This window comes from Dasypus novemcinctus, chromosome 3 (genome assembly GCF_030445035.2).
Source record: "Dasypus novemcinctus isolate mDasNov1 chromosome 3, mDasNov1.1.hap2, whole genome shotgun sequence".
NCBI classification, from domain to species: Eukaryota; Metazoa; Chordata; class Mammalia; order Cingulata; family Dasypodidae; genus Dasypus; species Dasypus novemcinctus.
In genome coordinates this window covers 150,584,634-150,655,623 of record NC_080675.1, presented here as the reverse complement: position 1 = coordinate 150,655,623, position 70,990 = coordinate 150,584,634, and the positions used below count along the sequence as shown (strand labels likewise).

Genomic DNA, 70,990 nt, shown 5'->3' with positions numbered 1-70,990 from the left:
TAACGCCCTAAGAAACCATAATGGGAAGATCATGGGGCTTATTATTTCCCCTACTTTACCAGACCCCAACCTATCACAATGTGAACTTGGTAATTATTATAAGGGACTAGTTACATATACCCAGTTCCACCATTCACACATCTAGGCTGCCTTTCCCAAGATTCCTCTACAGTGCATTCTTTATGGCCTTCAACCCTGAAACCTGATTTCCTGAAAAAGACATTTTAAAAAGACTGCTTTAGAACCTAGATGGAAAGGACCTTATTGAGTCTTATTGATCATCACTATGGCAATAAAACAATATAGAATTGACCCCTGGGAACATGTGTCAAAACTAAAATGTGCTCCAAGCCTTTGGAAGATTACTCCCATCTCAGATTGCAAGCTAAAATTGACACAAGGAGTTCAGATGCAGAAAGCATCTGATGTAGATAGCTTCTGCCCAAGACTTTGGAATAAGTAGATGATGCCGGGAAGCGGACTTGGCCCAGTGGTTAGGGCGCCCGCCTACCACATGGGAGGTCCGCAGTTCAAACCCCCCACCTCCATGACCCGTGTGGAGCTGGCCCACGTGCAGTGCTGATGCACGCAAGGAGTGCTGGGCCACGCAGGGATGTCCCCGCACAGGGGAGCCCCACGCGTAAGGAGTGCGTCCTGTAAGGAGAGCCGCCAAGCACAAAAGAAAGTGCAGCCTGCCCGGGAACGGCACCGCACACACGGAGAGCTGACACACAAGATGACGCAACAAAAAGAAACTCAGATTCCTGTGCCACTGACAACAACAGAAGCGGACAAAGAAGACGACGCAGCAAATAGACACAAAGAACAGACAACCGGGGTGGAGGGGAAGGGGAGAGAAATAAATAAATCTTAAAAAAAAAAAAAAAAAGGTAGATGATGCCCAAGAAATCAAGATACACCTGAATTTCCATATCTTATTCTGTCTCTTCTTTTTCACCATGTTTAAATATTCTCTTATTTATCCTATACCCCTTATAATACCCAATCTCCATCCCCAATAATACCCTAGCTTCACCATGATTTTATCTCTTTACCTTATTTCTGCTCTAGGTACTCCTACCTTGAGCACAATTCCTTCTCCTTTCAGCACACCATACAGCAAATGAAACCAGAATAACTGCTGGGTCTGTGTCCATCCCCCACTTGGTCCCAAAATAGATATTCAACATCAGATACCCAATAAGATAGCTCTTCTTTTTGGAATGCCTCTGGGCTGTGCCTTGAGATCCCAGGACTGGGATTATGATGTGGCCTTTCTAACCCAAGGAATGTGGTATTTTTTACCAGAAACCAGATATAAAAATGGTTACCCTCTAGAGATATTAAATATTGTTTCTATATGGCAAGACTCCTTTTACTTTCATGAGCCAGTAGCCCACTGTAATGGCCAAACCCCCTTTATTTTTTTTATAATATATTTTTTATTTATTTTTAAAAGATACATTACATAAAATGTTCCATTAAAAAAAATAAGAGATGGGAAACGGACTTTGGCCCAGTGGTTAGGGCGTCCGTCTACCATATGGGAGGTCCGTGGTTCAAACCCCGGGCCTCCTCGACTCGTGTGGAGCTGGCCATGCGCAGTGCTGATGCGCGCAAGGAGTGCCGTGCCACGCAAGGGTGTCCCCCGCGTGGGGGAGCCCCCACGCGCAAGGAGTGCGCCCGTGAGGAAAGCCGCCCAGCGTGAAAAGAAAGTGCAGCCTGCCCAGGAATGGCGCCGCCCACACTTCCCGTGCCGCTGACGACAACAGAAGCGGACAAAGAAACAAAAGCAGACAAAGAAACAAGACGCAACAAATAGACACCAAGAACAGACAACCAGGGGAGGGGGGGAAATTAAATAAATAAAAATAAATCTTTAAAAAAATAAATAAATAAATAAAATAAGAGATTCCCATATGTCCCACTCCCCACACCTCCCACTTTTCCCCTCATTAACAACTTCTTTCATTAGTGTGGTACATTCATTGCAATTGATGAACACATTTTGGAGCATTGCCACTAAGCATGGATTATAGTTTATATTGTAGTTTACACTCCCACTCAATTCTGTAGGTTATGGCAGGATATATAATGGCCTGTATGTGTCATTGCAACGTCATTCAAGTCAACTCCAAGTCCTTAAAATGCCCCCATATTATACCTCTTTTTCCCTCTCCCTGACTTCAGCACCTCCAGTGGCCACTGTCTCCACATCAATGACGTAATTTCTTCCATTGCTAGAATCACAATAAGTCTATAATAGAATACCAGTAAATCCACTCTAGTCCATATTTTATTCCCCAATCCCGAGGATTCTGGGATGGTGTATTAGTCAGGGTTCTCTAGGCTTTTCCTCTCTCCACAAGGTCAGCTGTAGACTATCAGGCAAATGACTCTGTCTCTTTCCCCGGGGCTCTGGTTTAAGACTTCAACATCAAACTCCAATATCAAAACTACAACATCAAAAACCCACAACTCTGTCATTTGCCGTGCCTTTTCTCTGTGAATCCCCACCCACCAAGGGATGGGGACTCAATGCCCTAATGACATGGCCCATTTAAAGCCCTAATCATAACTCAATCAGGCCCAGGTACAAATCAGATTACAAACATAATCCAATATCTATTTTGGAATTCATAACCATATCAAACTGCTACAGATGGTGAGGCCCACTCCACCTGAGAGGGGGTTCGATCTCATGTGGCTGATGGATGGGACTCTTTTGCTTGCAGTTGTAGACTCAGTTCCTTGGCGTGGTGGTTGTCCATCCTCACCTCCTTGTTAGTTGTCTTGGGTAAGTCCAATGAACTGGAGAGTAGGTGTTGTAACTCCACTGAGGCTCTGGGCCCAGCTGGCACAGGGACAGCCCAGAGATTCAAGTTTCTTGGATGTACACCTACCAGCTCCAGCACCAACTAAAGGTTCAGATAAAAGGGACAGAAGAGGCATATGTAGACAAGTCACATCTGAGTCCAACTCTGTCACATTCAGGAACACAAACTCCAAAGTAGGGCCTACTGACAAGGCACCAAACTCCAGAGCTGTCTACCATTGACCACAGGACCTGGGTGTCTCTGGAGCCCTTGGGAGCCCCACTATTTGGGGTAGTATCTACTTTGGCTGTCTATGAGATCCTGCTGAGATGTGTGAAGTGTTAACACTCTGATGACCTCCCAACTCACTTTGAAGTCTCTTACCCATATAAACTCATTTGTCTTTACCTTTTCCCCCTTTTATTCAAGGTCTTTTTCCAGTTACTTCACCAGCCAGTGCTTGGTAATGATCTCTCAGTGTCAGGGAGACTCATCCCTAGGAGTCATGTCCCAGGCTGGGGAGAAGGTAACGCATTTATATGCTGAGTTTGGCTTAGAGAGAGGCCACATTTGAGTAACATGGAAGCTCTCAGGAGGTAACTCTTAGGCACCCTACAACACTAGGCTAAGTTGCAAATTCAAGAGCAAAAGTCTTATAAGCATAGTCATCAATATCAAGGGCCCTTCAATGGACCATCCTTCTTCACTAGTCATTGCCCCTGTACTTCAGGGGTTGTTGCTATTCCATTAGAGAATGTCAAACCCCCTTTAGAGACACCATTTTTCCCCAAGCTAAACCCCAAGGTATTAGTAACATAAGTAATTATTCCACTCAAGGCACACATTTCTGGTGGGCTGAAAGGTCAGGTAAAGGAAATTGTTGGTTACATGGGACTAAGATATCAGATAACAATAAAGATGATGATGGTTACAATTCTCCTTTTGAAGTATACATCCAAAATGAGCTCTACACACAAATACCCTATTCCTTATTAAGCTCTTCAAGCACATTATTTTGTATGTGGATTCAAGACATACAAAGTACTACCCATAAATTGGGCTAGTTCCTGTGTGTTCCCCAATGGCTTTTGTGATAAGCTTCCAAAAGGGAAAATTAAAAACATGCAGACTCTTATGATTTCTTCCCATACTACAGAAACTTGTGAAGAGACTATTACCAGAATAGAGGCAGCTCTAAATGAATCATGGAAAATCCAGGCTAAACTAATGGGGTGTTCAGTTCTTGGTATTGTTCCCTTTGTCACTGGGGCAGCTAGCTCCTATATTGAAAGATACACTATATGATTACAGATGGTATTAGAAAAGGTAGCTGAAGAGGTAGAGAAATCTATCTCCCATCTAGGACAGGCCATCAGCTCACTAGCTGATGAAGTACTGGAATGTCACAAAATGTCTCTACAAAACTGATTAGCATTAGACTATATTCTGGCTTCCCAAGGAGGTATGTGTGGACTAGTAGATGCCTAGTACTGTGTATTTGTAAATGACAGTCAAGTTGAAGTTTACCAAGAGGTAGTGGCAGCAGAATCCCATGCTAGAGAAGCAGCCAAATCAGCTTACGCACCTTCGGAATCTGATTGGCCTAAGTTTCTTTTGGTTGGCTTTTAGGGTCATGGGGATCTTGGCTCAGAAATGTCCTAACAGAGGCACTTATTATCCTCTTACTCATATACATAATATCCCTCATTCTTAATGCTCTTAAGTGTTTCTGCATAGCCACTAACTCAACAAATGATTTAAAAAAATGATGATAGGGAAGTGGATGTGGCTCAATCTATTGGGTTTCCATCTACCATATGGAAGGCCCTGGGTTCACTTCCCAGGACCTCCTTGTGAAGGCAAGTGACCCACGCCCATGGAGAGCTGACAGCCCACACCTGCAGAGAGCTGGCGCAGCAAGATAACACAACAAAGGGAGACAAGCGGACACAGAAGAATACACAGCGAATGGACACAGAGAGCAGACAGCAAGCAAGCTGCAAGGGGGGGGATAAATAAGTAAAAATAAATCTTTAAAAACAACAAAAAACAAGGATATACAAAACCAGTGTGAATGGGAAAATGAAAATCTTGAACTTCAGCTAATGCATGAAATCTGTGATGAAACACAAGAGACTTTTAGTGGTGAATGAGATACTAACAATGTCTTTGGTCAAGCCCTTGTAATTGAGAGAATGACCAAAAGGGGAAAAATTGATAAAATTCTATAGAGAAAGCCCTAGAGACTCCACAGAGGCAAAACAAAACAAAACAAAACAAAAAAACCATGCCCTACTTCCTTTTCGAATTCCCTCGAGTTTACTCCATATCTTTTGAAATTTGAAATGCCCACCCAGCCAGCTGACCCAAATAGCCAATCAAGCTACTAGTTCATTACATTGACCAATATAACATAAAGCCCACCTCCCCTAACCACCCCCCCATTAAGACAAACACTTGTCCAATCAATAGGAGTCAAGCTAACTTCCTTTTTATGTCTATAAAAATCATTTGCCATCCCTAGAACCCCAAAACTATTTCCATTCCTGCAAGCAATCTGGCATCCTTTGCTGGAACAAAACTGGTATTCTGAATAAAATGCTGTAGCTTGTGAACTCAACTCCAATTTGTCCTTTGACAGGGATAACAGAACCCAATGGTACTGGTTTCAGGAAACTGCACTAACCATTGTGGTTTCCCTGCACTCTGCCCATTCCTTTGGAAAGAGTCCCTTTATGAAACTCTCCTCAAATTATTCTATGTCCTCTCTTCCCTGCTGGGACCCTGGCTATTTCAGATGCATACAGAAGACTAAGCATCCATCCTCCCATCCAGCTGTTAGTCTTTCATTCTGTAGAAAAGGCGAAATCAGAGAGGGAGAACTGTGGCCAGTGGTTTCCAGGCAGACCCCACTGGTGGCAGCATGTAAGACACACTGGCTACCGCTGTAATAACACAGGTGAGTGATGATGGGGGCCTCGGGTAGGGCAGGGGTAATGAGGCTGAGGAGAAGTAAATCTGGGTAAGTTTTTGGAGGTAGGATAGACTGGATTGGTGATCACATGAAGTGGGTTTTGAGGCAAGATTTAACGCACCTCTTTAAAAATTTATCTTTTCTTGACTCCACTTCCTTTGCCAGCCTCTGGCCCATTTCTCAGCTTCTCTTCACAGCAAAATTCCCTTGAGATAGCTAGCTGTACTTACTGTCTCCAATTCCTTTCCTCCCTTTCTCTTCTACACCCCTCTACGCAGGCTATCACCTCTATATTCCACTGACACTATTCTTGTCAAGGTCATCAAACCCTCCACTACTGGATCCCAGTAGTCACTTCTCAGTGACTCAGCCTCTCAGCAGCATATGACCTGGTTGATTACTCCTTCCTCCTGGATACACTTTCTTCCTTTGCACTGAGGACACCACACTCTCGTGGTTTTCCTTCTACCTCACCAGTTCCTCCTCTTCTCTGCAAAAATAATTCTGAACATTAGGGTGACCACAATAGAGTCCATATTCTAGAGTCCATCAAAGGAATATCCATATTCCTTTGATGGTCTCATCCAGGCTCATGGCTTCAAATACCATCTATATGCTGATAATGTCCAAATGTTTTTTTTATCTCCAGCCCAGACCTTTCTCTAAAACTCCAAACTCATAAATCTTTCTCCTTGATATCTCCCTTTGAATGGCTACTAGATATCTATAATCTAACATGTCCAAAATTAAATTTCTGATCCTGGCCCCAAATCTTTTCTGCTTGCAGCCTTCAAATACATTCTTCCAGTTGCTCAGGCCAAAAGCCTGAAACATGGAGTCTTTTCTCATCATCTCACTACTGCTCTCCCAGTTTGAAACACCATTTTACTTACCTGGATCACTGCAACAGCATTCTAACAGTCAGTATATGTCTACCCACCCCTGCACAGTCTATTCTCAATACAGCCTTTGGAGTGATCCTTTTAAAACATAAGTCACATTATATCAGTTCTCTGCTCAAAATCTTCCAGTATCCCCATCTCATTTAACATAATAGCCAAAGTATGTATAAGAGCCTATAAGCCTCTATGTTATCTGATTCCCCCTTACTTCTTCCCCTCTCCCTTCCCTTCCCACTCTGCTCCAGACAAAATGGCATTCCTGCTCTTCTGACATGTCAAGCACATTCCTGTCTTGAGGCATTCCTACTCGTTGTCTGTTCCTGGAATGTCTCTCCCTGGAATAGACATCTATATGGCTACTTATTGACAAAGTTACATCCATATGTTACATTTTCAATAAGATCTATATCCTGCTCAGTTGTGCTTTATATCAGATTATCACCTGCAAACATATATAATTTACCTATGTATTTTTTATTGTCTGTCTCCTTCCCCTCAATGGAATACAAGCTCCAAGAGGCAGGGCTTTTTTGTCTGTTTTGTTCCTGATGAATCCCAATCACATAGAACAAAACCTTTTCCATGACAGATGGCCAATAAATGTTTGTTGAGTGAAGGACTGAAAGAAGTGTCAAGGAAAAAAAAAAATCAGAATTTTTTTAAGGGAAAAAATATTTGTGGAAAAGACAATTTCACTTTTGTACATGTGTAGTTTAGATGCCTATGGGAAATTCAGGTATAGAAAACAGCTCTACCTGATTCATGGTATAGAATCAGGTACTCATCACACTTACCAGCTCTGTGACCCTAGGCAAATTATTAACTCCTCCAAGCCTCAGTTTCCTCACCTACAAAATGGAGACAGTATCTTATAGGGGTTTGTGAGTACTAAATGACATAATTCACTGAAGCTTGCCCCAAGTTTTGGTTACTAAGAGGTGGACAACATAGTTGGGAATACGGATCCAAAGCTCAGGAGACATCTTGCCTGGATTTACAAATTTGAAAGTTGTGAAATGCACATGGTTGAAGCCATAGACCTGAATCTAGTTTAAACTAAGCTGGAGAAGCTAGGGAAGAAGGAAGTTAATCAAGAGACCTGCTGCAGGCATGCTGAGCAGTGGAAGAACATGAGACTCACGGAATGTGACAGGTGGGGATAAAGTGCAAACTGAGAGAAGACATTCCCAACATATAAAAATGATTAAGGGGAAGCAGACTTGGCCCAGTGGATAGGGCATTCGTCTACCACATGCGAGGTCTGCGGTTCAAACCCCGGGCCTCCTTGACCCGTGTGCAGCTGGCCCATGCGCAGGGCTGATGAGTGCAAGGAGTGCCGTGGCATGCAGGGGTGTCCCTGCGTAGGGGGGCCCCATGCACAAGGAGTGCGCCCCGTAAGGAGAGTCACCCAGCACGAAAGAAAGTACAGCCTGCCCAGGAATGGCGCCGCATACACGGAGAGCTGAAACAGCAAGATGACGCAACAAAAAGAAACGGATTCCTGTGCTGCTAACAGCAACAGAAGCGGGCAAAGAAGAACACAAAGCAAACAGACACAGAGAACAGACAACTGGGGTGGGAGGGAGAAGGGGAGAGAAATAAATAAATAAATCTTTAAAAAATAAAAAGAATATACATTGGGAAGTGGATTTGGCTCAACGAATAAAGCATCCACACGCACAAGGAGTGCACTCCTCATAAGGAGAGCCACCCAGTGCAATGAAAGTCCAGCCTGCCCAGGATTGGCACCGCACACACGCACTGCAGCAGGATGACGCAACAGAAAGAGACACAGATTCCCGGCGCCACTGAAAAGAATGCAAGCAGACACAGAAAAACACACAGCAAATGGACACAGAGAGCAGACAAATGGGAGGGGGGAGGGAGGCAGGGAAGGGAAGAGAAATAAAAAATAAATCTTAAAAAAAAAAAAGGATTAATATACGTAATATATTTTTTTAAAACATATTCAAAGCAATATGAAAAAAGCAAACCTGTATTAGTGTTTTACTGCTGCTATAACAACTACCTAAAACTCAATGGCTTAAAACATAAATTTATTACCTTACAGTTCTAGAGATCAGAAGTCCAAAATGGGTCGCAATGCTAAAATGAAGTTGTCAGCAGGAATGTGTTCCTTGTAGAGGCTCTTGGTGAAAATTCCTTTCCTTGCCCTTTTCAACTTCTAGAGGCTGGCCACATTCATTTGCTCTTGAACCCCCTTCCTCTTCAAATCCAACAATCACATCACTCTGACCTCTGCATCCATCATCACATTTCCTGACTCCTCTGCCTCTCCCTCTTTCATTTATAAGGACCCTATAATTACACTGGACCCACTACCCAGATAATCCAAGATAATTTCCCCATCTCGAGAGCCTTAATTTAATCACACCTGCAAAGTCCCTTTGTCATGTAAAGTAAAATATTCAGTGGTTATGGGTATTAGGATGGGGCATTTGGGGGGGGGGCCGGATTATACACAATCCAGACAGAAGAAGAGGCATTTCACGGAGGAGGAAACACATGAAATCTTTAGTCAACAGAGAAATGCATCACATCCTCACCAAATTGGCAAAATTTTTTTAAACTGACAACCAGGCGTTGGCAAGAATGAGGAGCAAGGAGAACTCTCATGCACTACCAAAGGAGTATAAATTGGTATAACCCCTTTGGAAGACAATTTGGCAATATTTAGTGAGGTTGAGCATGCACATACTTTAAAGCTAACCAATTCTACTCTAAGACATATATCAGAAACTCCTGTGTATGTGCAATAGGAGACAAGTACAAGAATGTTATAATTGTAGCAATGCTAAAAATAGCCTTTCCAAAAAAACCCAACGGGGAAATAAATTAATAAACTAGATAGAGTCAAACAATGGACTATTATGGAGTAAAAAAAAGCAAAGCAACTACAGCTACACTTAACAAACTTCATAGAGAGTGATGTCTTCTATGCAGCACTTTTCCAACTGTAATGGGCATACCCAGGGATTTTTTAAAAATGCATTCTGATTCTGTAGATCAGGGATGAGACTGACATCCCGCATTTCGAAAAAGCTCTCCTCTGGCGCTCGTGTGCTACGGTTTGAGTAAGAAGGTTCTACGGTATATTTAGGACTTTGAGTAAGAAGGTTCTACAGTATATTTAGGGATGCATGCAGTGATAAAAAATTTTTTTTTTCCAAAGAAAAGGGGGGAAGAAATACAAAATTCAGGAGAGTAGATACCTTTATCTCTGGGGAGAAGCGGGGACTGGGAATACGCAAAAGAAACGTTTCGTCCTGGTTATTTTCCTTAAACTAGCTGTCGGGTTCATGAGTAGTCATTCATTATAGTTTATAACCTGCATATGTTCGATGTATATTAAATGCCACATATCAAATATTATGTATTTTTAAATATGAAAGGCATACAAAATAAAGAGAACAGCAGAGAAGCTAGGTGGCGTCAAAGGCCTAGGCAAATAAAGGGGCGAGTCCAGAAAGGCTACCCTGACTTGCAACATAGATTTAACTAGTCGAAAGAGCTTTAAACTTAAATCCAGTGTCGAGCTAATTAGTTTGAGCCGGGACGAAAAGTTTAGGACTTATACTCACAGTCCAAGTTTCTCAAACTTGCTAGATTTTAAGAACTCTTGCTGTTGTTGGAACTCTTGAACAATACTGATTCCCAGGGAGTTCGCCTGTAGATTGACTTTGTACTTGTAGAAAACTGTCCGGGAATAAGTACTTGATAGGTACGGTGCCGCCCAGGCCCACTTGGCAGGCAGAAACCATCCCACCGCTGGGTGAAGAAGGACCTGACTGGCACACGGCGGAGACTACGGGTCTGTCTGCGGGAAGCCCCCGCCCTCCCCCCACGTTGATAAGCTCAATCAAACAAGCCCGGGGGCCCCCCTCCTCCCCGGAACTGGGCCTCTTCAGCTCTGGCGGAGAAGATTTCTCCAGAGCGTTCCCGAAAGGCTGAAGTAAGAATGGGCGGAATCCACCACGATACTATAGGTTGCACCGTCGGCTCCTCAAAACCCACCCACTACTCCCGGGTTTCTTCCTCCTCTGTCCCAGAGAACGGGAAAAGCAGAACAAACGCGAGACACAGCCGGGAGGCGTGGTCGCACGCCAACCAATGGGGAACAAGGGCGTGGCCTCGGCTTCTTTGGGGGCGCGGCCGGGACTGCGCGCGCCGAGGCGGAAGTCGCTCGGGCGCCCAGGGCGGCTCTCAGGCGGTAGACCCGCTGCCCCTGTTGCTGCCATCATGGTGCGGAAGCTTAAGTTCCACGAGCAGAAGCTGCTCAAGCAGGTGGACTTCTTGAACTGGGAGGTCACCGACCACAACCTACACGAGCTGCGCGTGCTGCGGCGTTATCGGCTACAACGGCGCGAGGACTACACGCGCTACAACCAGCTGAGCCGGGCCGTGCGCGAGCTAGCGCGGCGCTTGCGCGACCTGCCCGAGCGCGACCCGTTCCGCGTGCGCGCTTCCGCCGCGCTCCTTGACAAGCTTTATGCGCTCGGCCTGATACCCACGCGCGGCTCCCTCGAGCTCTGCGATTTCGTCACGGCCTCGTCTTTCTGCCGCCGCCGCCTCCCCACCGTGCTTCTCAAGCTGCGCATGGCGCAGCACCTCCAGGCCGCCGTGGCTTTCGTGGAGCAGGGACACGTGCGCGTGGGCCCGGACGTGATCTCCGACCCCGCCTTCCTTGTCACACGTAGCATGGAGGACTTCGTCACCTGGGTCGACTCGTCCAAGATCAAGCGGCACGTACTGGAGTACAACGAGGAGCGCGATGACTTCGATCTGGAAGCCTAGCGGGACTCGCTCTCCTCGACTGCATTTTGTAGATGGGAAGGCAACTGCTGGTACAGTGAAATTCTATGCGAGCGTCCTTTCCTAGCGCGTGCCCTCGGTTGTTCGATTCCTTCCCGCTGTTAAACTTGGTTCCGCAATCAGGCCGCACACAGAGCCTTTGGGGGTGCGCCCTTGTTTACCAGGAAGTTTTCATAAGAACTTGAACTACAGCGAATTAAATGGCTGTGCCTCAGGACACGGTGGGAAACAGTTTTGTGCTGCACTGGGGTTATTGTTAGCTTCTCGTGTAACAAAAATTTATTAATTCTGTGGAAGCAAGAACTTTTCCCCTCCTCTCCCCAGCTTTCCCTTTATCATCTTGAAGCAGGACTGTTTGGTTCAGTTTTTTTTTTTTTATTAATTTTTTAATTATTAACTCAAATTCTTAACCTCTGTTCGTGATTAAGCTGTGTACAGACGATGAAGTTTGGTTCCAATTTTCCTTAAAAAGGGCGAAACTTTAATGTTCAGATTTTTCTTCCTCTTTTAAAGGAATGCTTTCCTACTGCCAATAAACGGTCTATTTTATAATGTAGGTTTTTTTGTCTGGTTTTCTTCCATAAGGTCATATCCATGGGTGTCTCCCAGGCTCAGGAACCCAGGGAAAACGGGATTAGTAACAACTTGGCCCTGGGTGAGGCCTGCAACAGCTGCAGCACGCAGAGTTTACAGGATGTTGCGCAGGGTTGGGCATATTTGTCAGTTTATCGCTCCCTTCCAAATCTGTATCTCAGAATGAGTGTTTTGGCAGCGCTCTTTTCCCACAGGATTTCCTGTTTATATTCCTGCCCCAGGAAATGCTGTATTGGAGGGCCAAAGTGTTTGCTTGCCTAAGGAAATAGTCACCCTGTGGCTTGGCCATCTAGTGGTTAGAAGAAACCCAGGAGATTCTTGGAAATTTACATGTTCTTAAGACTTGTAGAGCATTGGGAGAGAGAGTAGGGAGACTACCTCACTTTACCCAAAACTTCCAAAAGGAGAATAAATAGACTACTGAGACCAATGGGTTGACTTTAAAGTGTACCTTCTCCACTTGCCTGGTAGGAGGCAGCATTTAATGAAGAAATGATAAAGGGAGAGTTACACTGTGGATAATAATAGCAAATGCTTCTATATGTCAGGCATGGTTTTATGTGCATTTACATATATGAACTCATTTTATCCTCCCATCAATCCTATGAAATGGTAAATCCAGTTTTCCCCACTTTCCAGATGATAGACCTGCAACAGACATGTCAAATGGATTTCACCATGGTTGCATAGTCCATACCTCTTGGAGCTAGGGTTATATGCTTCCTTTAAAAGACTGTCACATGGAGGTGAAGGACAACCACCACACCATGGAGCCTAGAGTGATTACAACTGATAATGGGAGGATTGCATCCAGCATCCAGGTGGAATCTGAGCCTCCTCTTGACATAAAGGTGCAATGGACACAACCAATCCAGTGTCCACATAGAAGAGGTGGCATTGGATTGGGAAAAGTGGACATAATGGACAAAGGGTATGGGGAAAGGCAGGAAGAGATGAGAGGTGGAGGTGTCTTCGGGACATGGAGCTGCCCTGGATGGTGCTTCAGAGGTAATCACCGGACATTGTAAATCCTCACAGGGCCTACATGATGGAATAGAGGAGAGTATGGGCCATAATGTGAACCAATGTATATGAGGTGCAGAGGTGCCCAAAGATGTACTTACCAAATCCAATGGATGTGTCATGATGATGGGAACGAGTGTTGTTGGGGGGGGGGGGGAGAGGGGGGGTGGGGGGGTGGGGTTGAATGGGACCTCACATATATATTTTTAATGTAATATTATTACAAAGTCAATAAAAAATAAAAAAATTAAAAAAAAAAAAAAAAAACAAAAAACAAAAAAAAAGACTGTCACCGGCAGTACAGACAACCCTCCTCTGTCAAGGTTGAGAGTCACCAAACTTGAGTGTTCTGGTCAACAGAGAGGGGATATTTATTTTGAAAAGAAGCTGCCCTGGGCTGTGTGATTAGTCCCAACAGGATGCTGTAAGATTGGAGTTGAGGGATGCAGATGTGGCTCAACTGATAGAGCGTCCGCCTATTCATGTAAGAGGTCCAGAGTTCGAACCCAGGACCTCCTGGCCCATGTGATGAGCTGATCCACATGCAGTACTGCCACGCAGAAGGAGTGCCGTGCCATGCAGGGGTGTCCCCCGCATAGGAGAGCCCCATGAGCAAGGAGTATGCCCTGCAAGGAGAGCTGTCCCACACAAAAAAAGTGCAGCCTGCCCAGGAGTGGCACCACACACACAGCTGATGCAGCAAGATGACAACAAAAAGACACAGATTCCCAGGGCTGCTGACAAGAATGCGAGTGGACACAGAAGAACACACAGTGAATGGACACGAGAGCAGGCAATGGGGGACAGGGGCAGGGAGAAGGGGAGAGAAATAAATCTTTAAAAAATAAAAATAGAAAAAAAGATTGGAGTTGAGAGTAGGCTATACTCGAGTTAGGAGAGGGAGCCAGCATTCGCTGAGGCCCTGATTTACTCTTCCTAAAAATTTTGCAAGGTAGGTGGTGTTATCCACAGTTTTCAGATTGGGAAACTGAGAATTGGAACAAAAACTTGTCCAAAGCTGGACTTCAACTCCAGACTCATGTGACTACAAAGCCTGTATTCCTAGTGCCATCCTTTTAGGAGTAGAAGAGAAAATCCCACTCCCTAGCTCTGGTGAGTGAGCACAGACTCTGCCCATTTGGAGGAGCGTCCTCAGGACTCCCCGGATTGGAAAGCTCATGGGGAGGGGGCAGTAAGATAGCTCTAGAAGGTAAAACACCTGCTACCCTCCAGCTCCCATCGGAGCCCACAGGGCAGGTAGATCAGCTCCTTTGGAGTAGTAGGAGCCTGTACCTGTGGCCCAAGCAGGTAAACTTCAAAGTTCTCTTGAAGGAAACTGGGTTTAGGAGCTTAACAGTGAAATATAAGTTTGTTCAGAAAAGTTCTTTCTTCTCTTTTTTGGGGAAGGTGAGAAAGAAATGACTACCAGAACCTGTAACCAGAAACCTTTATCTTAAAAAAATCTTAAGCAAGGCAGGACAGTGATTTAGAAGGTAGGCTTTGGAGCCAGACTGCCTGCTCTAAATCCTATCTTAACCATCTGCTTAACTAGCTATATAACATTGATTATTACACTTAGCCTCTCTATACCTCTGTTTTTCTCGTTAGAAAAATGGGATAATAATAGTACTGACCTTAAAAATTGTAAGGAGGATCAAATAAGTTAATTCCTACAAAGGCTTAGAAGAGTTCTGCCATGTGGTCGCTCTCTCTGACCTTCCTACTCCACCTTCAGGCCACAGAAGAAATACACAGGGAGTTAGACAAATTATAACAACAAGAAAAGCCCAAAATCTAATATATATATACATACACACACACAATTAGAGTATAAATTGGTAAAACTCTTAGCAATTTTACAATATCAAGAACCCTAAAAATTTGTATTATATACTCTCTGACCTAGAAATTCCGTTTTCAAGAATTTAGCATGAATAAATTAAGGATATTTGCAACAATTAACTACAGGAATCTTTGCCATAGTGTTTATAATTGGGGAAAATTGTAAATGTGTCTCAAAAAGATATCCTTATAGTGAAACACTATACAACCATTAGAAATTATTGTGGCAAGACTCAAAAAAGTTAACACCTAGGTGAAAAAAATTATAAAATGGTACCAATAGTATCCAATTTTTCTGAAGACAAATATAATATAGATAGAAAAATAAGTGGATATAATAGTGTCTATCTCTGGGTTGGGATATTACTAGTGGTTTTAACCTTTTTTCTCTGTTCTTTTATTTTCCAACTTTTCTATAAAATCATGTATTAAAAAAAGAAAATAAGTATGATATGATCCTATAACTAGAAAGTCCCCAAAAATCTACAACAAACTACTAGGGCTAATAAATGAGTTCAGCAGAGTGGCAGGATACAAGATTAATATGCAAAAATCAGTAGTGTTTCTATACACTAGTAATAAGCAATCTGAGGAGGAAGTCGGGAAAAATTCCATTTATGATAGTGACTATAAGAATAAAATATTTAGGAATAGACATAACCAAGAATGTAGGGAAGCAGACTTGACCCAACGGATAGGGTATCCGCCTACCACATAGGAGGTCTGCAGTTCAAACCCAGGGTCTCCTGACCAGTGTGGAGCTGGCCCACGCGCAGTGCTGATGCTCACAAGGAGCACCATGCCATGCAGGGGTATCCCCCGCGTAGGGGAGCCCCACGCGCAAGGAGTGCGTCCCATTAAGGAGAGCTGCCCAGCGCAAAAGAAAGTGCAGCCTGCCCAAGAATGGTGCTGCACACACGGAGAGTTGACACAACAAGAAACACAGATTCCCAGTGCCACTGATAAGGATAGAAGCGGTCACAGCAAATGGAAACAGAGAGCAGACAACTGAGGGAAGGGGAGAGAAATAAATATTTTTTTAAAATCTTAAAAAAAAAAAAAAGAATGTAAAGCACTTATATTCAGAAAACCATACTTTGCTAAAAGAAATCCAAGAAGACCTAAATAAATGGAAGAACATGCCACATTCATTGATTAGAAGAGTAAATACTGTTAAGATGTCAGTTCTACCCAAATTAATACACAGATTCAACAAATCCCAATAAAAATCTCAACAACTTTTTTTTAAAGAAAAGGAAACAGATTTTTTGGAGGAGTAAGGGGCTCCAAATAACCAGAAACATCTTAAAAAGGAAGAACAAAGTTAAATCATATCACCTAAACTACAGTAGTAAAAACAACATGGTAAAAGCCTAAAGTTAGACATATACATCAGTGGAACTGAATTGATGGTTCAGAAACAGACCCTCACATTTATGGTTGAGTTTTTTTGTGTGTGTTTTTTTTAAAGATTTATTATTTATTTCTCTCCCCCACCCTCTTGTTTGCTCTCTGTGTCCATTCGCTGTGTGTTCTTCTGTGCTGCTTGGATTCTTGTCAGCAGCACCGGGAACCTATGTTTCTTTTTGTTGCGTCATCTTGCTGCATCAGCTCTCCTTATGTGTGGCATCACTCCTGGGTAGGCTGCACCTTCTTCATGCAGGGCGGCTCTCCTTACAGGGCACACTCCTTCTGTGTGGGACCCTCCTATGCAGGGGACACTCCTGCATGGCAGGGCACTCCTTGTGTGCATCAGCACTGTGCATGGGCCAGCTCATCACATGGATCAGGAGGCCCTGGGTTTGAACCCTGGACCTCCCATGTGGTCACCCTATCCATTGAGCCAAATCTGCTTCCTATGGTCGAATTTTGACAAGGCTGTCAAGCCTACCCAGCTGGGCAGAACAGTCTTCAACAAATGGCACTAGGAGAACTGGATATCCATGTCCAAAAGATAGAGTATCCCTATCTCACACCTTATACAAAAATAACTCAATGGACTCAAAATGGATCAAAGGCCTAATATAAAAGCTAGAACCATAAAATTCCTAGAAGAAAATGTAGGGAAACATCTTCAAGACCTGGTGGTGAAGCAGGCTAGTTTAGGGAATGACAAGACAAATCTGGAACCTAGCAGAAAACCACAGTGGTCATAAATTCCACCTGGAAATCTTCTGAGAGAAAGACTGCCACCAGAAACCAGCTGTAAGAACCTGTGAGAATTTTCCTTGAGGTCCGGTATCAAGAAAAAGCCCTAGATATTCTCAAGGAGCCTTATCATCCCCCTCCACCCCAGGGAATTGATGGGTGGAGTAATCAATCAAAACAGCCAACAACTGGGACCCCTCCCCTGAACATTAGCATGTGGGAGGAATAAAATTAATTAATGGTTTAAAAAGCAAGCGAGATAGGCAAAATCGCCCTTTTTCCTTCTCTGCCTGGACCAGTCTGCAAGTATACCTGGCAACATGTAATCTGTTATTTTCTCCCATTTCTAGTCTCTTCTCTCCTTTCCTTAATAAGCTATTGGCCTAACTAAACAGCATGTTCTTAAATTCTTTTATGTAACATAGTCCAGAACCTAAGAGGAATCCAACAACAGTGGTAGGTTCTTAAACCTTACACCAAAAGCATGAACAATGAAAGGAAAAAATGGATAAATGGGACCTACTTAAATTTAAACACTTTTGCAATTCGAGGACTTTGTCAAGAATGTGAAAAGGCAGCCCATTTAATGGGAGAAAATATTTGGAAACCACATATCCCAAAAGGGTTTGATTTACATACTATATAAAGTATAAGATCATAAAACTCAACAATACAAAAACAAGCAATCTAATTTAAAAATGGGCAAAAGACTTAAATAGACATTTCTACAAAGAGAAAAAGTACATGAAAAATGTTCATCACTAGCCAGCCATTAGGGAAATACACATCAAAACTACAATGAGATATCATCTCACACCTAATAGAATGGCCATTATTAAAACAACAGAAAACAGTAAGTGCTGGAGAAGATGTGGGGAAATAGGAACACTCCTTCACTCTTGGAGGGAGTGTAGAATGGTGCAGCCTCTGTGGAAGACAGTTAAGCAGTTACTCAGAAAGCTAACTATAGAACTGCCATATGATCCAGAAATCCCTCTATTAGGTAAATATCCAGAAGAACTGAAAACTGTGATGTGAACAGACATTTGCACACCAATGTTCATAGCAGCATTATTCACAATTGCCAAAAGATGGAGAGAGCCCAAGTACCCATCAACCAATGAATGGATAAACAAAACGTGGTATAGACATACAATGGAATACTATGCTGTTGTACGAAGAAATGAAATTGGGACACATACGATAACATGGACACACCCTGAGGACTTTATGCTGAGTGAAATAAGCTAGACACAAGAAGCCAAATATTGTATGATCTCACTAATATGAACTAAATATGAAGAATAAGCACATAGCATTAAAACCTAGAGTATAGGTTATTAGGAGATAGGATGAAGACTCAGAAGGGGTACTAATGCTTAATGTGTGTAGATTTTTAATTAGCTTGACTGCAAAAGTGTGGAAAAGGATAGAGTTGATGGTAACACATTACAATTAGATAACTAACACAGCTGGTTTATAAATGGGATTGTGCCTGAAAGGGGGTAGTCTAGGGATGTAAATGTCAATTAAAAGAAAGCTGGAGAATAATCTAGGGACTGAATAACATAGTGAATCGGAGATGAATTAGGATTGGGTTAATAGTACAAATACAAGAACGTTTTTCTATGAACTAGAACAAATGTATATCACTATTACACAGTGTTAAGAATATGGTGGCGGTGGACTTGGCCCACTGGTTAGGGCGTCCGTCTGCCACATGGGAGGTCCGCGGTTCAAACCCCGGGCCTCCTTGGCCTGTGTGGAGCTGGCCAATGCCCGCAAGGCGTGCCCTGCCACTCAGGGGGTCCCCGCGTAGGGGAGCCCCACGCGCAAGGAGTGCGCCCTGTAAGGAGAGCCGCCCAGCGCAAAAGTAAGTGCAGCCTGCCCAGGAATAGTGCTGCACACATGGAGAGCTGACACAACAAGATGACGCAACGAAAAAGAAACACAGATTCCCGTGCTGCTGACAACAGAAGCGGACAAAGAAGACGCAGCACATAGACACAGAGAACAGACTACTGGGGCAGGGGGAAGGGGAGAGAGAGAGAAAAAAAAAGATGGTGATGCATGGGGGAAATACAATTAATTTAACTTATGGACTATAGTTAACAGCAATATTGTAGTAATATTCTTGCATCGATGACAGAGAAGTTACTGTGTTAATAATGGGGGGGGGTATAAAAAAATATATACCAAATGTGTGCTATAGGCCATGGTTAGTGATAATAGTCTGATGATGTTCTTTCATAATCTGTAACAAATGTCCCATAACAATGTAAGGTGTTGGTGGAGGGGTGTTGTATGGGAATTCCGCCAATATGCACGATTGTTTTGTAAGTTCAAAACTTCTCTAATAAAAAATATGCATTAAAGAAAATTTAACCAAAACAAAACAAAACTGTCCTTAATCAAAGAGCAATTGAAATGGTCTCATTGAAAGAGAAAAGACTGGCACTAAACTGGCCACACTCAGAGAGAGGCTTGGTCAAAGGACTCAGTGAGCTGAGAATCATTTCTTCCCCAAATCCAGTAAGTCAAAGAAAGGTGGACTTTCCTCAGCTTCTGGAGGCCTGGTGTGCCATCCTAACTTGCACCAGCTTTCTAGAAAAGTTAGGTGTACATATAACTGAAAAAAAGATTTTATGAAACTGCTTACCTTTTCTTTCAGTGATGCTGTCTAGTGTTTTCTTTCCTTTTCTTCTTTTTTAATGCTAATCCTATCTTGTTAAATTCATTTCACAGTCTGTTAATGAGCCAAAACCTTTTGTTCAAGTTTTAAAAAGTGCCCTTGAAGACATTTCAGCCCTCTCCAGAGATAATTAGCATTTTAATTTGGAATATTTAAGGAATTGCTGTTTCCAGCTATTAAATCAGAACATTTTTTTTTCTTTTTTCAAAAATATGGAACGCTTCACGAATTTGCATGTCATCCTTGCGCAGGAGCCATGCTAATCTTCTCTGTATCGTTCCAATTTTAGTATATGTGCTGCCAAAGCGAGCACTAAATCAGAACATTGACTGCATCTTTTATTAACTATTTGACCTCAAACAAGTAACCACCCATCTCAGAGCCTGTTTGCTTATCTGTGAAATGGGGATAGTAATATGAAGATTAAATGAGATGACACACACAACACTTGGTAGTATGCTTTTTTGCCCCCAAAATGCACTACTTTATTTCCTCATAAGGCACCCATGCAATATAAACCTTAAAAACATTATTTCTTTAGTAAGCCAATGGAGTCCTGAGGTGTCTTTCAGCCACAGAGCTTTCTCCACAAGCCAAAAGTTCCTTTGATGTTTAGGAAATAGTGGTGAAAGTCACACAGAATTGTCAATATACTTAATGTCAAAGAATTATCCATTTAAAATAGTTAAAATGGATTTAATATTATGTTTATTTTAGCATAATTAAAAATAAATTCAAAATGGAAAACAAAACCTGAAAAACAACCTTGTGAGACCAGTGCTTCTTGAAAGCATGCCTTGGCACATGGTCAGGTGATAGAGCCCTGACCCCTCAGGGTAGCATTCCAGGGCCTCCGAGATCCTGCCTGCCCAACTCTTCATCTCTAGCTACCGTCGCTTCCCACCCTCACACCCCTCATCTCTCAGTCTGGAATGTCTGTGCTTTGCTGTTCTGGCAATCTTCTGCCCCATCATTGCCTCCCCTCTCTGTGAAGGCTTTCGTACTCTCTGCAATGCGACATCATACATGTGCCTCCTGTATAGAACCATCGCCTGGGTCTGTGATTGTTCACCTTGCTCCCAAGACTAAGTTCCTCCAAGACAGGGGACCCAGAGCGTACAGCTGACTCACCTTGGGACTTGCCGGGTGTCTGGCTCGTTTATTTGCTCGTTCTCCTCGTGATTATTGATCTATTATAAATTATTTATTCACCTATTATGTATTCACCTACTATGTTCCTGTGCTTGACACACTGCTGTAAACAAATCAGACCTGGTCCCTGACCTCTTGTAGCTTTCAGTCAAGAAAGCTGGAGTCTTGAAGAATCACAGGAATAGAAATCCAAATGGTGATCAATGCTATGAAGATAAAATGCATAGTGGTATGAGCACAGGGGAATCTTCTATAGCTGAGGAAGTAACATCTGAAATGATGTCTAACAGATTAGGCAAAGAGATTGCGGGGAGGGAGGACGTTTCCAAGAGAAAGTCAAATTTAAGACCTGAAGGATAAATATGAATCAGGCAGAAAGTAGGCAGAAGAGCACACCAGGCAGAGAAAATGGCATGTGTTAAAGCCCTGAGGGGTCCACAGAACGGAGGAATAAAATATAAACTAGAGTAGACCTACTGATACTCTACTTTAAAACTATTGTGACGAGTAATAGAAGAAATTTCAGCATCGAGGGGGAGAAAGTGGCCACAGTAGTTGCTGAGGGCAGGGAGAGGGTAGAAGAGATATGATGTGGGGGCATTTTTGGGATTTTGAGTTGTCCTTAATGATATTGCAGGGTCAGATGCTGGACCTTATATATCCTGCCATAACCCTGAATGTACTGGGCGAGAGTGCGAACTACAGGGTAAACTATTATCTGTGTAGAGCAGCAGTGGCCCAAAATGTGTTCACCGAGTGAGATGAGTATGCCTCAATGATGGGGGAGCTTGTTGGTGTGGGAGGAGTGGGGTGGGGGGGCCGGGGGTATACAGGAACCTCTTATATTTTTTAGTGTAACTTTTTTTGTGATGTATATATCTTCAAAAAAATACAATTTACAAAAATGATGTGGTGGGGAGTGGGATACATGGGAAACTCTTATGTTTATTGTTTTTTTAAATGTTTTTTAATGTAACATTCCTTGTAATCTATTAACTTAATTTTAAAATTAATTAATTAATTAATTAAAAATTTTTAAAAACAGCCCTGAGGTAGAAAAGTTTGGTGCATTCTAGAAACTGAGAGTCAGTGTGGCTTGGAGCACAGTAAGCAAGGGAACAAATGGCCAAGGTAAATTATAGCCAAATACTGCAGTACCTTGTAGGCTAAGCAAGGACTTTGGATTTTATTCTTAGCACTGAAGGGTGTGGGAGCAACTCAATAAGACTAATATATTTTGAGGGGCACTCTGGCTATTGTGTAAAGGCTGAACTAGACGTGGAACTGTATGGACATGTACAGAGCATTGAGAAGACTTTTGAGTCTTCCAGGCAAGAGACAATGGTGGCTTGGACCAGGGTAGTGGCAATGGGGCTGGAGATAAGTAACTAGACTTGCCATCTGTTTAGGGGACTATAGTGGATGTTGTTGGGACCCCAAATCCCCTTACCTGGCTGAGGCACCCCTCCCCCAGCTGCTGTGAGTGTTGGCTGCCTCCCTTCACTGGAGAATTGCCTCGGCTGATCTGAGCCACCTCATCCAGGAGGTTTCACCCTCACCTCTGCCACCACTCACCTGCAGCCATCAAAAGGCTGAGCCCTGGGCCTCAGGGGAAGGCAAGACCTGTGCCAGAGCCCCCTATGAGTCAGGAGGCAGAGCGTTAACTTTATCTGAGACCACATCCTTGCTTTGTTCTTTCTTCTTCCCTCTCCTGCTTCAGGTTTTTCCTGAAGAGCACTCCTTTGAAAAATCACGTGCACTGGAATCCTGACTCAGGCAGTATTTCTAGGGAACCCAATCTATTGCACAGGAGAGGTGACAGGACTAGGGGTGAATGGACATGAGGGCTAAGGCAGGTGGCAAGTGGGTCTCCCTCCCTACATCCAATTGTTCAAGGCTGAGAGCACAGGCCCAACGAAAGTCAAGGTGCCCATGATGACCATGGAGCCCTGTGATGAGGTTATGTGGCCAAGTGAACTCCTGGGCAGGGCCCATTGCCTCGTGAGGTCCAAGTGGGTCTGGAGAAACAAAATGATGGGGCAGACTGTCTTGCAATCAATCAGGCCTGGGAGCATTATGGATGGAAGCAGGTCCCAGGCTGCCATTGTGCCTGATGCCTGCTGCCTCCCTCACCAGCCTCAGGATTTTTTGCCTGTGAGCTAGGGCAAGGTAAAAATCTTTCTGACCACAGCAGGCACTGGCAACTAAGGGCTCAGAGCTGAAGAGGGCTGGAGCTGAGCAAGCCAGAGGAGGAGCCAGCAGGGGGGCTCGGGCCTCTGTCTATAGGAATTACATCCCAGCCTTTGGCAATGCTACCTCCTACCCACCCACTCATATACATCTCTGGTCTGGCCAATTTCTACCAATCTATTGCCTCAATGATGCAGTATAATAAACCACTCAGGGCAAAAAAAATAAGTACTTATTTAGCCCACAAGTCTGCAGGTCTCTGCTGTGCTTGTAGTTTTGTGGTCAAATGCATGTTGCCTAGATGGCTCTGCTAATTTTAACTGAGCTCTCTCCTAAGTCTGGAAGTAAGCTGGCTGTCAACTTGTCTAGGATGCCTTGACTGGGACAACTATAGCAACTTGGCTCTGATGGATACATTTGTCTCATCGTCTGGCAGCAATTAGTTAATATGCATGCCATATTATTACTCTCAAGATGCTTGGGATGAATATGTTCACCCAGGAGGGTGGCTCAGGGGAGACTGAAACCTAGCCGTGTTCCCACAGAGTCCCCCAGGACTTGCATATACTAGGTACTTAATAACTTCTAATTTGGTTCCCTTTGATGGTGCCAGGCAGGGCTGAGACTAGAGCAAGACACGCAAGGTGCCTAGGGCACTTGCATGATCCTGGGTGATGGCCCCTGCTTGCATCTTCCTCCTCCTGGCCCCGGTGGTGGGCCAGCGCTCAGTGCCAAAGAGGCAAGTGCAGAGAAGCACAGACCCTGCCTGAAAGGGCAGAGACCAGAGGGCCAGCGTCCTACAGGTGGATGGCCTCTGGGTCTCCCCTGGTTCTCACACCTAGGACTTCCAGAAGGTTCAGAACCAGCACAGCCAGGCCTCCGGCTGTGCTTCTCAAGGTCCAGTCGTTCTGAACCATCACCGTATTTGCTGTAGCCACTGTACTGCTATGTTCTTAGCAGCTTTCTATAAATCATCTCACTTTTCCTTGTACTTAGATTTATTTAAAAAGGAAACTTTCCAAGGGAAAGCTTGAAGGATATTAATCTTTCAGTCTCACGATTATAGTCAGGCCTGAGAGAGAAGTCAAGACAAATCACCTTGATGCTTTGGACTTAAAAGTGAATCAAATGTTCCACAACAACGCAAGGTATTGGGGGTGGGGTGATGTATGGAAGTCCCCTATGCCAAGCATGTTTTTTCGGTAAGTTCATAAGGTTTACTATACATTTATTGTTTATGTTCACATGTACACAATAACCTTCAATACAAAATTTTTTAAGAGGTCCTGGGGATGAAACCCCTGACCTCATACATGTGAAGCAGGTGCTCAACCACTGAGCTTCACCTGCTCCCCATTTTAAAATGAAAAAAAAAAAAAAAGTGACTCAAAGACATTGTATACCAGTGAAGTTACAGAGCAGTCACCGAAGTCATAGCAGATGGGTTAACATATTTCCTCATAGCAAACACCTAGTAATATCTTCTCAAGGTGAAGGACATATTCCACAAGAGATAACTATAAGCTTTTAAAGCTAAGATGTCTCCAAGGAACTTGAAGACAAATTAGCCAGGCCATTTTCATGAAAACAGGGAAAATGAATACGCACATGTGGAACAGGAAGGGGCCTTCAAGGTAATATTGATTACTTTTCATTGTAATTGAAGCAAAATGTTCTTGACATTTTCTAGATATTTTCTTCAAACTTTACTTCCAATTTAAAAAAATAAAGGAATAGACAAAAGGCAGCTCAACAAGTTATGGAAGCATTACTCAAAAAAGTTCTATCCAGGCACCTTTATCTCATTTAATCCTAAAAGCAAACTCAATTGTTCCTCCAGTATTCAGAAAGATACGCGGATGAGCACAGACTGGTTAATTGACGTGATCAAGGTCTCCTTGTGAATGAAGAAAATGATCCTGGAGCCAGCCACTACCCAAGAGTTTCATACACATTAACTCATCTAATCCGCACAGCAACCCTGTGTGGTAGGCCTGTGATTATCTCCATTGGGAGGTGAGGAAAGAGGCACTACAGCCTAAGTCCTTTGCCTGCGGCGCCCCAGCTTGGAGGGGGTGGAGCTGGGCCTGCACCTGCGCTGTCTGCCAGGTCTAGGCCCACTTTGGGCTTTGCCTGAGGACTTCCAACTCATCTGATAAACACCTACCTTGCCCCCATGCAGGACTAAGTTATTTTCTAGAATTTGCTTTGGGTTTTTAAAAATAATTGAAATAAAATCATATAGATAATGTTGAAGAACCCTTTGGTACCCCCTCCCGGGGGTGACCAATACCACAAATTTAGTGTGTATTTTTCTGATGTATTTTAATTCTTTGCAGACATGTGTATCTGTGGATAGTATATATTGTGCTTTGTTTCTTTTTAATTTTAGCATGAAAAAAAGAAAAAGAAAAAGAAAAAATACTTTATCATGTTCATATCTCATAAAACTAAACCTCATTCTTTTTTTATCTTTAGGATTGATTTAGTACCTTCTTTGCTTATGCTACAAAAATATTACAATATTATTGTTAACTATAGTCTATAAGTTACATCAGTTATATTTTCCCATGTATCACCATATTCTTAACACCCTGTAATAGAACATTCTTATATTTACATTATTAACCACAATCCTCAAACTGCTGCCAAAGTCACTATTATACATCCCTGTTATCCTCCAACTGTTCTCCCTACTAACATTAACCTCCATTGCAGCCATATCACATCCATAAATCAACTGTTTGATACATTCATAATAATGTGCTACCATCACCTCCATCCATTACCACACATTTATAATACATCCAGCATCAGCTCCCCCTTTTCAGCCCACATTCCCTCTCCCACCAACCTATACTCCACAGTCTACCCATTGTATTCAGTTCATATCAGTGAGACCCTACAATAGTCATCTTTTTGTGTCTGGCTTATTTCTCACAAGATGATATCCTCAAGTATCCTCATGTTGTCATGGGCTTCCCCAGTTCATTTCTTCTCACAGCTGAATAGTATTCCACCGTACAGTAATGCTGCTTGTTTCCATCTTTTGGCAATTGTGAATCATGCTGCCATGAACATTAGTGTGCAAATATCTGTTCTCATCCTTACTTTCAGTTCTTCTGAATATATTCCTAACAGTGGGTTTACTGGATCATATGGCAGTTCTATATTTAGCTTCCTGAGGGAAGGCCAAATCCTCTTCCACAGAGGCTGCACCATTCTGCATTCTCACCAACAGTGAAGAAGTATTCCTATTTCTAGACATACTCTCCAGCACTTGTAGTTTTCTGTTTTTGTTTTGTTTTGTTTTTAATAATGGCTATGCTATATGATGTGAAATGATATCTCATTGTAATTTTGATCTGCATTTCTCTAATAGCTAGCGATGTCAGATATCTTTTCATGTGCCTTTTGGCCATTTGTATTTCCTTTTTGGAAAAATGTCTACTCAAGTCTTTTGCTCATTTTTAAAAATTGTGTTGCTTGTCATTTTGTTGTTGTTTTATTTTTTTTTCAAAGTCCTGATTATTTAACCACTCAAATTTAAAAGTGTTTAGATTTTTCCAAATTGACCAAATAGGTGTAGGTCTATTTCTGGATTCTCTGATCTCTTCCACTAACCTGTTGATCTACCTTTACACCAATACCATACTGTTTTGATTACTATAGCTTCAAAAATTTTTGAAATAATTTAGGGTAAATTATCCAACTCTCCATTTTGAAATTTGTATTGGCTACTCTAAATCCATTGCTTTTCCATTGTTATTTTTTAAATAACCTTTTCTTTTAGGATGGTTTAGTTTTAGATTTACAGAAAAATTACAAAGATGTATTATTGTGTTCCCATATGCACCACATCCAGTTTTCCCTATTATTAACATCTCACATAAGTATGGTCCATTTGTCACAACTAACAATGGCACATTGTTATTAACTAAAGGCCATATTTAATTCAGCTTTTCTTAATTTTTACCTAATGTCCTTTCTCTAGTCCAAGATCTCATCCAAGTTACCACATGTAGCAGTTTGATATAGCTATGAATTCCAAAAATAAATATTGGATTATGTTTGTAAACTGGTCTGTACCTGGACATGATTAAATAATGATTAGGGCTTTGATTGGGCCATGTCATTAGGGCATTGAGTCCCCACCCCTTGGTGGGTGGGGACTCACAGATAAAAGGCATGGCAAAGGACAAAGTTGGAGGCTTTTTGATGCTGGAGTTTTGATGTTGGAGTTTGATGCTGAGTTCTTAAGTGGAGCCCCAGGAAGTAAGCATACAGAGCAAAGAGAAGCAAGCCCTGGGAAGAGAGGAACCCAGGAAGCCTGAACCCTCACAGACATTGCCGCCATCTTGCTCTAACATGTGAAAATAGACTTGGTGAGGGAAGTCACTTATGCTTTATGGCCTGGTATCTGTAAGCTCCTACCCCAATAAATACCCTTTATAAAAGCCAACAGATTTCTGATATTTTGCATCAGCACCCCTTTGACTGACGAATATACCATATTATTATTTAGTTGTCGTGTCTCTTTAGGGTCCTCCTGACTGTGTGCCAATTCTCAGGCTGTTTTGAGGAATACTGGCCAGGCATTTTGTAGAATGTCCCTCAACTGGGAGTTGGCATTTTCTGGCTTTTATCCTTATCTTGGTGGATGTGGCTGACTCTCTCAGAGCCTCTGTGTCAACACTGTCGTGCTCAAGGTTCTTCACTGGAGTTGTTCTCTACAGCACACAGCCTCCCGCTCCACTTTGATCTTTAGGCAGGGCTGAATTGAGAAAAAATCATTTTCTCTTTCTGCAAAGATTTCTATCACGATTGTAATGGAAAAGCACTTACACTGGCATAAATAGGTAAAAAATGAACACAATGAAGGCAGGACAACATGTTTCAGCTAGTGGGTATTAACTGGCTACAACTGCCTGCTGAAGAGGTCTGCTGTCTTTGTTGACAAGGAGGATTTGCAAGTTTTTGAGGGGCCTGAGAACTCAGCACCAACTGAAACTCCTTCATGTGCAGTCAAACTGGGAGAAAAGAAAACTTTCTCACTCTGCCCTTCAATATTCTTCACCTTCCCTCTCCTGCTCCAGTTACAATCATGCTTGTCCTGGCCTATTGGGTAACACTAGCCTATGGCAACCAGCCTGGAATTAGGTCCTGGTCTATGGGAGGACAATTGCCAAGGAACTGGAGCAGAGACTCAGGAGCAAAACTGAGCAGAGGAAAAAAGTAACTGCAGAGAGCCATCAGGTGGGCCTGTTGGCCCCTGGGGCTCTTCCCTGGCCCGGCTGCAGCAGCTCAGGTTTATGAGCGCCCTTGGCCAGGAAGTCAAGCAGACCTGTTGCTTTTACTGAGAACGCTGAGGCCTGTGGGGCACATGACCCCCCTGTCTGCCTCTGGTTAGGGCAAAAGTCTTGGGTCTGGCCTTCCCTACCCAAACCCAGCCCTTCCCAGGCTTCTTCCCACAATCCACTGGTCCACCTCTTTGGTGCTCCGTCCTGGGTCCTTCAGGCCTAGCCATGGTCCTCCTCTTCCAGGAGGCCTGCCTTGACTCTTAGGGGCTTTATCTTGGTGGCTTTCTTACATTCAGTTACTAATCACTGCCCCAGTTCTAAACCCTGGTGGCTTAGTCTCATTAGTGGGGCTTTTTAAAAGTAGGGAGCCCAGGCCCTCCCCAGACCTCTCAAATCAGAGAAGGATATGGGTACATGAATTCTAAAAGAGCCCCACAGACAACTGTGATGAGCAGCCAGGAACAGAACCACTGACTGAGCTGTTTGTGGGTGCTTGTTGGGTCACCCTATACAAGTGTTTTAGGCTCCTACAGAGCAGGGACCATGTCTGACTCCCTTTGCCCCCTCATTAGTAGTACAAGATTTACTTAAAATGCCAAAGATGGGAAAGGGAGAAGGGAACTGACATTTAACGTGCCAGGCTCTGGACTAAGGATTTATTACATTTATTACACATCTAATCCTTAGAACAAGGCAAGGACTATCTTCCCCGTTTTATGGACGTAGAGACTGTGGCTTTGAGAGGTGGAGTTCTCTATCCTATGCTTGGTTCGTTTTGTTTATCTGACTCTGTCCTCTTGCCTTCCCTTGAAGACAGGGGCCAAACCCCTTCTTTATAGTCAGGTGTTGAGCAAATATGGATGGATTGAGGTTTGAACCTATATCTCACTGACTTCGGAGCCCACACTTTTAACTGCTCTGTTATACCTGTGACTTAGAGCCCAGTGGTTCTTCGACCTGAGGTTTGGCCCCTCCTGAGCTCCAGAAGTCCACATGGCTGCAGTTCTGGTGTCCCAGCAAATGTGACCCCTACTGATACTTGACTGCCACCCTTACAAGTATGCCTCTCCCTCTTGCCTCAAGTTGGAGACTTTGATCTACGGGTGTCTCCAAGAAGGCAGTGAGAGGTGTGAATCTTCAACTGGACTTAGATGGTTCAGAGTCTCAGCCTTAAATACCATTGAATTACACAGGGAGAAAGCTGTTCCCTTTCCAATTTTCATTCATCTCCAACAACCTCAAGGGGAAAATCTTGCTGGAACCTTGACTTAAACACATGTATAATTCTTGCTAATTTCCCCCTTAAGAGCAACAAGCCACCCCAGGTTTCATTTCCAGACTACACTTCAAATCCAGCTACTTCTTAACACATCCAATGCTACAACCTTAGTGCCAGCCCTTTCATTTTGGCCTGGATCCTTACAGTATCCTGCTCACTGGCCTCCTGACTGCTCAACTAGTCAGTTCTCCACCAAGCAGCCAGTGTGAGCTCTGAAACACTCAAGTTGAGCTTTCTGGTTCCACTGCTTAAAATCCTCATCTGCAATGGAAGTAAATCAAAACTCCCCACCATGGCCCAAAGTGCCTTCCTTACGTGTTCGAAGTCCTGCCTGCCTCTGTGACCTCATCTCCCTCTGCCTCCCCCCTCCTGCCCCCAGCTTTGCTCCTGGTCTTCTGTCTACCTCTCACATAGTGCAAATATGCTCCTGACTCATGCCTCTCTTTGTACCTTCTATGACTTCTGCTACAAATACTTGGTCCCTGGTCCTTGTGATTGACTCTTTCTAATCATTCAAGTCTTGACTCAAATGTCAACAGTTTAGAGAGGAATTCTCTGAAGCCCCTCATCCCAGAAGTCCTACCAAGCCACCTGATCTCCTTGTACTCGTCTGTGGTCAGCTGTGGCATTTACTGTTTCTCTTTCCCCACCACGACTAGGCTGTAAACACTGGGAGGGGGGCAACCGCCTCAATCTTGGTTATTTCTGTATCTTGTGGGCATGGCACAGTGTCTGACAAACAGTAGGCATTAAATACAAACTTGTCAATTGACAAGAGTGACAGTTGAGGCCTCTGTTGGAAGGTCTAGATACCTTCCTACTCTTGATCTCTGCTTTTCTATGTCAGGATTCTCCAGCAATGGGAGCTTACAAGATTTAAGGGGATGCACAGATTTTGCCTTAAAATAACATTGAATCAAAGAGTGAGAAAGTTGATCTTCCCTCTTCTGTTTCCTCTTTGAACTTTTCTGATTAACTCAGAATAAATCCTCAGTTTATTGTTACTCCTTATCACTTCTCCAACACTTGCTAATCTCTGATTACAAAGAAAGTCCCCAATATCACCGTTTTCTGCAGTCATCAGTATCTAGCTAGATTTTAATAACACTGTATTATTTTAACTGTAATTATAGACACCTTTAAAATGGGAAGTGACTTATGGTAATGTTATAATGCTGCCCTTTTAAATAAATGTGTTTTTTTTTAAGTGAATTGATTTCTTTAAAGACATTAAACATAGGTGTATGTGTATGTTTCCAATGTTGTGGAGGTGGGGTGCTAATGATTATAGTTGGGGAACCACTTTCAGGTGGAGCAGCCCCTTCTGGAACACCAACTAGTTCCAAAATGAGCCCCTGGAGCTGGTGTGGTTTGTTTTGTTTTCAATGATGTGAGAGGTATTCAGCTGGGTGGGAGTGATTGGACTGGAGGGATAAGAGCCTTTCTCCTAGACCTCAGGGAATGGACTTGGGGAACTTTTTCTTAATTTCAGTCGTTTTTCCCCCAACATTTAGGGCCATTACTCTTCTCTATGCAGTTCAGACCCCAGACTTGTCCTCCATGGTGATGGATAAGGAATGGTGGCTCTGGGATACTAAATACTTAATGTTCTGATGTCAAATTTCTCTAAATGAGGTCAGTCTCTGGTCCCCTTTTTTTTTATTTTAAAGATTTATTTATTTCTCCCACCCCTCGTTGTTTTGTGCTTGCTGTCGGCGCTCTGTGTCTCTCTGTTGTATGTTCATCTTTTTAGGAGGCACAGGGAACTGAACCCCCAACCTCTCATGTGGGAGGGAGGTACCCAAATGGCTTGAGCCACATCTGCTCCCTCTGGCCCTTTTTTTTGTTGCTTTGTTAGTCTTCACAATCGGGCAAAAACTTCCTTGTCAGTCTACTGACATTCTACTTAGGCCAGATAGATAGTTTCATGTGAATAAAATATGCAACCAGTCCACATCTTGACTTTCCTTAGACTCAAAATGTGCCAAATTTAGATATTTCATTTCTGCAATAGTAATATCCATCTTATTCTATAAGTCAAACTTTCAGTAAATTGAGTTACTTAAAATCTGAGCATCAAACTTCCTATTTCATTGCGATAATTGAGGATTAAATGAGATCATGCAAATGCACAATGAAATCATGCAAATGAAGCTCGGTGACTGGCTTAATGTAAGCCTTCAATAAATGACCATTAATATTTTCATTTTAAAATGAAATAAAAAATTTAAAAAAATATTTTCATTTAGCATCTTATCCTTCCTTTCAGGCAGAGGCGGCACCCTGGTTTGATTAGGTGACCTAAACCTGGGCCACCTACCTTCCACCCATTGAACCAATCCAATCATTGCTTCACCCAGGGTCTACCGAGTAAGCACTAACTACTTAAGCAGGAATCAAGCCTGGTCTCGCCATTGAGAAGCCCACATCCAAGCAGGAAGGAGAAACTCCCAACCCCGACAGAAGAGCTGTAATCGAGGTATGCTTCGGGTGCTGTAAGGGCGAAAGGAAGGGCACATTTAATTGTCCGACACTTGGGGTGTGAGGGAAGGAGGGGTCATTCAGGCAATTGGCACCGCCCATGCAGAAACGCGTGCACGGAATTGTGGTTGGTGCTCCTTAAAGGCTGGGCGGATCTGGGGGCGTCGGCAGGACCCAGGGCCTGGAGGGCGTGAATGCCTCGGCACGAGTTCGAGGTTCCTCCCCACGGAGGGGCTTGTCCAGGAGTGTGAGCCGGGCCGTGTCGAATCACGATGCGGGAATGGCCTAGGAAAACGCAACGCAGAAGGGCTCCTGCTCGGGCCCAGTGATTTCTACTTGGCGGTTGAGCATAGAAATAACCGCCACCGCGGGAGGACGCCCTGCGTCTGCCGCGGCGGGAGGAGCCGGAAACTCCGGGCGCGTGGCTGGTGGGCCCAGCGACACGGCGACGCCAAGGGGGCGGGCCCGGGTCTCCCAGGGCAGATGATTGGTCGGCCTTCGGCGGCGGCAGCGGCAGCGCGCGGAACCGTCGCCCTGAGCGGTGAGTCCCGGGTTCGAACTCGAGCCCCGCCGGCTCCCGAGGCGCTTCTGGGCGCCAGGTGATGAGTCCCTCGGGCCGGTCCGCACACCGTTCTCTCGGGGAGTCGCCTGGGCAGAGCCGGACTGGATCGTCCCCGCGGGCGCGTTTCAGCTCTTCCGTTGCTGGCCTTGGAGCCAGGACCCATCAGGGGCCTTTTGGGGGAGGCGGGCGAATCGTGCACGGCGGAGGCGACCCCAGCCCCAGGGAAGGCAGTGCGGGGCCGTGGCTGGGAGCACGGCGGAGAGGAGCAGGCCGGGTCGCTGGGGCGGGAGCGCGGGGCCGGGGCGAGGGAGGCGCGGAGGGCGCGGCAGCCTGGGCGCCGGCGACGCGCGGCGGTTCCGGAGCAGCAGGGGGAGCAGGCGGGGACGCGCGCGGGTGTGGACCGCGGGGTGGGGCGTGAGGGAGTGGGAAACTTGCGGGTCAGAGGGGTGGATACCAACGGAGGATAAACCCCGGGCGAGGACGCCGGGACCACCTACGGTGGTCAAAAAACCCTTGAGGAGAGCACCATTCAAGATAGAGGTTGGCAGAGCAGGCAGGAGCTGATCGAGAGCAGCTATACAGGAAGGTACATAGAGCAGCTCCAGTATCTAACGCCTGGGTTTTAAGGATTTCGTGGTTCTTGACAGCAGGATCCCATACTAAGATAAAAGTGTGCCAAGGCCTGGGAAGTGTGCTTTGGATTTGATCATTGCTTTGGTGAGCCGAAAACATAAAGAATCTTTATTTTATTGTTTAAAATTAACTGGAAGTTTTCAAAACACAAAAGTGGAGAAAATAACATATTTATCATCCGGTTTCAACAATCCTCCTTGAATGGCCACCCAGGTTGCATAACAGATATTTTAAGATACGCCTCAAATTCTCACTGATAATAGAACAATGTTAATTGCATCAGTTAAAGTATTTCTTTCAAATTAAAAAAATCTGATTTCAAGTAGAGGCTCTGGAACAAACCTGTTAATTTCGGTGCTCAAAGCACTGTGGTGGCCTGGAATGGAGTTTAAGCACTGGCCATGTCTTCTGGTTTATACTAGAACTAAAAAGGTTTGGGCCAGTCCAGTGATTTAGAATCAGATTTCCATAAATGTTCTTTTTTTTTTTTTTTTTTTTTTTTTAAACAGAGGCATACCTTTAACCCTTGAGTGAACTCCACTGCCACCTCATACCTTCATTTACAGTAGATAGATTCACTTCTTCCTTTCCACTCCCATTCTTTACTGCTACCTTGGTAGTCTATCTACAATGAGATTGACTCCCTGTCTCTCAAATATACCACATGTAAGTTCTTTGTACTCCTGGGGCAGCTGGTATTAGGCAGCCTTCCTTTCCAAGAGTGTCCCACATAGTTCTGAAACCTTTCCATCTCTCCCACCCCCTTCCAAGCCCCCTTCCCACGTGGCCTGCCCCCCCCCCAAAAAAAAAAAAAAACAACAGCCTGCAGAATGAGAAAGAAACTGTCCAGGTAGGGGTTTTTGGCTCCTCTTATCTCCAGGGGACTCTGGAACAAGCATTTCTTCTAGAGCTAAGTTTTCTTAATATGAGTTGGCATTTATTAGAGAATTAAACAACCAACTGGAATATATTTGCATCAGAGAATTATTGTATTAGTTACTGAGTAATGGCTGTTTAGAACTACTATGGAAAAAATTAGATGCTTGATCACATTGCTGGATGATCATATTGCTCAAATTAGAAGGAACTAATCTCAGGGCTCATGGCGATGGATGAGAAAGAGCAAAAGTTAGATTCAATCAGGATAAATTTGCTTAGTGATTGATGAACAAGTATATTTAGAGCAATCAAAATGATCATTATTGAAATATCTGCAGGAAATAATGTTGTTATCGCTAATGTGTAACTCATCTACCCCTTAATTTCCTTTTCTCTATTGGAAACAATTGTATCTTTTGATTAAATGAGCTTTCTTAGAAATGAAGCCATGATGTTACATCATAACTGCCTGTGCACAGGCACAGAGGAGTGATAGGAATTGAAATAACCATTTTCTTATATTTCCTTTGTAGGGAAGATGGAAGAACTGAGTCAAGCCCTGGCTAGTAGCTTTTCTGTGTCTCAAGATCTGAATAGCACAGCAGCCCCACATCCCCGCCTATCCCAGTACAAGTACAAATACAGTTCCTTGGAGCAGAATGAGCGGCGCCGTCGATTACTGGAACTGCAGAAATCGTAAGGGATGCTTTAACCCCTTGGCTTCTTTCTCCAGTCTGTGAGCTGTGACTCAGTGAGGCTATCTCTACAGAGCCCCCTTCAAAGTAGACCCTTTCTAGGTTGATCCTTCCTGCCCATGAGGTTGGGAGAGCTAATCCTGGCAGAGGTAGACATCTTTTAGTCCAAAGCTTAGTAAAAGATGAGGAAGTAGGGAGAGGCTGAAATTTGAAAGCAAAAACTCAATTATTTGGTTAAATTTTTCTTTTTTTTCCTGGAGCAGTACTGAGCTTTGCAATTTAGGGACTTATGAAATCCATGCCCATACTTCCACTCCCCACATTCCTTGTGTACTTCTGTGAGCTTCTTCTGCACTGTGAATCCTGGCATTGGTGTGGTCTTCCTGTCTGCCTTCAGCCCAAATGTTTCTGCTAAGCCCTTAGGAGTTCAAGACAGTCCCACAGGGAACCTGAGGAAATGTCTTCCATGCACTTAGTTTCAAATGCCAAAATGAGCAAACATGGGAAGAGAAGGTTTGCGGCTGGGCTGTTCTGAAGGCAGGGCCTGTCCTTTTATTCTCAGTGTGGCATATGCATTTTTTTGGGTAATAAATTAAGGAATTGGGGGTGGGGAGAAAATATTAATAGCTGCCCAGTTTCCATATGCCTGTTTTGCCCTGTGCTGCATCATGCATTCAGCAGGGATGGCTTCCTGTGGCCTCTGGGGTCACTTGCAGATTACATTCCCAAATCCCTCTTTTTTTTTTTTTAATGCTAATTAATTATTCTGGAATAGGTATTAATAGTATAGTAATATGGTTCAAAATTCAAAATATTCAAAAGGGTATATGGTGAGCAGTTTCCTTCTAATTCAGTTCCCTAGCCATCTAGTTCCTTTCTTAATTATTAGTTTTTGCATTTTCTTCCAAAGATGTTCTATTCAGATATGACCATATGTGTGTGTACATAATTTAAAAAAAAATACAAGTAGCTGCCTACTATACACTGTTTTGCACATTTATTTTACAGTGTTTCGTGGAGAATTTCCATATCAGTTCATGTAGCACCACCTCATTCCTTTTTCATAGTGCCAAGTGTTCTATCAAATAGATAGTTGATAATGTAATCTAACCAATCCCCTACTGGTGGACTGCTGGGTAGTTCCCATCTCTTGTGATTACAAACAACGCCTGGTAAATAATCATGGATGTACATCCTTTTGCATATGTACAAGCTCATCAGCTCTCTTATTCACCTTCCTGTGAATATACGTGCACATGTGTGTGAGTCTGAGAAGAAACCAGCTGTCTTGTATCACTGCCTCAGTGGTTAAACTCTTGCTTTAGAATTTAGGAAACAGTGTAGGAGGTTACTTGGTATCTCCGAGTCACTTTGGAACAAAGTGATAAATGGAAATAAGCATTTTCATTCTTCTCAATTCCCCAGACTTTCTCGAATATGTAGTTTTTCTTTAAAAAAAAAAAAAAGATAATAAAGGGAAACAAATAAGTAAAAGATATTAAATCATAAACTAAGTGGCTTTTTTTGAAAGTTAGACAGGAACTGGCAAAAGACCTGGTCTATCTCCAGAAAGCTGTGTGAAGTGGAAAGCCCCAGAAGCTATCCTTGATTTCGACTTCTCCCTGCATCTCAGCATTTCCTCTTTCCCATCCTTGGGGCGCTTTGGACTAGGTGTCTGCCAGGCAGGGGAAGTACCACCTCTCACCCTGGGTGGGAGGGGAGTGGGGAAGTCAGCCTTTCTAATTACTAGTGAACCTTGGAAATTCCTTTTAATATCTTACATTGTCTGTTCTTAGGAACTCTGAGGAAGACTGAGTGTGTTCAGAGGAGGTTGCCTAATTAGGGTCTTTGAGGAGACAATCACTAGTTTTGCCTTGCAAAGGAAATTCTGTCATCTCTTACTCCCACCAGAATCCCCAAGTTGCTCCAGAATTTGCAGTCTTTGAAATTAAATCTGTACATTGCAGGGTGTCTTCCTATAAGACATAAAGTCCTATTTTTATGCCTTTTTGTTCTCCAGCAAGCGGCTGGATTATGTGAACCATGCCAGAAGACTGGCCGAAGATGATTGGACAGGGATGGAGAGTGAGGAAGAGGAAGATAAGAAAGATGATGAAGAAATGGACATTGATGCTGGCAAGAAGTTACCAAAACGCTATGCTAATCAAGTGAGTGGTCCAGAGAATATTAGGCACAGCTGGTCTCCTCTTTACTCTACAGTCAAAACCCACTAAAGAAACTGTTGCCAGATAAGAGAGGAGTCTCGGGCCTTGGGAAGATGAGGCAGGGAAAAGGAATAGAAACTGCCAAGAAAATGCTCAGATAGAGGATAATGAAAAGAGCAGGCTTATAGTGTTGTGTACACTGACTGGGGATCAGTGATGGAGTCTGGGTAGTAGGTTTGGGAGCATTACCCCAGGCTGTTATCAAAGGCTGATAGCCTGCTGCAGGAAGTCCCCAAGCTGTGATGTAATAACAGACTCCACGTGCTGTCATTTCTTTGGTAGTCATTGCACAGCCCAGCCCAGGACTGCCCCCTCACCCCAACCTCACAGGTTGGTAGTCTTTCTCAAGAGGTATACTAAGATGCCAGTCCTGGATCTTCACACTCAGGAGGTAGAAGGTGGGAAGTGCAGCCTGGAATAAGGAGAACCTGTCCAGACACCTCAAGCCAGCCAGTTAGCCAAGGTGAGATCGAGGCCATGAAACAACAGATCACTGTAACCAACTTGACTGAGTGCTGTGTTGGATCTGGAGAGGAAATCAGGATGGCTTGTGGTGCTGTAGAGGAAGCAGGTATAGAGACTCTTTTGGGTTCCAGGCAGTCCAGGTATTATAGAAGACCTCATACAGGTCAAGCTGGGGGTAGGGAATGCCCAGCTATTATATATTTTTCCCTATAACCCAAGTGTCTTGGTACCTCAGAATCCTTTCCTGCCTTTAGCATATGGTTCCTGGGTACATACACCCCCTTGCCTTTCTCTACTCCAGATAGAACACAAATAACATTCTCTTTCATAAAGTACAGTTCAGTTCTGTTTAGCAACCATTGATCAGCGACCTGTTCAGTGCTAAACAAGACTATGCTATAGGGAAGATCTTCTTGGACAAGAAATAGTCCCTGCACCCCTGGAATAAGTGTAGCATTTGATTTATGTTATAAGAAAGTGAGTTTCCTTCCAACTAGGGAGGGGCTGGGGTGTGGAAAGAGGAAAGGTTAATGAAGGAGGAGGCAGCCCTGAGTGGTGGGTAGAGCATTCCAGGCAGCAGGAGCAGGCTGAGCAAGAGCCTGGAGTCGGACAGGATTATGGTGTGCAGGTCACTGAGGATGGAGCAGCTTGGGATTTGGGGAGAGGGTACAGCAGAAGAGAAGAAAAAGGCCTCAAAAGTGTGTGCAGGGGTTTAGACTGAGGTTTAGATTGTGGGGAACCAGCAAGAATTTTTGAGCCAGGAACAGAGTTGTGACTTTTTACAGTAGTCCCCACAGCATTATGCAAAAGGGACTGGAGGAGAAAGAGATTGTTGGTGATAAGGTTAGTTATGGGTTTGCTGAAACCATCTGATGGCAGGTGCCGAGAGCAGTGAGGTGGGAAGGAAAAGAGGTCACAACTGTGAGAAGTGTCACTAGGTAGAACGGACATTCTTTAGCAGTGAGTTCGATAGGAGAGGCAGAATAATTGGTTAAGGGTTTAAGCTCTGTGATCTCAGACCTGACCTCACAGCTGGGTTCCGTGTTGACCTTGAGCAAGTGACTTACTAATTCTAAGTCTCTGACTTCTTATCTGTGAAATAGGGAAGGGATAGTATTAGTACGTATCGCATAGGATTGTTAAAAGGAGTAAATGAGATAGTGTACCTTAAATACCTAGTCCAGAGCTCATAAGTGCCCCCCAAATAATAGCTGCTACTACTGTTTATTTAATAAACATCTACATCAAGATATAATTCACATATCATACAACTCGCCCATTTACAGGATGCAATGTAATGTTTTTTAGTTCATAGAGCTGTGTAATCGGTAGCACTACCTAATTCCAGAACATTGTCATTCCCCCCCAAAAGAAGTTTGTACCCATTTGCACATTAGCAGTCACTTCCTATCCCTCCCCCACTTCCCCACTCCCTCCCAGTCTAGGCAACCACTAATATATCTGTTTATTCACCTATTCTAGATATTTCATATATATGAATTCATACAGTATGTGACCTTTATGTCTGGCTTCTTTCGCTAGCATAATGTTTTCAAGGTTCATCTATGCTATAGCATATATCGCTACTTCACTGCTTTTTTTTTTTTTTTTTGATAAACGATATTCCATTGTATGGATATACTATATTTTGTTTACCCATTCATCAGTTGGTGGACATTTGCGTTGTTTCCACTTTGTGGTGATTATGAATAATGCTGCTTTGAACACATACAAGTTTTTGTGTGAACATATGTTTTCCATACTCTTGGGTATATACCTAGAGTGGAATTGCAGGGTCATATGGTAACTCTATGTTTAAACTTTTGAGAAACTGCCAGGCTTTTCCAAACCAGCTATAGTGTTTTTACAGTCCAACCAGCAATGTATAAGGGTTGCAGTTTCTCCACATCTTTGCCAACCCTTCTTATTGTCTGTTTTTATTATTATTTATTATAGCCATCCTCGTGGATGTGAAGTGGTAGCTCATCATGGTTTTGATTTGTTATCTTAGTTTGCGTGAGCTGCTAGCACAAAAACCACAAACTGGTTTTGACTTAAATATCAGAAATTTATTGTTTTATGGTTTTGAGGCTACAAGTCCAAAATCAAGATAACGGCAAGACTTGCTTTCTCCCCGAAGACTGTAGCGTTCTTGTGTAAAGCCTCCTGTAATCCAGTTAAAACCCGTGCTCATTCAGTTGGGCCACACCTTAAGTAAAAATAACATCTTTTAAAAAAGGTACTGTTTACAATGGGTTCATACCATAGGAATGCAGATTAAGAACATAGGTTTGTTGGGGTACATAATTCAGCCTACAATATCTATATTTCCATAATGATTGATACAGAACATCTTTTCATATGCTTTTTGGCTCTTAGTGTATCTTCTTTTGAGAAATATCTATTCAAATCCTTTGCCCATATTTTAATTGGTTATTTGTCATTTTTATTGAGTTGTAAGAATTCTTTTTTTTTTAAGATTTATTTATTTATTTCTCTTCCCTCTGCCCCCACCCAGGTTGTCTGTTCTCTATGTCTGTTTGCTGTGTCTTCTTTGACCGCTTCTGTTGTCAGTGGCATGGGAATCTGTGTTTCTTTTTGCTGTGTCCTCTTGCTGTGTGTCAGCTCTCCGTGTGTGCGGCACCATTCCTGGGCAGGCTGCACTTTCTTTCGCTCTGGGCGGTTCTACTCGTGGGGCCCCCCTACGCGGGGGACACTCCTGCGTGGCACGGCACTCCTTGCGTGCATCAGCACTGCACATGGGCCAGCTCCACACGGGTCAAGGAGGCCCGGGGTTTGAACCGCGGACCTCCATATGGTAGACGGACGCCCTAACCACTGGGCCACGTCCGCCGCCTAGAATTCTTTATATATTCTGTATATAATTCCTTTGATTAAGTATATGATTTGCAAATATTTTTTCCCATTCTGTAGGTTGACTTTTCACTTTCTTGATGGTATTTCTTGCTTCCCTACGAACGTTCTCAGCATGCTGTATAACCAAGGCCTTGGCATCTACTTTGCAGATAGTAGGTGCTTAATAAAAGCTTATGGACAAAAGAAAACAGAACAAAAAATAAAATAAAACTTGTGCTGTAAGAAATACCTGAACTGACAGGGCTCATTCATATTCAAGGTTGGGCCCTGGTAGAGTATTAATGGGACCCAGAGAGGATCTAATGCATAATGGGTCCCTTTTGTGTAGTAGGCCCTGTGAAAGCCCTTTACTTACCTAGTCTCACTGCACCCTCATGACAGCCCTGTGATATATACTGAAGTGATTTGCCCTAACTCAGAAGGCCAGAAAATGGCCAAGTTGTGATTTTTTTAAGTTTCTTTCTTTTAATAGTGTGTATATATATATGTGCACACAACCTAAAATTTTCCTTTTAACTACATTCAGATATATAATTCAGTAGTGATAATTACATTCACAGTGCTATACTACCATCATCATCATCCATTACCAGAACTTTTCCATCACTCAAAACAAAAGTTCTGGTGGCAGACTTGGCCCAGTGGTTAGGGCATCCTCCTACCACATGGGAGGTCCGTGGTTCAAACCCCAGGTCTCCTTGACCCATGTGGAGCTGACCCATGTGCAGCGCTGATGAGTGCAAGGAGTGCTGTGCCACGCAGGGGTGTCCCCTGCGTAGGGAGACCCACGTGCAAGGGGGGCGCCCTGTAAGGAGAGCTGCCCAGGAATGGTGCCACACACACGGAGAACTGACACAACAAGATGATGCAACAAAAAGAAACATAGATTCCTGTGCCACTGACAACAACAGAAGCGGACAAAGAAGACGCAGCAAATAGACACAGGGAACAGACAACCGGGGTAGAGGGGAAAGGGAAGAGAAATAAATAAATAAATAAATAAATAAATAAATAAATAAATAAATAAATAAATAGATCTTTTTTTTAAAAAAAACAAACAAAAATAAAAGTTCTGTCCCAATTAACAATTAACCCGCCATTTCCTACCCCCTTCCTAGCTTCTGGTAACCTGTATTCTAGTTTCTGACTTTATGAATTTGCTTTTGCAAATTATTTCAAATCAGTGAGATCATATAATACTTGACCTTTTGTGTTTGCTTACTTCACTCAACACGATGTCTTCAAGGTTCATCCATGTTGTCATATGTATGAGAACTTCATTCCTTTTCACAGCTGTATGTATTTTTATATCACATTTCACTTATCCATTCTTCTATTAATGTATACTTTGGTTGCTTCTATCTTTTGGCAATTGTGAATAATAGCACTGTGAACACCGGTGTGTATATATATGTTCAAGTCCCTGCTTCTAATTCTTTTGGGTTTATACCTAGAAGTGGGATTGCCAGGTCATATGGTAGTTTTATACTTAACTTTTTGAGGAATGCCAAACTGTTTTCCCCAGTGGCTATGCCATTTTACATTCCCACCAACAATGAATGAATATTCCTATTTCTCTACATCCTCTCCAACATTTGTATCTCTTTTTTATTTTATTACTTGTGCTTTTGGTGCTATATTACTATTGTATTTTAAGGGAGGTGCTATATTACTACTGTATTACACTTTGGTTTTAAGATTCAGTAGCAGAGAGAACGGTGATGTCACTAACAGAGTTACAGAATGCAGAAGGGGGAGGGTGGCTATTCCAGGGGTGGAAAGTACTTGGTTCACTGATGCAGTGAATTCCATTTTGGGTATGTTGAGTTTATGGTACAGAAAGGACAAGGAAAGAAATAGATTCTAAGTAGGCAGCTGGAAATCTAGTTTTGGAACAAAGTAAAGAAGTCTGGAGATGAAGAACTGGGAGGCATCCTTTTAGAAGTGACAAGTGAACCTACAGAAATAGATGAGATCCACCCCCAAGGGGAGAACATCTAAGAGAAAAAGGAGACCTTTAGATAGTACCCTGAAGATCATCTACATGGTTTTTACAAGTATATAGAGGAATGTTTGGAGGAAAAAAAGCAGAATAGCTAACAAATGCCAAATGATAAAAGATTTTGGGAGCTGAGTGTGTTTGTGGACTAAGTGGAAGGAACTTGTGGAGAAAGAGAGATGAACAATCAGTGGGAGTTATTACTTGATGGGGCAAAGTCTTTGTATAGATGGGAGGGACTAGGGACTGTGAGTGAAGGAGTTGGTCTTCCTAAATTTATTTCACCAGAGCACCTTTTTTTTTTTCCCCCCTGAGGCAGATTTCCTACCTTCCTGCAGTATAGTATTTGAGACACCATTTGGGGAAATGATGATATAGTCTAAGTGTCTCAAGGCCAGGGATCTTAATTGTCTCTGAGGTATAACCCCTGGAACACAGTAGTTAGGATAATCCTGGTTGGATGAATGAAGGCAGGAAAGGAAGAGAATGCCATCACCCTGATACAGGAGGTGAGGTAGCAAGGATGGGTGTGGATGCAGGTTATGAAGGTGAGGAGAGAAGGTGAAGTTCACAGTGAGGGGCTGCAGTCCTCTTAATTGAGCAGAAGACGATCTTGATTGCTGAGAGCAAGTTGAGGAGTTCCCACTATCAGCCTTTGCTTCCCCTATTCTTTTACATATATTTTTATTACATATGTAGGACAAGAATACTTTGTCATTGTCAACATTCAAGCAACACACCCTGCTGATCTTTAACAGCATTTATTCTTTCCCAGTTGATGCTTTCAGAGTGGTTAATTGATGTTCCTTCAGATTTGGATCAGGAATGGATTGTGGTCGTGTGCCCCATTGGAAAAAGAGCCCTTATCGTGGCCTCTAGGGTGAGTAGCCACCTTCTCTCCCACAGACCAGCATGCCTGGTTTGTGCACTGCCCTTGCCTGGGCTCTGCTGTCATAGTTCTGTGCACTGGCATGGGATAGTAGGAGGGATTCTTTTCACTCCTTGTTCCTTATCTGCCACAGCAGCTACATCTGGAATAGGGATTGAAACTCTTACCTGCAGGAGGGATTTATTGGGAGTCATTTTGGGCCAGTGACAACCCTGCAGAATGGGAGAGCAAGAAGGTGAGGAGACTTAGGTGCCTGATGAGGATGGTAACTTTCTCTCTACAAAGGGTTCAACGAGTGCTTACACCAAGAGTGGTTACTGTGTCAACAGGTTTTCTTCCCTTCTACCAGGAGGCAACAAGCGAAACTCAAAGCCAAAAGGTACCTATGTAAAATGTTTATTTATTTGTTTTATAATACATAAAAGACAGTGTCAGTTACTTGGTGGGTTGTTTTAAAAAGACCCGCTTTGAAAGCATACCTTTGAAACTGCACATCAGCACCATCCTGGCCACTGGACTCTGGCCCTCCCCTCCCGGGATAGGCCTCCTCAGTTGAGAAGAGATGCAGTTCTGTGAGGCTGCTCGGCAATAAACTTTTGAATTAAGGTCAACACTCCTTTCCCATGGCCCCCTTAGTAGGTGACAGATTCACTTCCTTGCAGAAAGATACCTCAGAGAATGTCAAGTGTAAAGGAATAGCAAGAAGTCCCTGCCAAATATCCTTTTTTCCTTGTTTGTTGACCTAACCTTAATGTCTCCCTCCCACTTAGACCCAGCTGAGGAAATGGCCCTGAACCTGCTCTCTTCTCTATCTGCTCAGCGTCGCTTGGTGGTTCCTTGTGCCCCTCTACTGAGCCCAGATTTCTTTCTTGGCCTTTAGAGCCCTGCACAGGTGGGCTTTGGCCCACCCATTCTCACTTGCTTCCCCTACTTCCCTACTTCCTCAGTTCTGTTCAGCTGGCTTTCCTCCTTGCTGCCCTCCATATGTCTAGTTCATGCAACCTTTGGGCCTTTGCTTATGCCACTTCAGTACTCCCCTCCTCCCCTCTGCCCTGTTCAAATCCTGTTGCTCCCAGAAGACACTGTTCATATCCTATTTCTTCCTTGAAGCATTTTCTGCTGCTTCAGTCTTCTTTTTCTGGAACTCCAACTGCTCTTAGTTTGTGCTATACAATTCAGCTCTCAGTTCTTTGTTCCGTGATCATCTTCTCTTCCTAACTGGATTGTAGCTTTCTTAAAGGCAGGGACTTCGTATTCCTCACATAATAACATAGTCCTTATGATACAATCTCAAAAAGTAGTTGTGAATTAAATGGAAGATTACTTGCTTTCAAACTGGTGAGCAAATTAAAAATTCCCACTTAGCTTAAGGGATTCCTTTATCCCTCCTGTGCCATCCTACCCCATGTCGCCCATAAGCTACATCAGGTAGCTGGAAAGGGTCATGAAGGGGAATGCTCACCCTAATGAATCCCTAGTCTTTACCCCATAGGGATCCAGAGTGTGGGTGATTACTGCAAACACTGAGGATTGTTGCACCGAGGTGGGCTCCCTAGATTGTGGTGGAGGGAACCCTGATCGGGAGGGGACTCTTGTACTGACTTTTCTGTTTTGTATCACCAGGCTACACCATTCTAGACTGCATTTACAGTGAGGTGAACCAGACCTACTATGTTCTGGATGTGATGTGCTGGGGGGGACATCCTTTTTATGACTGCCAGGTAAGGACTGAAAACAACTCCCCTCTTCCTTTGCCTGTCTTTTCCTCTTCTCTTAGGAGAGTGGCTTAGCATGTGGGTTTGGTATGTGACCAACTTCTTGATATATAGAGGATGTGGTATTTCAAGGACATTGTCTAATGCTCCTTGCATCTTAATCTTTGAGTGTGTTTAAATTAGCTTTGTTTGAAAAAAAAGAGAGAGAGAGATTGAAAGGACTAGGGGAAGTGTAGAAATTCTTGAGGGGAGGGAAGAGAAACAGAGCAGAGGGGTAGGCTGGGATTTTGTAGCAGCTGTAACCACCCCCTCACCTCTCTCCTGAGTATGGGTGGGTTGCTGGCAGGGACAATAGGGGGGTGTCATGTTGTGCAGGCAGGCACAAGGAAGAGAAGGTGGAATGTAAGGCACCATGAGGTAGACTCCTGAAGCGCCCCCCTCCCTTCAGCCACACCTTGACTCTGAAAGTGGCAGGCCTCCTTGGTATGGCACAAAGCCTTGAGTCTCTGAGAGGCTAACATTGGAAGGAGGCTTTCCAAGTGAGAAGAGGTCCCTATATTCTCCCCCAAAGTTTCACCTTTCCCCTATTGCTTAAAGGAAGAAATAGGATATGAACAGTGTCTTCTGGGAGCAACAGGATTTGAACAGGGCAGAGGGGAGGAGGGTGGGAATACTGAAAGTGGCATAAGCAAAGGCCCAAAGGGTGCATGAACTAGACACATGGAGGGCAGCAAGGAGGAAAGCCAGCTGAACAGAACTGAGAAAGTAGGGAAGTAGGGGAAGCAACTTTCCCCTGAGTTTTTCTCATATTTGTGATTTTTCCAAGTGACAGCAGCAGTCAGGGTAAGCCTAGGTCAGCCCTATAGGCCTCTGTCTGTTAGCAGACTCCCCCCTGCCCTCCATCATTGTGCCAGTTTCGTAGTGGTGGTTTCTGTACTCCCTATTACTCCCTGTCAATAATTTATCATTGTGGTTCTCAATGTGTGGTCCCTGGACCAAGGGTTTCAGAAAGTTGTTAGAAGCCCAGACTCAGACCTACTGAACCAGAAACTATGGGAATGGGGCTTAGGGGGATGCAGGCTTAGGTGTGAGAGCCACTGTGTTGTCACCACACGCTGCTGCTTTCCTTGGCTGTTACCCCACACTTGGTTCCAACTCACGTGAAGTAGTGGTACTTCAGTATTTAAGGTGCAGTTCATTCCAACAGCCAAGATTTGCATTGCTAAGTACTTTGTGATTATCATCTCACTGAATCTTTTACATCAACCCTATAGAGAGAGATGGAAGCTGAGAGCCAGAGTTGTGAAGTATCTTGCCCAAGTACACAGACAAGCTTAAAACTGAGAATTCTTAATTCAAGCCAGAACTGCTATCTTATTTTCCTCTAATTGTGCTGAAGGATGTCACAACTTCAAATGATTCTCAGAATTAAAACTACCTATATATAGATTATTTAGAAAGGAACTGTATGTGTAAAATAGTAAAATAATTTTTAAAAAAAAGAAAGAAAAGACCCTAAATAACTATATAAGGGTATAATATCATTAATTCAGAGAATAAAGTAGTTTATGAAAAGTTATAACCGTATTGCAGTTTCTGATTTTTCAGGATTAAAATGAAATGAAGGTTAACATAATGTGCTTTGGAGTTGTATGGTCTGGATCCCACAGTACTTCCTGTGTCACCTGGACAAGTGACTTCATCTCTCTGAGTCTAAGAGTCCTCATGTGTGAAATAGAAATAATGATAGTACAGCCCTCATGGGGTGGCTGGGAGGATTAATGAGATTCTGTGTGGAAAGCACTAGCAAGGAGTATGGCATATAGTAGACCTTCAGTGAGAAATGTGTCTTTACTGTTAATAATAATTCTACTGAGTTTTAAGAATAAAAGTCTTAGAAGATTTTATAAAGGCCTTCCTCACCTTGGGTAGTATGTTAAGGGGTAATGACAGAAATGCTCAGGTCTTTGTAAATCGGGTGGCTATTTAGAATGGCATGTCTTTGTTCATATTAGAGTTTGACGTAAGCATTATTTCATCTTCCTCTCTCCCTTCCCTATTGCAGACAGATTTCCGATTCTACTGGGTGCACTCAAAGTTATCTGAAGAAGGACTAGAAGAGAAAACCAAGCTCAATCCTGTAAGGCCTGATGTTCTTTATGGGAGTTAGTTTGGATTGGTCTTTTATCAAGGTGTAGTCATCATGAATGAAATTATTTTTGGAGGCAGCGTGGCATAATGGAAAGAGTATAGGCTTAGTGGTCATCCAGATCTGAATGCCACTTCTGGCTCTGACAGTCACTAAGTTAAGTTAATGACCTCACTTGACCTTAGTTTCCTGGTTTGTAAAATGGAGCTAATAATACCTGTGTTATAGGGTTGTTATAAGAAGCATATGGTATAATATTTACAAGTCTTCCTAGTGCCTACTTGGAGGAGACACCCACAAAATAGTGGTTGATATATAATAATAATAACTGCTTCTATTAATATTGTTATTTAGAATTATAATAGTTTTTCTCAAACTTTAGCATGCATAGATATCACCTGGAGGATTGTTAAAATGTAGATTCCTGGTGGATGTGGCTCAAGAGGCTGAGTGCCTGCTTCCCACATGGGAGATCCCAGGTTTGTCCCCAGTGCCTCCTAAAAAACAAAAACAAAAAACAAAACACAACAACTCAGAGAAGCTGATGTGGCTCAGTGGTTGAGCATCGGCTTCCCACATACAAAGTCCTGGGTTCAATTCCTGGCCCTGGTACCTTAAAAAAAAAATCAACTAGAGAGCTTAAAAAAAAAAAGCCTGGGCCCTACCCAGGCCAGTTGAATCAGAGACTCTGGGGTCAGGCCTGGGCATCAGGAATTCTTAAAAGCACTCCAGATGATTCTCTTGCAGAAGCAAGGTTGAGAATCACTGACCCAGTAGTTCTGAGGGTAAGTGAAGAGGAGGGAATAAGAAAGGATCAGGCAGAAAAGTTCTTCTTTGATAGAGCTTTTCAGTTGTGGGAATCAAATACCAATTTGTAACATGTACTAATTACTTTGTTCTAATTTCTATTTCAGTTTAAATTTGTGGGTCTGAAGAATTTCCCATGTACCCCTGAGAGCTTGTGTAGGGTTCTGTCTATGGATTTCCCTTTTGAGGTAACAAACCATCATCTTTATTGCTCTGACATGACGGTTAGATACAGGGAGATTTTGTTACATGGAGTCTTTTTTTTTCTTTTTTAAAGATTTATTTATTTATTTCCCCTCCCCCACCCCGATTGTCTGTTCTCTCTGTCTATTTGCTGCGTCTTCTTTGTCCGCTTCTGTCGTTGTCAGCGGCACGAGAATCTGTGTTTCTTTTTGTTGGGTCATCTTGTTGTGTCAGCTCTCTGTGTGTGCAGCGCCATTCCTGGGCAGGCTGCACTTCCTTTCGCGCTGGGCGGCTCTCCTTACGGGCGCACTCCTTGCGCATGGGGCTCCTCTACGCAGGGACACCCCTGTGTGGCAAGGCGCTCCTTGCACACATCAGCACTGCGCATGGGCCAGCTCCACACGGGTCAAGGAGGCCCGGGGTTTGAACCGTGGACCTCCCATGTGGTAGACGGACGCCCTAACCACTGGGCCAAGTCCACTTCCCTACATGGAGTCTTGAGACATCCTCTGATTTTGTTTTGTAAAAGCATCAAAAAAAAGGCTGAAAGCTGATTCCTGGGACAGGATGTGCTCACTGTCCTCCAGAGCCTCAGCTCCACTCTACTGAATCAGTTACTCTGTCTCTTAGCACCGGCAGTGCACATAGGGCTTGAGATAAGTCAGAAAATGCCGGGAAGTGGACTTGGCCCAGTGGTTAGGGTGTCCGCCTACCACATGGGAGGTCCACGGTTCAAACCTCGGGCCTCCTTGACCCGTGTGGAGCTGGCCCGTGTGCATTGCTGATGCACGCAAGGAGTGCCCTACCACTCAGGGGTGTCCCCCGCGTGGCAGAGCCCCACGCGCAAGGAGTGTGCCCTGTAAGGAGAGCTACCCAGTGCGAAAGAAAGTGCAGCCTGCCCAGGAATGGCGCCTCACACATGGAGAGCTGACACAACAAGATGACGCAACAAAAAGAAACACAGATTCCCAGTGCTGCTGATGGGGATAGAAGCGGTCACAGAAGAACACACAGCGAATGGACACAGAGAGCAGACAACTGGAGGTGGGGGGGAAGGAGAGGGGAGGAATGGGAGAGAAATAAATAAAAATCTTAAAAAAAAAAAGAAAATGCCAGAGCTAGAAGGGCCCTTAAAGGATAGCTTGTACAATGCCCTCATTTTACAGAGGTGAAACTGAGGCCTAGAGAGGAACAAGGACTTCCAATCCCAGGTCCTTCCTTGTTTATCTCTTCCTGCTACAAGCACGAGAACCTGGCTCCTTGTTTGACTGCCACAGCTGCTTGTAAATTGGGTCTTCTGTGACTTAGATACCACAGATGTGACCCCTAACCCTTTCTTCCACCAAAGAGTAAATGATCTGTGGAGATAGCAAGGCTTGCTGAACACCCCAGTTTTCCCAGGATTTTCCCTTTTTTTTTTTTCACTGAATGTCCCATGTCCTTAGAAACCTCTTGGTCCTGGGCAGTTTTGTGTTATCCTCGGGACCTGTAGTTGCCCTCTCCAGGTTCAACAAGCAAACTTTGTTTACCCGTTACATACCCTTAAAAATTCTTCTGAGTCATCTTCAAGTATTTGCTTGAACTGGATATAATTTTACTAAAAGAATCACAGCTTCTTGAATGAGGAAAAAAATGAGGCAAAAGCTGAGTTGCCTCATTTCTGGGAGTCAATTAAGAAGGTGGTAAGAACACCATCTTTATTTATAACCCTTATGCCCCAATGACAATAAATGCTTTTTAGAGATGAGTCACTGAATCACGGAAAAGAAAATGTGGTACTGTAGGAGGTCTTCCCGTTGAAAAAACTGGGTTTCCCAGAACATACTTTGTAAACAATTTAGGAGACAGTTCAGGCAGCCAGACGTGGTCTGGGAGCTGGACTTCTCTAGACAGCCTGCTGCCCCTGTGCTCAGTAGACCAACATCTCTGAGGGGCCTATCCAAATTTCCTGCTTTGTTTCATGCATAGAAGACATCCGACACTACCAAATCCTCTGGGTGATGGAAAGCATGTGGAACTGGGGCACAGAAATCCCAAGTTCAAGTTTAATTTCTGCTTCATACTCCCTGTGTATCTTAAGGGAGGCCCCCCTGAACTCTGACCCTGAGTAATCCCATGTCTCATATACCCTCCTGGTGGGTGAGAGGATATGAAAACACCCTGTACACAGGAAAGTGCTATTTGTGTTCCACTTTCTAGACGTTTCATTTTCTAGACCCTTTCTTCAAGTTTAGAAATAGCATGTGTAAGAAATGAGGAATCTTTTTTCTCTGGCAGTGACCCAGAAAAGGGACTTGGACCATAACAATTGCCCCTGTGTATTCAGGCTCTCCTTGAAACACATGGCCCCAGTCATTTTGATCCCTGGTTTTCCCCTCTTGTAGGTAGATGGACTTCTCTTCTATCACAAACAGACTCACTATAGCCCTGGAAGCACTCCCCTGGTGGGCTGGCTGCGCCCCTACATGGTATCACATGTTCTTGGTGTAGCTGTGCCAGCCAGCCCACTGACCACCAAGCCAGAATACTCTGGACACCAGCTCCAGCAGATTATTGAGTACAAGAGGAGCCAGAAAGAGAAGCCCACACACAGTTCCTCTGAGAATGGACGCTATGAGTTAGAGCACCTGTCTACCCCCAAGCTGATGAGTCCTCCCTGTGGCCTGGACCACCCTGGGAGCATCATGGAGAACTGAAAAGGGCAGTCTCCTGTGGGAGTCCCAAGCTGGTGCCCAGCCCCAGAAGGAAAGCTGGCGAGGAAGACAGTGCCAACAACTGGTGACTTCTTTTTGGTTACTTCATCTGGAGTCCAGTTTATGTCCTATCTGAAATGTTGCCTCAGACATTTGGGGGTGGGGGGGAGCTTCCTAGGTTGAGTTGAACAACTCCCACTGTGAAAAGGGTATCCTGGATCCACAGTATAAATATATGTCATTCTTAAGAAGTCGTTTGTGATTCTTAAGCTTTAGATAGCCATGAGTCTCCTTTACCTCTGCCATCCAATCTAAACCATGACTGTTCAAATCTTGGCCCATTTCACTCTGTTTTTAGCACTCACACATTTTGCTGAGTTTCCAGTTGCTGCTGTTGGTAACGTCATTTTTCTGAAAGGTCTTACCAGGAACTGCTGTTCTTGGTATTTGAATGTGCTCCCTCTTCTGAGAAGACAAGTGTGGTTTTCTTTGGTTTAGACATCCCCAGAGATAAAATGCAAATGGAGTTCATTCAATAAATGTTTGAGTGCCTACCAGGAGATAAGGATTGGGCAATGTCCTGGCAATGTAGACTGGGTTATAGCATTGGACAAGACTTTGTCCCTAGCCTTGAGGAGTTCACAATTCAGTGAGAATACAAATCCACCAACATAGAGTGCATCAAGATGCTGAAATGGGGGAGCTAATGTGGCTCAAGCAGTTGAGTGCCCGCTTCCCACATGGGAAGTCCTGGATTCAGTTCTTGGTGCCTCCTGAAAAAAACAAACTAGGAAAACCAACTCTGGGAAGCTGATGTGGTTCAGTGGTTGAGTGCCAGTTTCCCACATGTGAGGTCCTAGGTTCAATCCTGGCTCCAGGTGTCTCAAAAAAAAAAAGATCCTGAAATGATTGCTTTAGTGCCAAACGATGCTCCCAGTATCTGGGACCTGGGATATAGGGAAGAGCAGAAGGAGGCTACACAGAAGAGTTAGAGCTGGATGGAGGTGAGGCTCAGAGGAGCAACAAAGTGTGCTCTGCAGACAAGGAGGGGAGGAGTTCCTCACAGAGGTTGGAGGGTGCACAGCTGCATCACTCCAGAGCAGGGCAGGATTTGCTTTGGAAACTGACATAGGTTCAGCATGGCTCAAATGTAAAGTAGGATTGGAGAACTGGGAGAGGAGGCTGGAGAGAGATGGACCTGATAGTGAAGGCCTGGTGTGTTTTGAACAGGTTTTATTTTTTTTTTTTTATTTTTATTTTTTTAATATTTATTTATTATTATTATTTTTTAATTACATTAAAAAAATATATGAGGTCCCATTCAACCCCACCGCCCCCGCCCCCCACTCCCCCCACAGCAACACTCTCTCCCATCATCGTGATACATCCATTGCACCTGGTAAGTTCATCTCTGAGCATCACTGCACCCCATAGTCAATGAATGGTCCACATCATAGCCCAGACTCTCTCACGTTCCATCCAGTGGGCCCTGGGGGGATCTACAGTGTCCCGTAATTGTCCGTGAAGCACTATCCAGGACAACTCCACGTCCCGAAAACACCTCCACATCTCATCTCTTCCTCCCGTTCCCCACACCCAGCAGCCCCCATGGCTACCGTTCCCACACCCATTTCACATTTCCTCTGTGGACATTGGATTGGTTGTGTCCATTGCACACCTATGTCAAGTGAGGGCTTAGATTCCACATGGGTACTGGATGCACTCTTCCCGCTTCTAGTTGTAGACACTCTAGGCTCCATGTTGTGGTGGTTGACCTTCTTCAACTCCATGTTAGCTGAGTGGAGTAAGTCCAATAAGTCAAAGTGTAGGAGCTGAAGTCTGTTGAGGCTCTGGGCCTGGGTGTCATATTATCAGTCCAGAGATTCAAATCCCCTACATATATCTTAAACTCAGCACCAACTACAATTCCAATAAAGTAGCATGCAAGTCTTGTGAAAAGAGATCCCCTCTGAGTCCATTTCCATCACGCAGAAACACCAGCTCCAAAGAAGGGCCATCTGTCATGGCAGTGAACCCCTTCTGCCATGACCATAGAACCCGTGGGTCTCTTTATCCCTCAAAAGAACCAATACCTGGGGTTGTATCTACCTTATCTGTCTCTTAGACTCTTGAACAGGTTTTAGATGTAATGGCATGCATGAAAGGGAGTCAATGAAGAGCTCTGAGCAGAAAAGATGCCCTTGAGGAGCTATGGGGGTGGAAAATGATCCCTAAATCTGACTAGTGTCTCCTCTGTGTTCAGGAAATGTGTTCCATTTCCTGTGGCTTCACTCTGCTTCCCACCTTTCTAGGACTTCTCTTATTGGACAAAAGGACCTCACTATTCCAGCCCAGCAGTACTAATGTCTTGTAGACAAAAATTCAGAGGGATCCAGGTCAGATCTTGCCTCTTAAGACATGCAGTTGTCCCTCCGTGTTGATTAGTTTTGGGAACAGATTGGGGCAGAAGAAGTGGTTAAATGGAGCCTGATTACACAAATTCAGCACATCCAACGGAACTAGCCTCAGTGTCTGGCTTTTAGAGAGCTGCTCAGCTGACTTTGTAAAATTGGAGAAGGAAGAAACCCCCATCCTCCCACCACCACACAACAATGATCCTGCTGGCTGCAGATTCAAGCATTTGCCTACATCAATAAGCTCTTTCCTGTATTTAGGTCAATTCCTCAATAGGAACATCGTGTTCCTCTAGCCAAGAAGCATGTTGTAGACGTTAAGTCTCCATTTGATGATCTTCTGAATGCTCTGTCTGCAATTTCAGCAGCCAACTGCATGGTTTTAGAAGCTGTGCATGCTAGGATCAGTAATGACTTGGCCAGGCTTTGCCCAGAAATACTCTCTGAGGACAGATTGGTGAGCCAAAGAACCTATCAATCAAACTTACCACCAAGCAAAACTTAATATCGTTGAATAGTAGCTTGAAGGACCGAGCTTGGAGGAGGGTCCCTTACAGTTTTGGCTGAGCAGCCAGTACTATTGATTACTAAATAGTAGCGTGTCTCCTGGTCATATTTATTTGTGAATTGTAAAACCACCTCCTGACATTAGTTTCAAAGATGGTTGTGTTATAGGTTGCTGCAATTAGATATTAGTTTTTTGACCACTACCCTGAACGGCTCCCAGGTCATTTTTTGTGGAATCATCTCTACCCCATGCAATATGGATAGGGAACTTAATTGGAGGGATCTGCCCTTCCTTAGCCAAGGATCAAGCTTGTGACTGAAGCAGGTCAATCACATGGTCCCCACCATGAATTGGTGTTTTGAGCAGAGGAACAGAATGAATCTGTCGGAATCCATTTATTTTACCTGTAGTAGGGGAGGGGTGTTTCTTGTTCTTGTTATGAAACCTGTGAGCACCCAGTAAATTCCATTTTACTTAAATTAGCCTGAGCTAGTTTCTGGGCTTATAACCAAAGAATCTTATCTGATGCCATTGCCCAGTGTGGCCTAGCCTGCTTGCCCAGGCTGGAGGGCCTGTTTGGTCTGAGTTAGCAAGGAACTACCCTGTGAGATCAGTTGTTTCATTTCAAGTGCCACCTAGAAAAGGCCATGCTTTTCAACCAGAAGATGCAAAATAAGTTGCCTGGAGACGTCTTCATGGAGAGTCGCCGTGGTTTCCTGCTTCAACAGTGCTTGAACGGAACCCAGCGCTCGCCCCTGTCGGCCAGCCACCCCCAGCTGCTTGCCACCGTCCATCCAGTGTCGCACAGCCGCGGCTTCTCAACTGCCCATCATGACGACCACATCCCCGTCGCAGGTGCGCCAGAACTACAACCAGGACTCGGAGGCCACCATCAACTGCCAGATCAACCTGGAGCTCTACACCTCTTACGTCTACCTGTCGATGTCTTACTACTTTGACCGTGATGATGTGGCTTTGAAGAACTTTGCCAAATATTTTCTTCACCAATCTCATGAGGAGAGGGAACATGCTGAGAAACTAATGAAGCTGCAGAACCAACGAGGCAGCCGAATCTTCCTTCAGGATATCAAGAAACCAGAATGAGATGACTGGGAGAGCGGATTGAATGCAATGGAGTGTGCCATTACACTTGGAAAAAAGGGTGAATCAGTCACTACTGGAACTGCACAAACTAGCTACTGACAAAAACGACCCCCATTTGTGTGACTTCATTGAGACCCATTACCTGAATGAGCAGGTGAAGTCCATCAAAGAACTGGGTGACTATGTAACCAACCTGCGCAAGACGGGGGCCCCGGATTCTGGCTTGGCAGAGTATCTCTTTGACAAGCACACTCTGGGCAGCAGTGATGAGAGCTAAACCTTCTGTTGGCTTCCCCAGAGCCACAGGGTAGTAGTGCATGTGTGTTGGGTTTACCTTTTCTATAAGTTGTACCAGCATCTACCAAGTTCTTTCATTGGTACCATTCCTTCAAATAAAGTTATTTGGTACCCAAAAAAAAAAAAAGTTGCCTTTTATTTTATTGGTTATTTTATTTATTGGTTATTTTAATGGTAGCCCAAAAAAGCAATTCTGGGTTCCAATATTTGCCTGGAAGAGTTTATATTAACTAAATCCTCTTGTTACTGGCAGTGATTTGGCTACATTCACTGTTTACCTACTTGCTCACTTCTCACCATGTCTTAACCCATTGAAATCTGACTTATGTTCCTAAAGCTTAAAATGCTTTCTTCAGTGGACTAATGGTCTCCTGTTTTCCAAATCGGAGGGACACTTCTCAGGATTTCTTTTACCTTACTTTAGCTGGCATCTATGTGCTGATGCCTTCTCTACCTTCACCCTGAACTCCAGACTTGTATATGTGTATATAAACTAAAAATATAGGGAAGCGGATTTGGCTGAACAGATGGAGCATCCGCCCGGCCAAGGTTCAAACCCAGGGCCTCCTGACCCGTGTGATGATCTGGCCCATGTGCAGTGCTGATGCGCGCAAGGAGTGCTGTGCCATGCAGGGGTGTCCCCCGCATAGGGGAGCCCCGCACACAAGGAGTGCGCCCTGTAAGGAGAGCTGCCCAGTGTGAAAAAAGTGCAACCTGCCCATGAGTGGCACTGCATACACAGCTGACACAACAAAAAGAGACACAGATTCCCTGTGCTGCTGACAAGAATAGAGGCGGACACAGAAGAACATGCAGCGAATGGACACAGAGAGCAGACAACGGGGTGGGGGGGAAGGGGAAAGAAATAAAAAATAAAAATCTTAAAAGAATTCTTTAAAAATATATATATAAATATTTACTTGTATATAAATACAAATATATATAAAATTCATACAAACAAATATTTATGATGTAAATAAATAGAAGTACTTACCAGTCATCTCACAGTCACCTCAAACTCAGCATGTCCCAAACTGAACTCATTATCTTTCCTCAATCCTCCTCAATCACGCTTTTCCTGGGATCCTTGTCCTGGTTAATGGCACCAAGCTAGGCACCTAGGAATCATTCTGATGATTCCTGTGCATTTCTTACCTTTCACAGATGAGTCACCATGTCCTTTAAATCTCACTACTCTTCTCCATTCCCTTCCACTATTTAAGGTTTTAATTTCAGCCTTCATCATCTTTCTCCTGGAGTACTGCCAGAGTCTCGCCAGTCTCCTTTTCTAGTTTCCTTGCCATTAGTCCTTCCCTCTTTGATCCATTCCTGCCACAGCTATAGGCAGAGTGATCCTTTCTAAAAAATACAAATCTTATTATGTTACTTAAAGGATTCCCCATTGCCTACCAGGTACACATGAAGCTTCTCAGCCTGCTGTGCAAGTTTCTTCATAATCTGGCCTTTAGTGTAGCTTTACAGCCTCATAAATTACCTGGTCTCTTTTGCCACTTACTGTCCAGCGATTGTTGCTTTACAGTTTCTAGTACATACTCCTTTGTTTCTTTTCCCCCCTCCCCATCCCTCTTCACTCTGACTCATTTTACCTGAAAAATATACCTCCTTATCTTCAAACACTTCCATTCAAGTGACACTGTTTGAAACTTCTCTGTAGGTAGAATTGGCCACTCTCCTTTGCGCCTTCCCCATTCTACATAGCCAACTCTCATAGTGATTATAATATTTGATTATAAACTAATTTATTTACATACCTATTTCCCTCCCTGTGAAATTAGGGAATAGTCCCAAAGACCACCCTTACTTCTGATTTCCATTGCAAGCCTGGGTATCTCCAAGATCACTCTCAGATTTGATAACTTGCTAGAAGGACTCACAGAACTTACCATTATGGTTTATTACAGTGAAAGGATAGATTAAAGTCAGTCAAGGAAGAAGAGTATGAGGCAGAGTCCAGGAAGGTTATAAGTGTGGAGCTTCCAGGGAAGCAGATGTGGTTCAACTGATAGAGCAGCCACCTACCATATGGGAGGTCCAGGGTTCAAACCCAGGGCTTCCTGACCCGTGTGGTGGGCTGGCCCATGCGCAGTGCTGCCGTGCACAAGGAGTGCTGTGCCACACAGGGGCACCCCCATGTCAGGGTGCCCCATGTGCAAGAAGTGCACCCTGCAAGGAAAGCCACCCAGCATGAAAAAAGCACAGCCCGCCCAGGAGTGGCACTGCACACACGGAAAGCTGACACAGCAAGATGACACAACAAAAAAAGAGACACAGTTTCCCAGTGCCGCCTGACAATGCAAGCGGACGCAGAAGAACACACAGCTAATAGACAAAGAGAGCAGATGATGGGGGAATGGGGAGAGAAAAAAAATCTTAAAAAAAAAAAAGTGTGGACCTTCCAATTCTCTCCCAGTGGAGTCATGGACAGTGTTAACTTTCCCAGAAAATATGTGTGACAGTATGCACAGAGCATTGCCAACCAGAGAAGCTCGGCTAAGTGTTTCTGGAAGTTGTCATTGAGGCTCTGTCTCAATGGACCTGACTGGCCACCCACGTGGCTGACCTCAGTCTCTAGCCCCTCTAGAGGTTGAGCTGATACTGGATGATCCAGGACCTCCACCTTAAATCACATTGTTAGACTATCCCACATGACCCAAGGCCCTAGGTAAACGGAACTCTTACGAGATTACCTCCTAGGAGCTGAGGGCAGAGACCAGACTTCTCTTTGGGGAAAGTTAAATCCTTTTTTTTTTTTTAATAATTATGTATTTTTAAAATTGTATTTAATTTTTATTGTGGTAAAATACACATAAATAAAAATTGTTTTAACCATTTTAAGTGCACAATTCTTTGACCTAAGGTACATTGACAATACTGTTGATTTTCACCACTATTTCCAGAATATTTTCTGGATATTCAGAATATTTTATTTCAGAATATTTTAGAATATCATTCTAAACTAAAACTCATACTCATTTAGTAATAACTCCCCATTTCCCTCTTCCATCACCCCTAGTATCCATATTCTGCTTTCTATCTCTATGAAGTATTTCATATAAGGGAAGTCATACAATAATTGCCCTTTTGTGTCTGGCTTGTTTTACTCAGCACGATGTCTTCAGGGTTCATCCATGTTGTAGCAGGTACCAGGACTTCACATATTTTCATGGTTGAATAATACCCCATTGTATATATATACCATATTTTGTTTATCCATTATCTGTTGGCTTATACCTTTTGACCATTGTGAATAATTCCATGATGAACATTGATATCGAAATATCCGTCCAAGTCCTTGCTTCACATCTTTTGGGTATATACTTAGGAGTGGAATTGCTGGATCTTATGATAATTCTATGTTTAGTTTTCTGAGGAACTGTCAAACTGTTTCCTGCAGTCATTGCACCATTTTACATTCCCACCTACAATGTATAATGTCCTATTTCTCTGCATCTTCATCAACACTTGTTATTTTCTTTTTTTTTTTTTTAAAGATTTATTCATTTTATTTAATTCCCCTTACCCCGGTTGTCTGTTCTCTGTGTCTGTTTGCTGCATCTTATTTCTTTGTCCGCTTCTGTTGTCGTCAGAGGCACGGGAAGTGTGGGCGGCGCGATTCCTGGGCAGGCTGCACTTTCTTTCGCGCTGGATGGCTCTCCTTACGGGGCGCACTCCTCGCGCGTGGGGCTCCCCCACGCGGGGAACACCCCTGCGTGGCAGGGCACTCCTTGCGCGCATCAGCACTGCGCATGGGCCAGCTCCACACGGGTCAAGGAGGCCCGGGATTTGAACCGTGGACCTCCCATGTGGTAGACGGACGCCCTAACCACTGGGCCAAGTCCGTTTCCCTCCTTTTTTTAAATAATAATAGCCATCCTAGTGGGTGAGTAGTGGTACCTCATTGTTGCTTTAATTTTCATCTCTCCAATGGCTAATGATATTGAACAACTTTTAATATACTTATTAGCCATTTGAATATCATCTTTGTAGAAATGTCTCTGCAAATCCTTGACCCATTTTTTAAAAAATTAATTTATTTATTTCTCTTCCCTTCTCCTCCCCCGCCCCGGGGGTCTGTTCTCTGTGTCTATTTGCTGCGTCTTCTTTGTCCACTTCTATTGTTGTCAGTGGCACCGGGAATCTGTGTCTCTTTTTGTTGCATCATCTTGTTGTGTCAGCTCTCCGTGTGGGAGGCACCATTCTTAGGTAGGCTGCACTTTCTTTTGCGCTGGGCGGCTCTCCTTATGGGGCGCACTCCTTGTGCATGGGGCTCTCCTACGTGGGGGACACCCCTGCATGGCAGGGCACTCCTTGGCACTCCTTGCGCGCATCAGCACTGTGCATGGGCCAGCTCCACATGGGTCAAGGAAGCCCGGGATTTGAACCACGGACCTCCTGTGTGGTAGACGGATGCCCTAACCACTGGGCCAAGTCTGCTTCCCCCCTTGACCCATTTTTAAATTGGGTTGTTTGTTACAGGAGTTTGTTGTATATTCTGGATAGTAAGCCCTTGTAAGATGTATGGTTTCCAAATATCTTCTCCCATTCTGTAGGTTATCTTTTCATTCTCTTGATAATGTCCTTTGAAGCATGAAAGTTTTTAATTTTGATAAAGCCCATTTTATCTATTTTTCCTTTTGTTCCTTGTTCTTTGGATGTGAAATCTAAAAATCCATTGCCTACCATAATGTCCTAAAGACCATTTTTCTTGTAAGAGTTTTATATTACTAGCTTTTATATTTAGGTTGTTGATCCATTTTGAATTAATTTTTGTATGTGTTGTGAGGTAGGGGTCCACATTCATTCTTTTGCATATGCTTTTCCAGTTTTCCCTGCACCATTTGCTGAAGAGACTATTATTTCCCCATTGAATGGACATGGCACTCTTGTCAAAAACCAATTGGCCATAGATGTGAAGATTTACTCTGGACTTTCAATTCTATTTCATAGATCTATGTGCTTATCCTTATGCTAGTACTACACTGTTTTAACTTCTATACCTTTGTAGTAAGTTTTTTTGTTTATTTAATTTTTTAGGAGGTACCAGGGATTGAAACCAGGACCTTGTACATGGGAAACAGGCACTCAACCACTGAGCTACATCTACTCCCCAATGAGAGTTGTTTTTTTTCATTTGTTTGTTTGTTTTTAGGAGGAACCTGAGATTGAACCCAGGACCTCAAACATGGGAAGCAGGTACTCAACCTGCTTGAGCTATATCCACTGCCCTTGGTAGCAAGTTTTGAAGTGTGAGTCCTCCAGCTTTGTTCTTCATTATCCAAATTGTTTTGGCTAGTTGGGCCCCTTGCAATTCCTTATATATTTGAAGATCAGCTTTCCCATTTCTGCAAAAAAGGGCTGCTGAAATTTTGATAGGGATTACATTGAATTTGTCGATTGCTCTAGGGAGTATTGACATCTCAGCAATATTTAGTTTTCCAGTCCATGAACAGAAGATGTCTTTCCATTTATTCATGTCTTCTTTAATTTCTTTCAGTGATATTTTGTAGTTTTCAGTATACACGCCTTGCACCTCCTTGCTTAAGTTTATTCCTAGGTCTTTTATTCTTTTATATGCTATTGTAAATGGAATTGTTTTATTGATTTCCTTTTCAAATTGTTCATTACTGGTGGTATAGGAACCTAACTGACTTCTGCATGTTTATCTTGTATCCTGTAACTGCTGAATTCTTTTAGTTCTAGTAGCTTTTTGTGGATTCTTTGGGGGTTTGCTAGATATAGGATCATGTCATCTGTGAATAGGTATACTTTGACTTCTTCCTTTCCAATTTGGATGACTTTTATTTCTTTCTTTTGCCTGATTACTGTGGAGGTTAAATTCTTCACTATATATTCCCTCTATTAGATTGTAAGCTCCTTGTGGTCAGGGACTTGACCTTATTCATCTTTAGATCCCCAGTGCCTACCATTGTACCAGACACTTCTTGTATCCATAAATGTTTGTTGAGTGAATGAAGAAATGATCAGCTGGAATGAGAATGCAGTCTGGAAAGGAATACTTCTTCCCTCTGCTACATAGAGGCGTGTCCCTGGTACGTGGCTGGTTGCTAACAGGTGGTTGGATATGCGGTAGACTTCTAAGAACAAGAACTATTTTTAGGTCTGTGAATGCGATTAAAAGGATAGCCTAAAAACTTATCACCACAGACACTGGAGGATGGGAAGAACCATTCTTCCTAGCTACAGACTTCCTTTCTAATGAGGAAATGAGTAAAACCCCACTATATATATATATATTTTAAACAAATGTGGTCTTTTGTTTTATGTCCTCTGAGATGTAGGGCAGGAAAAGTAGACAAAAGCCTTATGATTATAGCCTAAGTGTGACTGTTTGCTTTGGTAAGATGAGCTGATTTTGAGTCCCACCCTGTCGGGATTCTGTGATTTTAGCCTGGTCTTTACATCAAAGAAGAGCCATATTTGTTTTATTATTTTGTTTTGCTACCAAGGGCTAAGAAGTTTGGTCTTGGGCCTTGATTTGACTGTGACTCACTGCCCCACAGGGTCTATCCCATGACAAGGCAGAAGCAGAGAGGGTCTGGGATAGCTGGGAAGGCTGGCAACTGTGCAGGTATATTAGGAGTGGCCTTAGGTAACAGATATCTGAGGAGAAGGACAGAGGCCCCTAATGCAGGTTGTGTGCACTGGTTTCTCATATCCATTCCAAGTGAAGGTGATTATTTTTTTAAGGAGGTACCCGGGACCTAGTATGTGGGAGGCAGGCACTCAACCACCAAGCTATATCCACTCCCCCATTTCCCCCAATTTTTTTTTTAAGATTTATTAATTATTTTATTTAATCCCCCCACCCCTGTTGTCTGTTCTCTGTATCTGTTTGCTGCATCTTGCTTCTTTGTCCGCTTCTATTGTCGTCAGCGGCACGGGAAGTGTGGGTGGTGCCATTCCTGGGCAGGCTGCACTTTCTTTCGCGCTGGGCGGCTCTCCTTACGGGCGCACTCCTTGCGCGTGGGGCTCCCCTACGCGGGGTACACCCCTGCGTGGCAGGGCACTCGTTGCGCGCATCAGCACTGCGCATGGGCCAGCTCCACACGGGTTAAGGAGGCCCGGGGTTTGAACCGCGGACCTCCCAAGTGGTAGACAGACGCCCTAACCACTGGGCCAAGTCTGTTTCCCCAAATTTTTTTTAAGTTGACTTTTATGTTTGTTCTGAGGAGGCAGAAAAGTGGCCAAAGGCAGCCTGGGAAACTGGGAGGTATGTAAGGATCAAAGCAACTGCCTGCCTACTGGGCCCAGCCCAAAGGCTTTCTCCCTATTTTGAGAGACAGTGTGAAACCAGAAGAGGCAAATTTTGAAACCTTGAGAGCTCTAGAGTCTAGGGCCTCAAACAGAGCCATTAGCATTTATAGCATACTCTCTCCTTCCCTTCTGGTGCTGGCAAGCCTAAAAGCCTTTGTCTCCCCCTCTACTTTTGCCCTTCTGGCTTTCTCTGCAGTCAGACTGGAGAAATAAAAGATAGAACTCAAATTTGTCAGTTCTGCTTCTCAATGGCAAGTTTAACAAAACTTTTTATAAGAGAGGAAGTTAAAGCTCAAATAAGTGTCTACCTGTAGACTTAATTTTTCCATTCTTCTCTGATCTCCCTTTTAACTCAGATAAATCAAAGTGGGTGAGTGCAATGTAACTAAGATGTTACCTCTCTTATATTGGATATTTTCTCATAACTTACCAAGTAGTTAAGGTTCTCAAACCTGTTTGGTATTCTTTGGCAAGAATAGAAAAGGACCAATCCATTCATTCAGCAAACCTTGATTGAGTACTATCTACTGTGTACTATATATTCTGAAGAGAAAGTGATGAATAAGACCAGGTGCTTGCCTTCAAGGACCACAATGGTCTAGTGGAAGAGATAGACAAGGAAGCAAATAATTATAATTCAGAGTATTAGTTTAACTCTAGACTCAAGAAAGTGAGTGACTCACCTGTGACCTGGGAGTTCGGCGTAGGGATGTCAAGTGAGAAAAGTATGTTCGTATGAAGAAAGAGCCAGATTATATTATATATTTAAAAGGAGAAAAGAGGCAGAGAATAGCCATAGGTAAGGAATGGTCCCTGGATAATGAAGGAATGTAATCTATGTGGATAAGATTTTCCACTTTATCTCTAGAGCTCACCTTCAGCCATCCTAGTGATTATAGATTTGGCCTAAGAGTAAAGAAGAAAAAAAATTTTGTATACTAGGCCATGATTATCAGTATGGCCTTACGTACTCTGGGTCTGTTTCTCTTTTAGAAAATGCCAATAAGACTTTTTAAAAAATCTTTTATAGCCAATACATACCTGTAGCACAACAGTAGATATTTTGGAGCAATGTTTGAGAGGAGCTTTGAATTTTAGACCTGAAGGTGTTTGGGGGCAAAGATTATAATATCACAAGTGCAGCTTTGGAAGTATCTTTATTCTTAGATCTGAACAAATACTAAAAAGTTAGGAAAAAATGGTAAGGTAGAGGTCTAAGAGTTCTTGGCTTGTCTTCACTGATTCAGTCATTCAACATGTATTTGTTAAATGCCTGCCTATTGTGTACTAGGCTCTAGGCACTAGGGGCACAGCGGCCAACAAGACAGATGTGTCCCTACCTTCCTGGAGCTGACAGTCTAGTAGAGCAGGCAGGAACAAGGCCAACAAACACAAAAACAAGTGCATCATTGCAATTATGATCAGTTTTCTGATAAAAATAAGAGAGCTGTGAGAGAGTAACAGAGAGTCTAATTCAGCTTAGGGAGTACTCAAGAATATCTTGCTGAGAAGCGGACTTGGCCCAGTGGTTAGGGCATCCATCTACCACATGGGAGGTCCGTGGTTCAAACCCCGGGCCTCCTTGACCCGTGGGAGCTGGCCCACGCACAGTGCTGATGCGCGCAAGGAGTGCCCTGCCACGCAGGGGTGTCCCTGCATAGGGGAGTCCCACGCGCAAGAAGTGCGCCCTGCAAGGAGTGCGGCCTGTAAGGAGAGCCGCCCAGCGCGAAAGAAAGTGCAGCCTGCCCAGGAATGGCTCCGCACACACGGAGAGCTGACACAACAAGATGATGCAACAAAAAGAAACACAGATTCCCGGGCAACTGACAACAACAGAAGTGGACAAAGAAGAACACGCAGCAAATAGAAACAGAGAACAGACAACTGGGGTAGGGGGGAAGGAGAGAGAAATAAATCTTTTTTAAAAAAAAAGAAAAAAAAAAGAATATCTTGCTAAGGAAGGGACTTTTGAGCTAAGACCTTAAAGATGAGTCAGATTTGTCTGATGAAGGCGGTAGGAGGAAAGGGAGTTTAAGCTTTCTAGGTAGAGACCTGAAACTAATGCTTTAAAAGCAAAAAACATAAGTATAACCCATAATAGCCATCTCTGCAAGGTTCCCTCTCTGTCATTTATTTTCCACTTTCAGATTGTGGCACTCACTGTTCATGTTAATTTAATACAAATGTGATTTTGTCTGTCACCCACAATCCTCCAACCCTGTCCCAGGCTTACATCCCAGGCCCTGTGGCCAAGCATTCAAAAATGCAAGGAGGCTGTATCACCCATGTGGATCTACCTTATAATTTCACTTATCTCATACTCTTTCAGTGGAATTAAATGGCTGAAAGCTCTTTAGAATAGTACATGGCATGTGATAACGACTCAATAAACGTCAACTTATTTCAGGGCATGCATCTGCTATAATTTATTTATGGAGTTTCCTATTGATGGGTCAGTATGTTGTTTCTGGTCTTTTGCTATCACAGGCATGCTACAGTTGAGCAGGATGCCAGTACCATATTTGATTTCATTGGTGTAAGCCTGAAGTTCAGGGCAAGCCAGGTAGCCTCTTTTGTACTCTGGTTCTAAGATTTGCTTCTCAGAGTGAATCCAGCCAGTCAGCCAGCTAGCCAGTTTTGCCAGGCAGTTGGTTTTGTTACCCATGTCTCTGCTCTGAAGCTTCCAAGCATTGGCCTGTTAGGGCTGTGATAGGCAACAGTTCCAGAGAACTGTTCCCTTACACACCCACACGCCCACACACAGCTGTGCCTTTCAAAACACTGCTGAGCTCTCTCTCCCGGCCCACTCAGTTAAACCTCTCCTTTTGTTAGTTCTCTTCACCCAATCCCCAGACTAAAGTTCAGGGTCTATAGCTCAACACAAATTAATTAACTGTGTGATCTGGGATTAATCACAGATCCCTGGTGTCCTGAGAATCACTGGGCAAAGTAAGTGTAAAAGTGTAAATAATTGGTTGAGAGACTCCATCTTCTCCTGTCTCTACTCGGTGGTTTGTATTACTTGGGTCTTGCCATTTGTTACTCAAGCGTAATCCTAGAACCATTTGTTTAGGGAAAAAAAGAGCTATATTTTTTAAAAATTATGATTAATTTTTTTAAAAGGTTATTCATCTACATGCAGGAGTTAAAAACAAACACACACACAAGCAAAACTATTCTATGCTGTTAGAAGACAAGATAGTGTTACCCTTGAGGAAGGCATAAGTGGGCTTTGGTGAGTTGGTAATGTTGTTTCTCGATGGGGTGCTTGTTACATGGGTGTGTTTGAGTTATGAAAATTCACCAATTTGTACATGTTTGCATTTTTCTGTATGTATATTATACATCAATAAAAAGTAAAAACAAAAACCCTTAAAATGTACAGAAGAACATATGGAAAAGTCTCTTTCTCACTTGTGTTCCCCAGACACACAGTTCCCCTCCTGGAGGCAACACTGTTACCTGTCTTGTGTATCCCTCCAAAGTATTTATACATACTTTTCTATGTCTAAATAAGTTTATGAAAACATAATCTTTTTCTTCCTTATGCACATTGTTTTGAGTTCAGCTTTTTTCAGTTCATGATATAGTGCAGGGATCATTCCATATCCTTACATAGGAAAGAGATCGACCACTGTCTTGTTCTCTGTTGGAACCCCAGTGCATAACTCAGTGCATATAAATATACTAGCTAAATAAAACAGACTGTCTTTCAGAGGAGTGGCTAGTTGCAATACTGAAACTCTGATATGGGATGATGAACTTAATCCAGAGTCACCTGATTGGTGCAAAGGGGAAAATACCCCCACCTGGAAACAGAAACAAATGGAAGCATCAGGGGTTTCTTTTCTGATTCTCAGCTTACTCAGGTCAGGCTGAAAGTTCTTATTGCACTGATGCAGAAATGAGGTGAGGTCAGAGGTGAGAACCAGAATCAGAAGGTGAGCACCTTCCTCTATCGTCTGAAGACCCCTTCCTTGGGACTCTTTCAGCAGGCTCCAGAGACCCAAGATCTGAGACAGCATGCTTGGAACTAGCTGTGACAGCTCCTTTTTCACTGTGTCCTTTTGGAATATTTACCTTTGGTATGGAATGAAGCAGAAACATCCCAGACCCAGCCCTTTCTTCCCTGTGCTCTACCACAACTCCCAAATGGAATCCCAAGACTGTACCCTGTATCCTGAACCCTGTAAAGCCCCCAAGGTCTTGCTTGGGTGAAAATCAGAGGTTTACAAGGCTGAGTGATTCCTGAACTGAAGGAGGGTAGAAATTGGATGTTGTTTTTTGTGAGGAGCTAAAATTAGCTAAACTGATGATGGATTACAGGATACAGCCAGCAAGAAGAGAGAGGGGATGGGGTTAGGATTAGCTGTGCCTTTTCTTTCCATCAGAGGGACCTGACCTCTCAGGCATCCTTTACAGCAGGCGTTCTTAGGCTTTCCGGTTCCACAGACCGCTTTGCCAGTCAGGTGAAAACCACGGACCCCTTACTAAGCCCACACTACGTTGTGTATTATTTAATAAGTATATCACACCCGCACAACACTTCCCTATCACCACCTGAATAATGTGGGTTTCGTTGTTGTTTGCATTTCAATTCAAACTCACGGACCCCTTGTTAAGACCCCATGCTTTACAGGGTATTTCAGTCTGCAAGAGGCGTGAACACAGGTGAGGACTGTAGGTTCCTCTAGATGGAAGCCGCTTGTTAATCACAGTCGAAGTGCCCATCAGCAAATCACTTTTAAAACTCAGATACAGTCTGTTACTCCTCTAAAGAATTTAACTTCTTATAAAATCCGTTCTCCTTTTTATTCCCCCCTCCTGCAGCCCGAGTCTCCTTCCGTCCAGCCCCGCGGTCCTTCCCGCGCCCCGAGTCCCCCACGGTCCCCCCCGCCCCGGGCTCCTCGCCTCCTCGCCTCGCTCCTCACCCCGCGTTCCTCTCGGTCTCCTCCTACCCCTCGCCGGGCTCCTTTCGGCCTCCCCGCCCCGGGCTTCTCTCTGTCTCCCCCTCCCGGCCGGCGTCCGCGCTCCTCCGGGCCCTGCTCGCCGCCTGTTTGTGAATGAGACGTTCAGTTTCTCAATGGGGCCGCGGGGGGCTCGGGCGGTCGCTGCGCGGCCGCAGCGCTGGCCGTGAGCCGGGAGGGGGGTGCGCTTCCCTCGCTCCCTCCCTCTCGCCGCCGCCGCCACTTCTGAGGAACGAGGCCGAGAGGAGGCCGCGCGGGCGGCAGCGGCCCGCGCTCCCGAGGACGCCGGGGCGGCGGCCGGGGCTGCGTCCCGTTGCGGGCGAGCGGGAGCGCGGCCCAAGCCGGACGCCGAGCAGGCCGGCGGGCTGCGGGAGGTTTCCGCCGCCGGCCCTTGGCCCCCGGCTTTCCAAGGCAGAGCCCATTTCCTCTCCTAGCACCGACTGACTGTTAGCTCCGCGCCTGCACTTTTTTTTTTTTTTCCGGGAGAGGAGGGGGAGTAAGGGAAAGAGCGAAGAAAATAAAAAAGGATTTCCGCCCAGAACAGCGCGACAGTTCTGAGAGATTTTTCTTCACGCCAGCGGCATTTGCGGTGGCCGCAGACTCCGCCGGCCGGACCATGAGCGAGCCGGCCTCGGGCTGCTGAGGCGCGGGGACGCGGAAGCGGAGCAGCAGGGCGCCCCGCGCTCCCGGGCCAGGTCTGCCCGCCGGGCGGCGGCGGCGGCGGCGGGATGGAGCCCGCGACCGCGCCCGGGCCGGACATGGCGCCCGAGCTGACCCCGGAGGAGGAGCAGGTAAGCGGGGCGGCCGCCGCGGCGGTGGGTGTGTCCGCGCCCCTCGGCCCGGGCCGGCCCCGGCCTCGAGCTCGCGGGCGGCGGCCCCGGGCGCGCGAGTGCGCCGGGCGCGGGAGGTGGTCTGTCCCCGCGGCGACCGCGCCCCAGACCCCGGAACGGCGCGGCGCCGCCGGCCCCGGCCCCGGCTCCCTGCCTCCTCTGCCTCCGGGCCCTGCGGGTCTTCGGTTACCCCTGGTCCTCCCCGACCCGGTGGTAATTAAAGTTCCTCCAACTGGGGCTGCCTCCCTTTCCCTCTGCCTCCTCCTCCCCCACCCCACACGTTTGCTGGGAAGAGCTGGTGACTCCCTTTGCGGAACACCTACTTCCTCCCGATCCTGCCGTGCCCCGTGAAGGTTCTGCTTCTTGCCGAAGGGGTTTATGGTTTTTTGAGGGTAGGAAAAGCCCAGCTTGGGGGAGGGTGTCAATGGAGATTATCTCCCTTGCCGAGGAGAGTGGTGCTAGGCACTGGGTGCCTAGATGCTCTGGATTTTCAGATGAGCCCCTCAGGCTTCCTCGGAGGGCCGGGGCAGGCCTGCGGGCCGGATTCTGGAGGATCCCGGCCTGCTTCTGCTCCTGAGGGCCCTGGCGAACCTCCCTATTCAGCTGCCCAGTCTGGGCGCATCCCTTCACCCCCACTTTTCTACCCTTATTTCGAAATATCTGATAGTCTCCATCTTTCTGAAGCCTACATTATCCCTTAAAGCTTATGACCTTCAATCCCCAAAAGGAAGTGGTTTGCAGTATCATTTTGCCGGCTCGGTCAAGGGAGAAGCCCAGGGCTCTTCTAACTTTCCCTCCCCCCACATTCCAGCTGTGGAGACAGACACTCCTGAGGACGACGGGAAAGCCTGTTAGCTTAGATGGAGAACCCCGAAGACCCTTTGCTGTGTCGTCCTTGGCACTGCCCATACCCAGCTTTATCGTGCGCGCATGTAGCCGTAGTATGATTCCATGTTTTGATTTGTTTTTTAAATCCTGAAAAAATAAAAAGATGAACCAGGCCTGCAACCAATTTGAACCTCCCCAGCCCTTGTTCCCGAAGACCACATTTGCTAGTACAATCTCTAATATGGAGACAGTTTGGTTTGGCAAACTTATATTGGTTAATGGGCTTAAGACATGATTTAAAAAAAAAAAACAACGCAAAACCCTTTGACTTCTCATTTGTGGAGATGTCATTTTTCATATTTGGCCTCAGATCTTACCTTTTAATGCCTTGAGATAAAATCAGCATGGGAAAAACAAATCTTGCTCTATATAAGCAGCGGTAACATCCTGGTAACTGCAGTCGAAGATTGATGAAATGCTGTCAGGGCCTAGTACAAGTAGGTGGTATGGTAGCCCATCCTAGCAGAATTAGGGAAATACTTAAGTACTAAGACATGATGTGTTAGGCTGATTTTAAAGGGAGCAAATCTCTTTTTTCCATCCTTTTTTTCTTGGATTAGTCAGGTTTAAAGTTTCTGTGTTCCTAAGACTTAAAGGATGAAGCGCTATTCTTCATTGAAAACGGCATTAAATTATGAAGTAAAAAATAAAAATAGAGAAGTAAATATCACAGTATCGAAAATGATATTAACTTGGCTTTCTTCTGTTTTTGACCTGTATACATATATACAGGTATGTTGTTTAGCAAATAAAAACCCATCTTTTACATTTGAATGAATGCAATGGACATTAAAAAGGACTAGATCAAAATAGTAAAATATTTATATATTAAGGTCAAGAGGCTAAGAGTGTGTGTGTTTTAATCATACCTTTTGTTTTCTACAAAAGGCCATGTTTTCTACAGGCATTTCAGAATGTTGGAAACATAAAAGCAGCATAGTTCTGATTATGGTAAGGCCTGATGTTTTTATCCTTTAGTTTACTATCACGTAACTATTAAGATTCCTTCAAAATATTTAAACAGCAAATACATGTTCTCATCAAAGTAGTCATCATGGGAAATGACACTCATTCCATAATGCTGCCCCATTGCTCAAACCAATTTTAAAACTCATTTGGAGTCGATTTCAAAGGTTGTGACAGAATATAAAACATCTTTAATGTTGGAAAGTCCTTGTACTTTTTGAGAGTCAATTTCATTTTTGGAAATAGCACAAAATCTTTTGGAATCCTATTTTGTAAATAAGGTAGGTTGGCAAAGATAGCTTCAGGTGCAAATGAAATGCAGTTAGGCCATTTTGGGGCCTTAAAAGTGTTTCTGGAGCACATTCCTCCTGAATGGTTCCTCTTTTCATCCAAATCATGCCAGTTAGAAACCCAGAAGTACACGTGGACCCTTTGCTGTCCCTCAGCCTCTACATCATCAGTTTTCCTGAATATCTTGAATTCAGCTACTTCCTTCCACCACCACCACCACCTAGTCCGAGTTGCTGTCATACCCTGACTGGACTTTTGTTTCCTACCTGATCCATCTGAATTCCTTTCCTCTTATTCTAAGTTAGAATTGAACATCACAAATCTGATCGCCGCTTCCCCTCAGTCTGCCTACCCCCAAAATAAGCACAAAACTCTTCATTGGCTTTCCATTGCTCTTGCGATCAAGTTGCATGTCTTTATGGTCTTCAGTGT

At 44.1% G+C, this 70,990-nt stretch overlaps 3 protein-coding genes, 1 non-coding gene and 1 pseudogene across 10 annotated transcripts in view; 4 read left to right on the top strand and 1 right to left on the bottom strand.

The window, feature by feature from the left end:
- Window positions 1-10,869: 10,869 nt before the first annotated feature.
- IMP3 (IMP U3 small nucleolar ribonucleoprotein 3) lies at window positions 10,870-32,086 on the top strand. 2 transcript variants are annotated; one of them, XM_071214308.1, is made up of 3 exons: window positions 10,870-11,557; window positions 12,759-12,865; window positions 13,442-16,239. In XM_071214308.1, exon 1 carries the CDS (start codon window positions 10,953-10,955, stop codon window positions 11,505-11,507), a length of 555 nt encoding a protein of 184 aa, XP_071070409.1. In that variant the 5' UTR covers window positions 10,870-10,952; the 3' UTR covers window positions 11,508-11,557; window positions 12,759-12,865; window positions 13,442-16,239. The 2 variants fall into 2 exon arrangements, with proteins under 2 accessions (XP_071070409.1, XP_004473554.2); XM_004473497.5 differs by lacking the exons at window positions 12,759-12,865; window positions 13,442-16,239 and adding an exon at window positions 32,015-32,086.
- LOC111759156 (U6 spliceosomal RNA) lies at window positions 20,031-20,137 on the bottom strand. The gene has a single exon (XR_002793239.1). It is a non-coding gene; the product is annotated as a U6 spliceosomal RNA (small nuclear RNA).
- Window positions 32,087-32,401: 315 nt separating the features above from the next.
- On the top strand, window positions 32,402-55,447 carry SNUPN (snurportin 1). 3 transcript variants are annotated; one of them, XM_004473493.5, is made up of 10 exons: window positions 32,402-32,767; window positions 34,834-34,996; window positions 37,016-37,163; window positions 43,337-43,441; window positions 43,736-43,829; window positions 45,074-45,171; window positions 47,231-47,305; window positions 48,229-48,309; window positions 50,689-52,227; window positions 53,135-55,447. In XM_004473493.5, exons 1-9 carry the CDS (start codon window positions 32,710-32,712, stop codon window positions 50,998-51,000), a joined length of 1,134 nt encoding a protein of 377 aa, XP_004473550.1. In that variant the 5' UTR covers window positions 32,402-32,709; the 3' UTR covers window positions 51,001-52,227; window positions 53,135-55,447. The 3 variants fall into 3 exon arrangements, with proteins under 3 accessions (XP_004473550.1, XP_004473553.1, XP_004473551.1); XM_004473496.5 differs by having other exon boundaries at window positions 32,739-32,825; XM_004473494.5 differs by lacking the exon at window positions 32,402-32,767 and adding an exon at window positions 33,164-33,374.
- Window positions 54,567-55,447, top strand: LOC101442152 (ferritin heavy chain pseudogene; annotated as a pseudogene).
- A 12,259-nt stretch (window positions 55,448-67,706) lies between these two features.
- PTPN9 (protein tyrosine phosphatase non-receptor type 9) overlaps window positions 67,707-70,990 on the top strand; it is a 103,390-nt gene continuing 100,106 nt past the window's right edge. The window contains exons 1-2 of one of the 4 annotated variants that reach the window (XM_012530990.4): window positions 67,707-68,374; window positions 70,190-70,252. In XM_012530990.4, the coding sequence (XP_012386444.1) occupies window positions 68,312-68,374; window positions 70,190-70,252 (126 nt within the window). In that variant the 5' untranslated portion in view covers window positions 67,707-68,311. The remainder of the gene's footprint in view (window positions 68,375-70,189; window positions 70,253-70,990) is intronic. The other 3 variants (XM_004473490.5, XM_058294559.1, XM_004473491.5) reach the window with 3 other exon arrangements.

What these genes read in the sequence shown, in the direction of transcription:
- IMP3 (XM_004473497.5), top strand. Translation starts at nt 10,953, where the DNA reads ATGGTGCGGAAGCTTAAGTTCCACGAGCAGAAGCTGCTCAAGCAGGTG.
- SNUPN (XM_004473493.5), top strand. Translation starts at nt 32,710, where the DNA reads ATGATTGGTCGGCCTTCGGCGGCGGCAGCGGCAGCGCGCGGAACCGTC. An exon ending in ATCCTTTTTATGACTGCCAG is followed by an intron (nt 45,172 to 47,230) that starts GTAAGGACTGAA and finishes TCCCTATTGCAG; the next exon opens with ACAGATTTCCGATTCTACTG. An exon ending in CTATGGATTTCCCTTTTGAG is followed by an intron (nt 48,310 to 50,688) that starts GTAACAAACCAT and finishes CCCCTCTTGTAG; the next exon opens with GTAGATGGACTTCTCTTCTA.